Below are 71,563 nucleotides of genomic sequence, written 5' to 3'. Positions count from 1 at the left end.
GCTGTTCTGGTTGTTCGATTTCTAACTTCAGCTAGCTGTCAACAGGTGTGCAAGTGCCGCGACCACCAGGTACTGAGAAAGGAAGCAGACACCCCTGGCCTCCGCAGAGGCCTGAACGTAGCCACCTAAAGCCAGCCTTGGAGGGACTCAGGAAGCATCCAAACTGAGAGCAGGGAGGGAAGGTGTAGAGGCCCTTTGTTCTCAGGGCTCGGAGCAAATTTGGAACCAGAGATTTTAATATTGCTATTTCTAACATTGCTAATAATGACAGCTAATGTTTATTGAACACCTTCTATGTGCTAAGCACATTACATGGCCTATCTCATTTATTTCTCGCTCCAATCTTAACAGGGAGATGTTTTTACTCTCACTTTTACAGGTGAGGAAATGGAAGACCACAGAGATCAAGGAACTTTTTAAGTGGTGGAGACTAGAGACCTAGGCCACACTGAGCAAAGATAAGAAAGCTGCAGCTCCAACAGGGGACATGACTCCGTGAAGGACACTTGGGAGGTCAGGCACAGAGCAAGGACTGATGCCCAGGACTCCTGACTGCCAACCCATGTTCTCTCCACCTCACCACACAGAGACGAAGAGGAGCGTCCGTCTCTCTTTCTGTCCAAAGGACAATGTCTTGATGTCAGCCTCATGAAAGACCCCAAGGCAGAACCAACAAGCTAAGCCACTCCTAGATTCCTGCCCCACAGAAACAATGAGTGATGGCAATTGATTATTGTTTTAAGTCACTAGCAATGGATAACTAATACAAGAGGGTAAACATCTATTGGTTCGTATGTCAGGATTCAATGAGATTCCCCTTGATGTTTCTACTCTCTGTCCTGTTGGAAAAGTCCTTCATCCTGAGAGGGAAAGAGAGAAGCCACAGTGCCCCTCTGTCCTCTGCAGAGCTGGGGACAGAGTGTAGACAACCAACGCTGCCTCTCTGGCTCTCCACTGTGCCACCCAACAATACTTTGACTGTTTCTACCAACAGTCAGCAAACATTTTCTCACAAGGCCAGATAGTAAGTATTTCAGGCTTCGCAGGCCACGTACGATATCTGTTGCAAGGACTCTGCCCTTGTAGGTCTGCCACTCTAGCACAAAAGTGGCACATGACAATACATAAAGGAATGGGCATGGCTGAGTTCTAATAACATCTTATTTACAAAAACAGGTGGGTGATACAAGGGCCACACTGTGCTAAGCCCTGATTTGTGCAAAGGAAAAACAATGCCTGAAGGTCTGTGGCTGGCCAGGCTTAGAGGGCCGGGAGGACACTTCCCGCAGAGGGGAGGCCGTTTGTGACCTGCCTCACCCTCGGCTCCACCGTTGCCCTGCCTTCACTCCAGGAAGGCGAGATACTTAGCATCTCTTGTGTAGGACAACCACACGTAAAGATAGCTAAGGGAGCTCCAGGCAGAGAGTCTGGGCACCTGCCAGGGATGTTACTGAGGAACCGTCCACATCTGCTGGAAGGTCCCTTTTAGCCCTGGCAGGGACAGTGTCCAGGCACTACTGGAGTGGTTGTTGCTTTCACCCTATCAGCTCCTTTCTTTCTCACCTCCAATTGTTGTTGCATAACAAATTACCCCCAAAACTCAATGACTTACTCACATGGCTGGCAAGTTGATTCCTCTCCACACAGACCTCTCCATGAGGCTGCCTGAGTGTGCTCACAGTTGGCTGGCCACTGGCTTCCCCCATATCTACCAAGGAAGAAGCTGCAATGCCTCCGTGACCTAGCTCCGAACCTCTCACATCCACTGTGTTATACTGTCCACAGAGTCAGCCCTGACTCAGTGTGAGAGGGGACCAAACGAGGACATGAACACCAGCAGGCAACGATCACTGGGGCCATCTTGGAGGCTGGTGGAATGAGTGGGTCCTGAGTTAGCGCCATGTGGGAGTAGTTGCTACAGAAGCTCACCCACTTAAGTTTGGTCGTTGTGTGAGGAGGAGCAAATGGAAGGGCCTCTGTCATCTGTTTGCTCAGATCTTTATAGGTGACTTGTTTTTCCAGGCCCTCAGCCTTGAGGGCATCGAGGTACCAATGGCTGTGGTTTTTAGCTACATTTGACCACGAGTTTTTGTTGTTCCACTCCCATCGCCCTTGTTCCTCCGCCATTCCTAGGAGTCTGCAGTAGATGTTGTCACTCTGTTCTGGCTTCTCAGCATCCACACACCTTCCTAGAGGAACCTTCCATTGTGTGAGTCCTGGTAGGGGCAGGTCCTTGCCTGGTTCTTCAGTCTTTCCATCAGCATTTGGTTTACCCTATGTCTTTCCAATAAATCCCTTTGCTATTTAAATTAGCTAGTCAGTTTCTGTTGCTTGCAACCTAGAATCCTAGCTCGTCCTGAGTCTTCAGCACTTACACTCAGGCAATTCTCACCTCATGCCAAAGCCACTATGTCTTTGCTGCTGCTGTGGAAATAACTGCTAAAGCAGAGCACAGATGTCAGAGTCAGACAGACCTAGATTTGAGTCCTAGCCCTGCCACTTCAACCCAGTGTGACTTTTACAAGTTATTTAAAATCTCTGAACTTCAGTTGCTTCATCTGCAAAATGAGGGAAGTAACATTTAGCTTGCAAGATTGTTACGAGGATCAGCACATAGCATTGTGCCTGACACATAGTAAGTGCATAATGACTGCTCTTTTATAATAAATGATAATGCTGCTGCTGATGGCAGTGATGATGATGATGATGATGATGATGATAGACATGTGCTACAGTTCCTCCTTATGTGAACCCCTTTCAGAATTTCTTGCCAAGGCAAAGTTACTCCTATCTGATGACAGGTCTTTTGAACTACCTTGAATGGTCTGGCCTCTTGGTAATCATTGCTCTTTAGAATACTCAGAGCTGATCTTACTCATGGAGTTGAATAAACTCTTCCAATCAGGAACTTGCAACAAGTCTTCCAGAGTCTAGTCCACAGCATGATTAAGAGTTACCTACACTCCCATCTATAATGCAAATGAAACTCTTTCTGGCCTGCCCTGAGATCCTAGAGCACCCAAGATGGGCATGCAAGCCCCACTCTGGTCCTTGCAATCTGGTCCCAGGTGAGCCAGACTCTTGGCCTGGCCATCCTGCCTGATACAGCCTCACGGCTACTAGAGACACATAGTGGATGAAAAACCACACTCTGGAACACTGTGCTAAAAGCAGCACCTCTGTGTTCTCCCTTCCCACCTGTGAGCTAGTGGAAGCTGTTCCAGTGTTTCACCTTTTCTAAGGGTTGCCCCAGGGCCTAGGGTGTTCATGAGAAGTGATTTGCAAACCCCATCCCAGGCTGCTCTAAGAATTGCATTCACATGCCAGTCTAAACAAGGGTCTGACCCCCAGCCCCGTCCCAAATCCTGACAGTTGGGTGGTGGCACCTATGCTGGTTATGTGGGCATGGCAGAGAAATGGGCAACTGCAAGGTCAGGGAATCATCCTAACCTGGAAAGAAATCTCCCTTGTTCTAAGATGCCCTCCTTGAACAACCCAGTTAACAGGCTTCTCCCCTGCTCTCCAAAGCACTAATTTGCCACCTAGCACATACATTGGTTACACTAGCAGCTGAGTAGCAGCCATACCCTTTCCCAGCTAGAGTGTAAGCTGTCTGGAGCAAAGAGCCTTCTTACACTTTTCCTGCCCCTGCACCTGGCACAGTGTCTGGAGATGAATCAGAGCTTATGAAGTGTTTGTCCAGTGGCTGCTCCATTGATGGCACAGAGCACCGGCTGCAGACCCTGCCTATCAGGGCCCAAAATAGCAAACACTGTGGTCCATGGGGCAACGGGAAGCCAAGGTGCCTCTCGGGGCCAGAGCAGATGATTAGGAAAGTCAGCTGACAGACAGGAACACACCAGCCTGCAACAGCCTGTGTGTTCTTTCCAGGTTGGAGCGGCAGGACACAGCCACCCCAGACACAGAGCAGAGCCCCCACGACTCTACTGCTCAGAATGCTCCTGCCACCCGGCTGAGATTTCAGGCCTGCTGGAGCAAGGTCTCAGGTTACAGAGCTGCTTCAGGACAGGGCCATCACCACCACCCCATTAGTGCAGGAAGTATTTGCCAGAGAGCATCATCCTCCAGGGGGAGAATGACAACTGAAGATCTGTATTCCATTTGTTCCCGGACTCTTTCAGCTTAATCCTTCCTCCCTCCCAGGCGGCTCGAAGACCTGCAAACCTTTCACACGCTCTGTGTCCCTTTTAAGTTTAGAAATTGACCTAACAATAATGCCTCCTTGCGATGTCCTTGCAAGTGCCCTGGTTCTCACTGCCTGGTTTACACACACGCCAACACCATGAGAAAGGACAAGGAGATTGTTTGGTTTGGATATATATTGAGTGATTACTAATGGAATGACTACGACAGCTAACATTGTACTAAACATTTTACAAATAAGTAACCCTCAGAACAACCATATGGTGGAGGGAGGGGGGAATACCACTATCCTCATTTTCATATGAGTAAAACGAGGCTTAGAAGTGTTAAGAAACTTCCAAAGTTACCCAACGTGGAAGTGGTGAGACCAGGATTCAAACCCAGGAGTGTCTGGCTTCAGAGTGCAAACTCTTAATGTATGAATACACAGTCTACTTCTGCCCATAGACCTGTGAGGTAGCAGCTGTGCTACATGCTGGAAATACAGGGACAATTATGATACTACTTTGTCCTAAAGATTTCAACCTAGCCATGGAAACAAATATTAACATATTTTTAAATTATATATTATAGTGTGATATTTGTAATAATAAAAAATATGTGTAAGAGTGGATTCAAGAAGGGTGATTAATTCTGTCAATAAGGGAGGAAGAAAGAGTAGGGATGGCTTCACAGAGGAACACTCAAAAACAGAAACTTTACCTAGGATTCAACTTCTTTTCTATTTTGAGTGTGTGATCTTTAGCCACCATCCATCCATACTGGCAGCTGCTGAGTGAGTCATCCACCATCTGGGCAAGATCCAGGTAAAAGGGTCCCCTTCTCTGAGCCCATGCTTTAGTAGATCTCACATATCCCAAACACAAAATGAATTAATACGTTAAAGAACACGAGAGTGTTTCTGACGCTCAGCTCAGCATTAGCACAGCACAGCCAATAACCCTAAACACCGACTCCTGTGAGTAGCGGCCTTCAGGCCCCAGGGACACACTTCTCCACATCTCATGTCCCCTGTCTGTGAATCACTGTCCAAGTGCCATAAAGCTTTGTGGGTTGTGCTGCTGCCAACATGGGAGACAGGATTTGAGCAGCAGATGCACTTAGATAAGAATAAAGGCCAATTAATGAGCTTATATTCTTCCTTGCAGATAGCACAAATGCAACAGATGGATGCAAAGTGAAGTACCCTTTCCTACTAGTGCTGAGTGTCTGTTTCTTGCTTCTCTTAACGTTCCAATTTGTGGTTCTGGAGGCACTCAAAAATTAATGCAGTCGTCACAACAGTGACATGTGATGACTAGGGAATATTTTGCATATTAAACAAATCATAATACTTTTAATTTCTGTATTTGCAGGCCTATCTATAACATACAGAAAACATGATACTGATTCTTTATGTCGGCCACAGGCAAATTTTAAAGGCTAGATTTGTAAGTAGTTTTTATTTTATCAAAATATGTTTAAAGATTTAATTACATTTCACAATTTTTCTCTAAGTAATGCTGATTTTTAAAGGTGACATAAATTTATTATAATTTACATTTTGTCTTTTAATTTCAACAGACGGTTTTGCATATTTTGGCCATATAAATATTCAGTCATATAAAACCTTTAGATGGTACATGAACTGCCAAAATTCGAATGTTGAAACCCTAATCCCAATGTGATGGCACTTGGAGGTGGGGCCTTTGGGAAGTAATGAGGTCGTGAAGGTGGAGCCCTCATTAATGAGATTAGTACTCTCATAAGAAGAGAGCTAGCGAGCTCTCCCTCCACCATGTGAGGATGCGACAAGAAGTCAGTCTGCAACCTGCAGGGGGGTCCTCCCCAGAACCCGACCATGCTGGCCCCCTATCTCAAACTTCCAGCCTCTAGAACTGTGAGCAATAAATTTCCGTTGTTTATCAGCCACCAGTCTACGGCACTCTGTTATACCAGCCCAAATTCACCAGTACAGACGGGCTCACTCGCCTCTCCAACCACGCTCACTTATCTCCCCAGAACCATTTCTGGGCCAGCAAACAGTGGGTCAGCCAGACGCAGAGCCTCGTCCTCAGCACCCAGCTCAGTAGGAAGCAGGTAAAATGACCCAGGCTGTTTTAGCTGCTGCTGTGTATACCACTCAGTTCATCACTCTGTCTTGGTTTGATCTTGGCCTTCTAACAATTCACCTGGTACCTAGCTATTCACCTGGCTTCCTGATCTGCTCTCACTGGTAGCTTCTGTCACTGTCCTATGGAGCCAGGTCCTTGCCAACATTGCTTTGATGATCACATTCCTTGCTTCCTACCTAACAAATACCCCTGATATCCATTCACTCAGAATGATACAGTTTACTAATATGAATATATACTTTAAAAATCAGGCCTCCCCCCTTTATCCCCCAAGCATACACAAAGAATGGCCTTCTTCATCACTCATTTCATGAAAATCATTGTATAAACTACTCTGATCCTAGCCTCACCCTCTGCCACTCAGGGTAATTCATATTAATCATGAAGCAGATCATCCAGTTCAACACCCTCTTTTTACAATTGGGGAAACTGAGGCACACGGAAAAGAAATGACTTTCTCGTGATCACTCAGCAAGAGAACAGAGACTAGAGCCAGACTCCATGCTCCAAGCCCGCATCCTCTGTTTGGTGCCAAACAGCCTATCTGGGAAATTATGTGGCATTCCAGCAGCACCCCCACCCCACCCCAGTAAATGTCCCCATGACATCCCCAAGGGCAGCCATTGTGAATCTGGGGGACGCTGAAGTTGGACGCTGGGTGTGCAAAGGAAAAGCAAGAGAGGTTATTTCATAACTGACACAATGGCAGTCTCCAAAGTTGAGTTGCAGGGCTTCCGCTGCCCTGAGAGTCTGCATGCCTTTCTGGAGACTAAACATTTTCACAGTTCCTTTGGCCCAAGGGTTATTTTCTGGTTGGAAAAAATGGAAAAATTCCCCACACGGATGGTAAGAAAAATAACTTCAGCTGGACTAAGCCAGAGACAAAGGTTCTTCTGAAACTGAAAAAGGACAGAGGAGTTGGGGGAGCAAATATTTGTTTTAAATAAACACAGAATGTTTCTTCTGGGTTTCTTTTTAGTTGCTCGTGCCTGAGAACTCCTGACCGGCTCATAGAGAGGCTGGGTCACGTGGGTCATAGCGGGAGCCGGGTGGGCCTGAGCCTGCAGCTCACTGGGGTTCCCTGCCTGGCCAAGACTGTCAGGAGCTGCACCCCACAGCACCTGGGTGAGAAGGAGGTTCACCTGCTGGCAGACCCTCCACCCACCCTAGAGATGAGATTATCAACTGCCCAAGACCCTGTTTGTTTCTTACCTTCAAAATGTACCTCTTCTTAATGAATGAATGCTTTTGGCACTGAAAGTTCTTTTATTATAATTTGTTTCTTGAAATCGAAACAATTTAGGTTGATTTCATCAATGTCATAATCTATTAATTTTTATCTGAATGTAACTCAGTTCTTTAGCTAAAGAGAAATCCAAATTAGCATCTATGTTTAAAATATTCCATCTAGGAGACAAACCTAGAAAGAAAAAGTGTTGGAAAATACTGAAGATGTCAACAACTTCTGGTGTCATGGAAAAGACTTCTGTGAGGTTAGGAAACCAGCCGTATGTACATGACATCTATTGTGAGAACCTACTGGTGCTTTTAAAGAAAGCTTGCAGTTACACTGTCACAAGTGGCCATGGCTGTTGTTAAACAGCAGGTTACCGTCTTCTAGAACTTGTTTCAGTTTATTGAACGAAGTCACACATGGACGGTTTTCACTTGGCCAAACAGGACTTGCCCTGGAAGGGCCCATGCAAGTAAGGGGACTTGAAGCTCACATGTCCCAGGCTTCACAGTAAATCTACCCTGTATCCTGCAGTCCCCAACCCCCGGCCCATGGCCCTGGTTCCAGTCTGTGGCCTGTTAAGAACTGGGCCGTGCATCACCACCTGAGCTCCACCCCTGTCCCCCAACCACCGTCCATGGAAAAATTGTCTTCCATGAAACAGGTCCCTGGCGCCAAGGTTGGGGGCCACGGCAACCACAAAAGCAAGTTGGCCCAGCCTTCCAGGGGTCATTTCACCTACACTTTGATAGCCAATGAGGATGGACAAAGCCCAGTGCACCAGGGTCACAACATGATCATGTGAGGTGAGTAGAGCATGAAGGAAAGAGCATCAGATTCGGGGCTGGGTGACTTTGGGCAAAGTTTACATATCTGAGTATATGTTGATTCTTCTATAAAGTAATGTTCATAATACTACCCTCCATTCCTCGTAGAGGTGAGAATCAAATTGTATAACACCTGGAAAATTACTTTACAAACTATAAAGCACTTCTTGAAAGTAAAGTATATTGTTCGTTCAATCATGCATCTGCTAAATATTTGTCAAGCACCTACTATGTGCTAGGCACTGTTCCAGCATTGGAGACAGGGCAATAAACAAATATGATTATCTCTTTAATAGATAAAATGTATTTTCCTCCTGGCCTTTAAGCTGAATAGCTCTTTGGTACCAAATACCAAATAGCTCTTTGGTACCAAATCTTTGGTAGCCAGTCTCCAAGATGGCCCCAACGATCCTCACCTCCCATCAGCTATGCCCTTTGCTGTCCTTACCACATTGAATTGGGCTGACCCATGTGACCAATAGAATATGGTAGAAGTGACAGTCGTGACTTCCCAGGCTAGGTCATAAAAAACATTGCTGCCTCATCCTTGGTCTCCTGGATTACTTAGTCTGCAGGAAGCCAGCCACCATGTCATATGGACACTCAAGAAGCCATGTAGAGGTTTTCAGGGAGAAATACGGTGTTCTCCCAGCATCCAGCACCAAAATGCCAGGTGTGCGTTACCTTGGAAGTCAATCTTTCAGCACCAGACGAGCCTTCAGATGACTGCAGTCTGGCTCACATCTTGACTTTGCCAGCTAAATCACTTCGTAATACCTGACCCATAGAAATGTGAGAGATAATAAATATTTATTCTCCTCCTAAGCCACTAAATTTTGAGGTAACTTTTTATGCAGCAATTTATAACAAATACATTTGGTCAAATAATCCTTCCAAAAGGGTAAATGCAGATAACTCCACGTTTGGTCTCATGTCACTACGAACTGATATTTGTTGCCTGACAATCTGCATTTGGTTGAGGAACTCCCACAGTCCAATCTTACAGTCCATGCTCCATAAATGCTTATTTGTTGGCTGCTGGGTTAACAATTTTGGATCTGATAAGCACAACTATGGCTCAGCGGGAGGGGCTGGGCCACACAAAGGTTGGCCAAGACACAGAGAGACCCACCAATGTGGGGCAAGTGGACGAGGATGGTCTTGGGAACAGGTGATCCTAGGAGTCTAGCCGGGCAGACAGGCCTAAGGTAGGCCAGGGATAACTCATAGTCATCCTGGTGGCTCATCAGAGCACCAGGCAGATCCAGGCAGATCCAGGTTGTTGGTCAGTCTGGATTGGAGAGAAGGAAGGTTATCATCAAATGACAAGTACGGAGGCTTAAGGGCAACACTCCAGACCAGGAGATGACTGTGAGGGGAGGTGTGGGGGCTGGATAAAGGAGCCCAGTCTCAGAGGATTTGGTAAGCAAGTCAGAAGCCCATACTGGAGCTCAGCCCAGGGGGAGCTGAGAGTTCAGCAGGCTGCAGAAGGCCCAGCGGCCAGGCTGACTCCGTGGGAGCCTGCAGAACTGTAGCTGTCTGTCTCTGCCATTCCCCTGTCTGCCATCCAGCTTGACCAGGAGCCTAAACAGAGTGCAGGGTGCAGAGGAGGCAGTTAAGAGGCTGCTGTCCGGTGAAGCGGAAGGAGGGATGGGCAGAGATCAGCTCCATCTGCAACTTGGGAGGGGGGAGTAGAGGGAGGCAAGGAGACATAAACCAAACCACGAGGAGGAAGGCAGCCTTGCTTATTTCCACCTCTGCTCTCCCTCACAACTGTTCTTCTGTCTTTGCTACTGGTTGGTGGCCAGGGGGATGCTTGTGGTTTCTCTGTGCTTCCTGCCTACTTTGGGGTTGAGAGTCAGGGGACAAATGGGTTCAGACGGTCAGAGACCAGAGGCTAAGCAGGGAGCTGGTTGAGAAAAGCAGACAGGCATGAGGTCAGCTGCACAGATTCTCACGGGCCTCTGGGGTAAGTAGTCAGGCTGGCTGGCCCCAAGGCCCGCACTGTCCTCTGGGCAGTGAGCCAGCCTCTGGGTGTGAAGGGCACCGTAGCATGTGATCTCCCTCCACAGCCCTGACTCTCCAGCCCACCCTCTTCCCCTCTCTCCCCATCACCTTTCTGCTCCTCATCTTCTACCTCTGCTGCTGTTTGCATTTGATGCCCACTGCTGTGCCCTTCATTTCAGCACTGGCCTCCTCTCCCCTGTGATTCTGGAAAAGCATCCTTGATCTGCTGCCCTGGGTAACACCCTCCCCCCGCCTCCTGGCACCTGGACCTTCCTAGCTTGGCGCCCCTCCCACTGCTGCAGCTCCCCAGACTCATCTCAAAGATGAAGTTATCAGCTCTGATGTCCTGACATTCTCCTTGATTTGGGATGGGGGCTGTAACAAGGCCCTTCTATACCAAAATCTCAGGGGAGGCAGCCCCCCCAACATTCTCCTTCACAGTCTGAACTTCTGCAGTCCCTTGGTTTCTCAGATAATCAAAAATGTCCCCAAAACTGGTGACAAGGAAAATCTAGTGATGTTACCAGATTGTGAGACTCCAATGTGGAGTCAAGGCAGGAAACTATTGACAAAAGAAAGATTTAGATGACACAGGAGTTTGGGGGCCAACCAGATGGAAATAAAATACAGAGTGATCAAGAAAAGGCCCTCACTGCCCATAAATACCTTCACCCTCTCCAAAAGCTGGATACTCTTTCACCGCAAAAATATAACACAATGTGAAATGACAGGCTCAAATCCAAACTCCCTCCTAACACTACGGAGACTACCTGTGGTTTTATAGCATCTCTTAGTTTTTCAAATATATCAGAGACTCCAATTTTCCAGGCATTCATCCCAAAAGTAAATTTTCAAAAAAAAGGTCATCACCCAAAGAAGATTATGCAGATTGGTCCTGAGCTCTTCCACGTCAGCTCTGCCCTCTCCCTCCTGCCCTCATCATCCTGGTGTTCAGGTCCTAGGACAATTCTTCTACAGCAATTTCTCTACACAGTATTCATCATTATGAACAGAACTGGCATGAATCTTTGCACCTCACTTGAGCTATAAGAATTGTCACTATTGGAAAGGTTTCTAAAGTAAATCAGATTGAGCTCCAATTCCTCCCAAACTAAGTTCACTGTGAAGTCTCATGTTGGTCGTTTTTTGTGGCTCCCTTGTCCTCTCCCCAAGGCTTTTATCACCATGAGAAAATGGGGACAAGACCTCTTGTTGTGGTCCATCATGGTCACTGTTGGGGTCCCTGGCCCAAGCTTGTGGGGTCCATTGAAAGGTGGGATGCTCCACAAACATATCCACAATCACCAAGCCAAGCCCTGCCATGGGACAGAAGCCAACTCCATAGGTATGGTGTTGGGGCCATGGTCCTGAAGCATCCAGGCAGCCATCCCAGCCCAGGATCACACAAGGGGTGGGGAACCTGCAGCCTCAAGGCCACAAGATGCCCAAGTTCAGCCCCTCAACCAAATCCAAATTTCACAGAACAAATACCTTTATTATAATGAAAGGGTTTGTTCTATTAAAAAAAGGGTTTGTTCTGTCAAAAAGCTGCACTCAAGGTTCCAGAAGGCCACACCACAGGTTCCCCACCCCTTCTAAAAAGGCACAGGTACTTTTTCTCTTTCTTCTGGAATTGCCAGGAAAAAAAAAAAAAAAAATCACCAGCCCCTCCATCCCATTCCCCCCACACAGGGCAAGGTGTGTAAACTCAAGGACAGGAAGAATGGCGGCCCCATCCAGCCAGGCTCAAGGGGGAATTAACTCTTCATTCTCTCACTAGTGAACCTGCAGCTGCAGCACAAAGGACAGTGACATAATGTGGTCCGTTAATTTATCTTCAACCAAACACATTTCAAGTTCTAGATTCTAAAATAATCTACTTCTTTAGAGCAGAAGGTCCAAAGGAACAGAACTCATGAGTACAGACTTGCATAGCCGGGCACACAGCAGGGGCTCGGTGCAGGATTCTTGTACGAGTGTTTGAGGGATTGGTGGAACCCACCTTGCCTCTTCCAGCTCGCTGAGATCTGCCCCGTTATGATTTCAGGAACTAAGCTGAGTCTTCAAACACTCTGCCGAGGGACTGGGCTCATGCCATGGACAAATGCACCTTTCTAAGAATTTGTCCATTTTGTTCGTTGAAACAATTTGTTGTGTGTTTGTCAGGCACTACCAAAGATTAAAAGAAATAGATGACATAGCCCCCACTCTTAAAGATTTTTATTTTCTAGTTAGGAAGGTATGTACCCCTGAGAAGATTTAAGGCCAATAATAGCATAAAATCACAATGAAAGTAATGTCACAGGATACACTGACACATCTCAGTGGATTCTTGTAGCAATCCTGGGTGATAGGCATTATGGCCTCCCATTCTGTAGATGAGGAAACTGAGGCTCATGCTAGCCCCCCATAAATCATGCCCCTGGAGATAGGAAACTAACCTGGGGCCAGAGGAGGTTACGCCCAGCTGTTTCTTCCTGGCTTGCTGCCTACTCTCCCTGCCCCACAAACTTCACAACACACATGTACACACACACACATGTACACACACACACACACACAAAACACGACCCTGCCTTACTGGAGCATCTGACTCTGTAATGGTCTATAAAAGTTTTATTGTTCCTCCTTTTAGAAAGTGGCTGGATCTCCCTAGCACTTGTAAATAACGCAGCACTCCAACTCCAACCCCTACCGCCACCCTGTTCCTAACCGCACCCACCCAGCTGACAAAACTCAGGGGATTCTTGAGGAGGTCACAGACCTCCACCTGTGGGTGGTCGGCCCATCATCCCATCTGGCCCAACCTGTCCAGGAGACAATTACTGTGGCCCATGTGAGAGGCACACTGGTTTTCCAGAATCATCTCCCCTCTGCCTATCCGTCTCTGTCTCCCCAAATACACCAAATTCCACTATTTCCTGAACATATCCCCCTCCCCAGGCTTTGGGTCATGTCCATTCCTTCTCCTGGAGTGCCCTTCCCCCAAATAATGCTTGTCCAGTTAATGCCAGACTTTACAGGAACTGGATCTAAATATCACCTCTTCCTTCAATCCTTTCCCAGTTTTCTCCATCTGTATATGAGCTCGGCTTTCTCTGAAACACCATCACATTCCACCTGGATGGACTAAAGGTGTTCATCACCACCTGCTTCTTATTACCGTTATTTGCAGATTGGCCTTAGAGTACAGGAGTCAGAGTCCTGTGTCCAACTTCTGGCACTTATGACCCGTGCAAAATTGGGAAACTGAGCCACAAAAACCTCATCTGTAAAACAAGGTTTCATGAGGATGAAATGATAGAATTAGGAAGAAAGCACTTTATAAATGACAATGGGCTTTACTCATGTCATACTTACCCTCTCTCTGCCTCAGTTGGCACATCCAGGGAAAGCAGGAGTAGTAATACGTCTCCCCCTTGGATTTGCAGTGAGGATTCAGTGAGATCATGTGTGTACGGCAAACACACAGTCCCCTGCCTCATCTCTGGCCCTGCACACGTCACAGCAGAGCTTGGATTGCAGACGCAGCATGGGTCTTCGCTCTAACCATGATGTTGTACAGGATTCAGGATGCTGTTGCAAACACTCCTTCATGGGGGTGACTTTTTTGGAACCTGGGCAGGAATTCCAACACTCTGCAATAATAATAATAATCATAAACAGTTGGTGGTCCCTGCATCCAGGAAATTAGTTTTCAGGGGCCAAGTGTGTGCTGTGAGGGAACATGCCCCTCCCTCAGAGGCAGAGACTGCGGAGCATGTGTGTCTATAAAGCCACAGCTAATCCTTGCAGTCAGATGAAAGAGCCGCCTTCCCGAGTGACCAGCTGCTGCATCGGAGCCAGAAATGCCCCACAATGGCAGTTTGGGGAGCATCAGGCCTAATCCTCCACCAGCCATCTTATCTAGTTGTTTAGTTCAAATCTGGTGCAGCAGGTGAATAAGAAATCAGTTTAGACATTGCGTTAAGGATCTGCATCCGAGAAGAAAAGGAATCATAGACTATCAGAGCTTGAAGGGACCAGTTCAGACCAATATCCTTGCTGGGAACCTCCACGCCACAGCCTCCCCTCTCCACCAGCTCCCATCCTTCTTTTCAGGGTGCATCTCATAGCCTTTTAGCACCGTGTCCCTAAACCCTCCAGCCACAGTTGACATGAGCGTGAGTGGACCCTGGAGTTCTGAAGTTGGAAATCGGATTCACTGTTCAGATTTGCTGGGATCTTTAACTAAGAAGATTCACTTTCATGGATAGGGCGCAGATTGGAAGCCAGATAAGAGAGATGAGTATGGGGAACTCAGGCCTCTTTCCAGGAGAAACTGCTCAAGCAGGCAGCCCCACACGAGGAATGCTGCAAAAATACTCACTGAAGTCGCTGAACTTCTCTTGCCTCATTGCTTATGTAATTAACACAGCGTCTTGCACACATAGGTGCTGCTGAATAAAAGTTTATTTGCACTTGAATTAATAATCAAAAACAGAGAGAGACCTAATCACAGTGTGGACTTTGGGGAAAAACAGAGAGCCACTGAATTGCTTATAATCAGGGGCCAGATTTATAAAGTTCAAAACCAGGAAAAAAATCGGGATAGTGGTTACTTTTAGGGGAGAAAGTATGTGGAAGGGTGCACAAGGGGCTTCTGGAATTTTCTAATTCCCAATCTAGGTGCTGGTTCCACAGGTCTGCTGAGTTTGTGAAGATTCAGTGAGCTGTATGTGTGTGATATACACTTGCCCCCAGAGCCCACCTGACACAGGACTCAGGGTTCCATCTCCCCAGCATTTTCATACAGTGATATCTGGTTGGAATAAATATCCAAAGCCACATGGAAGGAAATAGGGATCAGGAAACCAAGTCACAGAATGGCAGTGTTGTTCTCAGAAGATTAGGGGTGGAGAAGCGCTCATTGTCAAGAAGACAGCCTCAAATGATGTGATAACAAGAATGTGTCTGGGCTTACGTTTTACACACAGACCCACAACCACACATATGTGTGTGTGCACACGCCTTGGATCCTTTGATAAATTGACAATAATTATAAATATATTTACTGAACTTTTCTACCTAGCAGGCACTGCGGTTTACACTCATTTAATGGCTCAATTTTGATAACAATCTGATGAAGCAAGTGCTATTATTATCCCCATTTTTCAGATGAGGAAACAGAGGCTCAGAGACATTTAGTGACCTGGCTAATGTCACATAAATGACAAAAACAAGTTGGTCTAACTCCAAAGCCTATGCTTTTAAAATGACACTTTCCAACTTCCCAAAAAGGAAGGAGCACAGAGGTTTGTATCCTTGACTTCTCTTGTGAATTACATTCCAGGATACATCCCGTTTCTTTCATCAGTGGCTGGTACTGCAGACACATCTAGTAGCAAGAAAAGTGCCCCTTGTTTCAAGGGGCAAATAGGAGACAATTAATTTACAGATCATTTTCTCAAATGTGACTCTAGGAGGGGAAGCAGCGGACAAGGCCGTTCTGTTACCACACATAATTCTAACAATTTTAAGAGATATGTATTCTAATCTCTAGTTTACAGAAGGAGAAACTGAGACTGGAAGGTTCTAAGGGTCTTCATCAGACTCTTACCTGGGTGACTCCAAAGCCCAAGAAGGCATTTTTACCCCCAAACAAGGCAGTCTACATCCTTGTGTTGACCTCTGAACTGGCTCCAGTTGGTCATGGGGTTGGACAGGAGGGCTCATGTGTGACCAGGCCTTGCACTAGACCGGGTGTACTTAGTGACGGGGCTGTGACTTCTCAGGGCTTCTGCTTGTCTCTGGCAATACCAGGGTTCTCAGGCCCACCAGCTCAGCAAGCACCAAGAAATGACTCAGAGGAGAAAACCCACATTGGGCTCCCTGTAATGGAGGAACCCTGGAAACCCAAGAGCAACCCCCGGCACCCCGGCCTTGGAGGAATTTGGCTGATGACTTAAAAGTCACAAGCCAAACTAGCTTCCCCAGAAGGAGGAGAACATGAATAAGGGCTGCCCCGCTGACCACACACCTGGGAGAAGCCTGTCATTCCCAGCCATGAGCTCACGTCCCCACTCAGACTGCAAAGCTGCCGAGATGGAGCAGAGGTGCAAACAGGCTGCAATGACCTTCGACCTTTGCTCTCTCTTCTCCAGCTAAGGAGATCCTAGCTGCTGGCTTTCCTGTTGCTGTTAATGATGTGTGACTACAAGATATCACGGCTGCACTTTTTTAAGCTTCACTTTTATAATGCACTTAGGAACAATTGTTCACTCAGTGTAATATGTGTTGTGGGTCTGCTCCCTCAGGCATTGGGAGGGGCGACATAATCTAGTGGTCAAGAATGTGAACTCTGTGGCGTGGATGTGGAGAGACAGGAACACTCATACACTGCTGGTGGGACTGCAAACTAGTGCAACCCCTGTGGAAAGCATTATGGAGGTATCTTAAACAGATTCAAGTAGACCTGCCATTTGACCCAGCAATCCCATTACTGGGCATATACCCAAAGGAAAAAAGGTCATTCTGTAACAAAGACACATGTACCCGAATGTTTATAGCAGCACAATTCACAGTAGCAAAGATGTGGAAACAACCCAAATGCCCATCAATACATGATTGGATTAGTAAGCTGTGGTATATGTATACCATGGAATATTACTCAGCTATAAGAAATAATGAAGATACGACATCTCTATGGTTCTCCTGGAGAGAGTTGGAACCCATTATATTAAGTGAAGTATCCCAACAATGGAAAAACAAGCATCACATGTACTCACCAGAAAATTGGTTTCCCTGATCATCACCTAAATACACATCTGGGAACGACACCAATTGGATATCAGACTGAGGTGGGGGGTGGGGGGAGGGGATGGGTGTACGCCTACACAATGAGTGCATTGTGCACCGTTTGGGGAATGGTCACGCTTGAAGGTGCTGACTCGGGAAGGGGGGGTGGGGAAGGGAGGGATATATACCTACACGATGGGCGCAACGCGCACTATCTGGGGAACAGACACGCCTGGAGCTTTGACTTGGGGGGAAAGGTGGTACATAGGCAACGTATGTAACCTGCAATTCTGTATCCCCCATAATAATAAGATGAAATAAAAAAAAAAAAAAAAAAGAACGTGAACTCTGGTGCCTGCCTGAACTGGGTTCAAGTCCTGGCCTCGTTCAAACCTCGTCTAGGGGAGTCTGATGTCTCTATAAAATCTGCTGCTGCTATTGCTTGTACTATCATGCAGAAGTTCTAAGATGGGTGCTGGTGGGGAGAGGAATGATGCTCTAGGAGAGGCTTTAGGACAAGTACACAAATTGCCTGTGATTGTGAAAACAGAGATGTGCAGAATATGACATTTAACCTCCCAGGTAATTCAGCGTTATAAGCACTGTCCCTTTCAAAACTGTTCCTTTGGGAGATCTCATATTTACATATAATGCATTTTTGATAATAAAAGGAGTTTTAAAGCAACATTTATTTTTATTATTATAAAAGTAAAAGATGATCATTTTTGAAACTTTGGCACATACAGAAAGTGTTTCCAAAATTACTCATAATCCCATCATCCAAAAACTACAGTCAACATTTTGCTGTATGTTCTTTTGGGTTTTTTTCCCAAAAGTATTTTTAAGCTCCATATTTGCAGCCTCTATTCCTCTAGACTCTGTAGTACATTCTTTTGACTTTGCTCGATGAGGCAAATCTTTATCCTTTGAAGGTGGGTTGGAGTTTTAGAAACATCCCTAAGTCATCAGGAAGCAGGTGTGACAACTTTGATAAGTGATCAAGCTGGGGGCATGTTGCTTTTGGTCCAAACACAAGATGGTAAAGTAATGAAACTAATTTTATTGGATGGCTTGTAAAAGAGCACTAACAACAGTTCCAGTAGGTAGTTTGAAATGTGAGCTTGCCACAAACAGTCATTTACAAATAAAGGATCTCGTAGAAGGCCAGAATGCTGGGTTGATCACTTTTAAATCTCTGGTGCCCAGTGTTGTGCCTACCAAATAGTTGGCACTTAAAAACTGTTGAATGCCCTGCATGAAACCGACCACTTTATTTTTAAATTAACTTTTACTTGCTGTGAGGCTTTGTCTTGTATGCATCCCAAAGTGGATTTTTCTTCCTTTAAGAGATGCAGGCAATTATAAACCCTCCAGAATTTTCTGTAATATATTCAAGAATACATTTTAAATAACAATAAAGGGAAAGTAAGAGATCATTAGTACTTTAATCATATAATTCATAAATATATTTTACTTAAAAAAATTAAGCCTTAATTTTTTAAGTAGAATATTCTGAAAAGGGATATGGCTATACTCCCTTTTGACCACCATATCTGATCCTAGCACCCCTCTCACCTCCCCAGAGAAAGTGAATTCAGTTATCAGATTGATGTGCAACTTCCCAAATCTTTGTGTGTGTGTACATATATATAAAATCATACATATATATGATATATATTGCATATGTGTCATACCTATCATTTTTAACTAAATTCTATCACCATATGTATGATCACTTTAAAGGGGACAAAACCCATTTCAATATTTAAGTTCTGGTTTACTTCCTTTTATAAGAAGCTCTTGACTTCATACCAGGCCTTCCGTGGCATTTGTGAAAATTTAGAATAGCCAGAGAAATCAGCAGGGGCACAGAAGAACTTAAACATGGGGTCAGCCCTAGAACGTATCAGCCCAGTATCGTACATCTGACAGTGACACCAAGGAATGCTGTGGATGGTATGGGCTGATGTCAAGCTCCAGGATTAGAGCCATCCTAAGACATTCTCACTATTCTTCGTGACCCAGGATGCATCTGTCCTCCACAAACGTAACGGGCTTCTTGAGAACATATTTCTATTTCCAGCTTGTACCATCCTGAGGGGATAATGAGCTCAGTGGATTATATCTGCTATGAGAAAGGGGTGTGCATCCCCACTATCTGATCTAACACATTACCTGGACTTTGTCTCTCATCGTCACGTATTTTCAGGGATATCAAAAGAGGATTTTGCTTTGGAAACTATGTGTAGACATTCTCTTGTTGTTTCCATCTGGCATGAACAACAGAAGGAAAGATTGAAATTGGGAGCCAAGGGTAGAATCCTCAAAACTATAGCTGGCTGGCATCAAGGTAGAGAGATCCAGTGTTTTTTTGTTTGTTTGTTTCGTTGGTTGGTTGTTTGGTTTGGTTTGGTTTGTTTCCTAACCTCTTCCCAGGGCAGATGTCACCCATCTCAGCCAGGATCTGTCATAGACCCATAGTTTAGGAAGGAACAAGAAAAGGAGAAGAGGCAGAAATGAAATGGCTCTGGCAAGAAATACCTCTCTTGGGTGGTATTTTAGGACATTAGCTCAGGCTGCCTTGTCCTCAGTCATCTCACTGGCATTTAAGTAGCCCCTTGGGTTACAGATCACAGCAGGTGCTGGGGAGTGAAGAAGGCCATGCTAAAAATACCAGCCTCTTCTGGAACTCTTCCGGCAACCCTTACGGAGCTCCCTCCTTGAGCAGCAGGACTTAGGGAAAAGAACAGAGAGTTTCCTCTGCCTCAAGCAGTAAGAAAGTTCTGACTCCCTCCTCCATTGAAGTTATTGAGGTAGAAATAGTCCTCGAGAGAAAACACTCAAGAAAGCATTTCTACTGAGGAATAGCAACTTCTATTGAAGCAACAAAACAGGCTTTCTTAAGGAGAACCCAGGGTCCTGGTAGCAAGTGCTTAGGGGAAAAAGTTGCGCTTGTCAGCCAAGAAAGGGTCTTTACAAAAACAAAAGAAAGTCTACCGCTTACTTTCAGTAACCTAGGCCCACCCATAGGCCTCCAAACCAAATAATTTCCACTGGAAATTCAGCTGTTGGCAGTGGGTATGGCATAGGTGCAGAAACAAAATTTAAGAAGTCGTGATTTTGAATTTACCTAACACGGCTGCCTCCTAGAGCCTGAATGAGTTGTAGTGAGATGTCAAGTAGAGCAAGAGGCACCTGGGCCATCCACTTCCATGGGCTTTTCTGCATCGGGTTTCACTGTCTGCTAAGGAAGAAAGGAGCTCTACTTGCCATTCAGGAGAATGCAAAGGTCATTTCCATACGTGTTCCTATTAAGGACATCATCAGAAACTTGAGAACCAAGTATACAAATATAAAAATGAACAGGTGGCATTCAATATGAAAAGAATGCTGAGTTTGCCAGGAAGCAGTGATTAAAACCATTCCAAACTTTGATGTGGCCCCTGAGGCTGGCTTGGCTCTAGACTGCAAATCTATATAGGCACTTGCCTTTCTGCACAGGCCGTGGCTTGAGGAGGCAGTGGACACTGTCCCGACCCAGATTTTGTCCTCATTTCCCCACAAACTACCTAGATTAATTGGTGGCTCATTCCTTTGCCAACCTAAGAGTTTTGAGGGAAGCCACGGTAGATTTCTAATGACTACCTCAAGTTCTTCCTTAAAGTTACTGGGAATAAAATTAACATGTCTACTCTCTATCTTCATGACATTAGAAAGTGGGAAAAGGTTTTTTTGGTTTAACCACATTTCTCACCAGGTTCCCCCATCAGCCAGAGTAGGTGGGTGGGTTTAGGAGCCAGGCTGCAGCACTGAGCTGGCCTGTGCAGGCTAAGGCACTGTCAGTCTCAGCCTCATTATTGTCATGTTTTAACCGTGCTCTACATGTAGGAAAGACCTCTGGTGGCCCCCTCTGCTCTTATCTTCACCTTATAATGTGTTGCTTTTAAATACGAAATCAAATTGAATATAAAAGCAGGCTGGGGAATGAATGAATGAAAAAAGCACTGTTACCGGAAGCTGGGACAGCTGCATTCTTGTCCCTATACTGTCACTTCCCAGCTGGGAGGTCTCAAATCAGTCACTGCCCTTGCTTTTCTAACGTACAGAGTAGGAATAGGAACACTCACTTGATGCTGTCATAAGAGGTTGTTAGGAGGAGGTAATGAACTTGAAAGTGCTTGTTAAGCTATTAAATATATATACATAAGGGAATATTGCCATTCTTGAGACATCTAAATTCCCCCACATACAGAGCTTGATTAAACCTACACAGAGCTGCTGTCATGGAGAGATAAATGATAAGATGTAAGGCAAGAAAACTCCTAAGGCTTTTTTTTGCACTGCGAGAACCACTTTGCCCATGCAAACCCTCCAGGTAGCAAGCAGACTCAAAAGCCTCTCAGCAGAGTCAGGCCCATCCGTGTGTGACAAAACAATAAAGGCAGGCATCCACAATGGCCTAAAGACGGTTCTCAGAGCTCCAAGCCAGCCCCTACCCCACCCCAGCCCCCAGGGAGGCAGAGCATAATTTCTGTGGGTCCTTTATGGCACCATCACAAACCCTTGGGAACAAAACTCGCCAGTGTGTGAGGAGAGCATGCTGTATCTTGTTCCCTGGGACACTGAGCCTTGAGCATAACACAGTGCATTCCACAACCTCGTGGAAGAAGCAATTGTCTCTCAGTTTAATTATAGATTCTTCACTTTCCCTTAATTGCTTGAGTCATCACTGTTGACTCCAGGGGAGTCACAGTACACAGGGACTGCTATTGCTGTTAAACAAGGGGTGACTATCAGGTAATGAGGTTTTGTTTTGTTTTTTTAAACAAACCAATCCTGATGCACATATTCAAATGAGCATTCCTGTTAAAGGTGTCACATTAGTAAACTAGGCTCATGTTGACTCTCTTTTGGAACCAAATATTGGAAAATGTGGCATGACAAGCACAGATGTTTTTATGGAGGAAAAGGGACAATATATTTAATATTAACGCTTTCTTAGAAAACCTGATCCTATATGATCCTCACAACTACAGAGGGCTCCAGGCCACCATTTGAGACAATGATAATGCCATTGGAAACTCACATTAAATGATCTTCAAAGAGAAGGTTTTACCCTGCATCACGCATAGACACTTTTCCTAGAGGAAAAGACTCACGTTTCTTATCCACTTCCCTTGATACCATAGACCCTAAATGCTTTGCATGCAAAAGGTGTTCAACATATATTTATGAGACCTTTGTCCTACCCTATCACAATACTTATATTCATTCTTCAAGAAATATAACACAGAATCCATATTTTGAATGGAAACAAGATCTTTTGAATCTAGTTTTGTCATCTTACCTTCCCAGATACTATTTCTCCAACTTACTTGTATGGCTAATAGTGATATGAATATAACACTCATTAAAAAATCATTTTACAAAAATTCATTGAGAAATGACTGAATACAAAGCATTGGAGAAATATGGAAGTTCTGAGCATGTTCTTGGTGTTCACACAGAACCTCTGGGCCAAGGATGTTGTGCAGGCCCCCACACCGCCATGATTTGGTTAGCTTTTCCACTTTCAAGGAATACTGACTCATGTAACCTCAAGAAATATAGGGTGGTTATTCTGGGGACCCTTGGAACTGAAATTTGGTCATATTCTCCCAGTCTCTTTCTCTGAGGGAGGCTTCTGCTTATCTTGATATGTCTGCTCCATTCTCCTTTCTCTATAAGCAGATTTCTCTGCTTCCTCCTTCCTAACTTAGACGGTGTGTACCTATTGTGGTGCATTAGTCAGAAGAAACTAGTTATGCTTTAGTAACAAATAACTCCCAGATCTCAGTGGCCTAAAATAACAAAGCTTTAGATCTTGCTCTCCCTATATGTCCACCAAGGGTTAGGTGGGGGCAAAGGAGGGAGTCACTTGGAAACCCAGAATGACAGAGCAGCCACAATCTTGAAAAATGCGTATGATGAGGCAAGCGCTAACTCTTAAAGTGTCCCCCATAAATCACTTCTGCTCATATTTCCTTGGCCAAATGGCCATACCTAACTTAACTGGGTGGAATGTGCAATCCTACCAAGACCTGGAATGGGAAGGAAGCCCAGATATTTGTGAATAACCTTAATCACGTGCACACATGGCATCTCTGGCCCAACACTGCAAATGTCTTTTCATTTCAGTAGCCACAGCTAATGATTCATGTTTTCCACATTCCTTAGTTCAAACTTCAGTGAGAGAGAAGCTGAGTGGTCCAGCTCATCTTTGCCTGAAAGGCCATATCACTAGGTCCCTGTTTAGTCTTTGGATCGGTCCTGGAGTCCTGGCCAATCAGCTGGGGAATAGGGATACACACAGCAGCACACAGCTGTCCAGCCCACCCCTGCAGAGGCCCAGGGGACCTGTGTAGTACAGAAGAATTTGCTTTTAGAGTTAAGTCATACATAATGTGTTGCTTGTCCTAGCCCTTGATGACAAAAAGATCATGGGTGGTGCCATCCATGAAGCTGGGTTCAGCCTAGCATGGGGCAAAATCTCAACAGGAATGAAATAGAAATGACTGAATTCAGGGACCTGCCATGTTCAGCCATCAGTCTAGGGATCAATAATATGATACCAAGGGATTTAAAAAGTTAGCTCTGTATAGATAGGTCCATTTCCACACTTGAACATCACAGGCTTCAACCTGTGAACATAACCCTAGGTTAGAGGGTCAGGGAAAGGAAGAGGTGGAAGGAAGGGACAACGATGGCTTTAAACCGCACAATAAAGTCTGAACACCTCATCCTGGAATTCAAGGCCCTTCCTTCACCATATGGCCCCAACCTACCTTTCCAGTCTCTAGACCCCAAAAAACCTTCTATCCAACCATCATCAAACATTCCTTTTTCTTTTCTTAGTTCACACAATGGTCCTCCTCTCTGGCTATAATTGCTATCCTTCCTCTAGAATCAGTTTAAAAGCCACCACCTTTTAGGGAAGCTTTTTCTGTCTGCTCCAACCTGGTCACTTCTATTTCTTCCTCCTCTGAATTCTTATACCCTGCTCATGCGGAACACCTGGGAGACATGGATGTGTGTTACTCATTTTTGAATTCCTAGTACTTGCTGGTATATAGCAGACGCTCAATAATGGTGTGTTGAATGAATTGTCTGTAGCCCTTATTCATTTAAGGAAACTTTAATGCATTTCTCAACTATGTGAGGCACAGTGACAAAAGACAAGACAGTAATATATGGTCCCCCAAGGAGTTTCTCTAGTTCAGTTGCCTCATTTTATAAATGAGAAAACTGAGGCTTAGAGAAGTTGTAACATGGCTAAGGCCACGTTTCAAGGCAGTGGCCAGACTAGGTTTGGATCTCAGGATCTAACTCCAGAGTCCCTATTCTTGCCGCCTCTGCTGAGCGCCAAGCTAGGGGGTCCACTTCCTGGAGTCCACACATCTGTATGTGGCCCACAGGCTGGAACTTTGTCAGTTTGCCAGTGGCTCAGTTGACGTATGATGATTAAAGAGCTCTGGTGAATTTCTGTGCCACACAGCCCCTATGCACACAGATCTAATGTTCTGACCATTAGGTCAGAGTATTTTTTCCCTCCTGGGCAGTCGGGTTAGTGGAAGAAACTCGAAAAAATCCTGGAGGGGAATTTGATCATTCTCTGAAGGACTTACAAGTTGTTTGGCCTGCCTAATCTGCTCAGACACCGTCGGGGGAATATTCGGTATCCATGCAGTACAGGCTGTGAATTATTCTGTGGGGACTGTTAACAAGACCCTCACCAGCCTTGCCTCGGCTGGTCTCAGGCAGAGCCTCAGGGCAGCTCCCTCTCTCCCCTCCCACTGAAGCTCTGAACCGAGCAGCCTTTTCCCCCTTGGGGGTTGGGAGCAGTGGAGTTAAGAATAAGAGGTGTAGGGGAAAGCCTGCCTCCAAGCAGAGCTCACAGTGCAGGACTGGGCCTACGCCCTCCTCAGAGGTGCAGCCGTGGATGCAATGACTAAGCTAGGGTAACACTGATCCCATGTTTTTGGCAACCTGGTGCCTGAGCACCTAACACAGAAAAGGGCTGACTCCCTGAGATCAGTGCAAGAAAAATGATAAAAAAGTTAGATCTGGAAGGGCCTCAGGGATTATCTAGCCCCTGGATTTAAAGATGAGGAGACTGAAGCAAGAGTTATTTGTCAAGGTCACACAGCTGCTCATGGTAAAAGACAGACCAAAGACCGAGTTGCTTGAGTCTAAACTCAACGTTCTTTCCCCTTCAACTCCCACCCACCCACCTACACACCAAATCTCTCTCTCTCTCTCTCTCTCTCTCTCTGCAAAAGCACTAAGCCACCTGGGTCCTGGGTCCCTAAAGTATTTGCCTGTCTCTCCTCTAGGGGAGAAGGGCACATGTTAGACAGACTCCGTGTGCTGTCACTTTGCCGCACCCTGCCTTTGACCCGCACCAGAAGGCAAAGTCCCAGGAGCGGCCCCCTGGGCTTTCCTCCCAGCTCGCCCTTTCTCTGCCCCAGCTGAGTTTCCAGAACGTGAGCGCCATTCCAGAACGAATGACACCTGGCGGGCTGAGAGCTGCGGGGAGACGCCGGCAGGTGCCCAGTGTGGAGCTGCTGGGGAGCCCGGGTTTTAGGCAGAGCACGCTGGGGTCTGGCAGCCCAGGGAGGCGACAGGCACCCACCACCTGCCCGGCTCCCCCGGCCTCCTGTGGCTCAGGGCGGACTCTACTGGGGACCCTACTGGCCGGGCGCGGGTCCTGGGAGAAGGGGGCGCGGAGGGCAGAGGGCACAGGTTTGCGCCTCGCCCCGGCTCGGCCCCCGCGAGGCCCCATCGCCCTCTCCCTGGCGCGCAGGTTTGGAAACAGGGCGGCCTCGCCTGGCCGCCGCCTCGGCGGCTCGGGTCCCCATATATAGTCATATCCACCGTCTACTGGGAGGCCGGCAGGCGGCAGCGAATGGGCGAGCAGCCCCCGCGGGAGGGGGCACGGGGCGGAGGGAGGAGAGGGGGAAAGGGGGCAGGAGAAAAAAGCTTTTCCAAAAAAGTATTGGCTGTCTTGAGGAATGCGGTCGCCCCCTTGGGAAAGTACATATCTGGGAGCAGCAGGCGGCTCCGCGCTCGCACTCCCGCTCGGCCGCCCGACCGCGCGCTCGCCCCGCCGCTCCCGCCGCAGCCCGAGGGCCCCTCGCCGCCGCCACCATGGACGCCATCAAGAAGAAGATGCAGATGCTGAAGCTCGACAAGGAGAACGCCTTGGATCGAGCAGAGCAAGCAGAGGCCGATAAGAAGGCGGCGGAAGACAGGAGCAAGCAGGTCTGCGCGTCCCCGGCCCGGCACCCGCACTCCGCCCGCCCGGGGCCCCCCAGCCCTGGCACCCGGGCCTGGCACCCCTTCCCGGCCCCCCACCCCGAGGACTGGGGAGCCACCCCACCACCACCCCGCGGGGCGGCTAGGATCGCGCGTGTGGAAAGGGGGAGGGGAAGCGCAAGGCTCAGGCTTATTCTAACTTCTCAGTCCCATCTGAAGACACTGGTTCCCATACCTGCGAGGTCAAGTCCAAGTCCCGGAGGCACTTTACTCTCGGGACTGGGGGAGGAGGGGAAGGACAACGGTTCCTGGGGAAGTCTGAAGGAAGGGCGAGGGAGGGCAGAAGGAGTCAAGTCCTGAAAGTGTAGAAGTTCTTCGGACTTTTGACTGGGAGAATGGAACCTTAAACTGGGATGGAGACTTTGGGGGAGGAGAGGGGAGTCATGGATTTGTTTCCTAAGAACAAAGATGGGACAGTATGGAGGGTACAGCCCAAAGCCAGGCAAATAGGCTGCGCCCCCAAGTTGTGGACTTGAGCCCGCTGAGACCTCGGCAGGAGTCTCGTCCCGGGGAGGTGGGGTGCGGGCTGAGCCACAGAGCAGTTCCAGCTCCGGAAGACAGGAGGTTACCTAGGGTCCCTTGAGCTCCAACTCGGCGGCGCCCCAAGCCCAAGGGGCCCCTGCCAACCCGGCGCCCTGTGTTGTGTGTGTGTCTAACACCCGGTCCGTGCCGACCGCCCGCGCCCGCCCGCCGTTGCCCCTAGCTTGAGGAGGACATCGCGGCGAAGGAGAAGCTGCTGCGGGTGTCGGAGGACGAGCGGGACCGGGTGCTGGAGGAGCTGCACAAGGCGGAGGACAGCCTCCTGGCCGCCGACGAGGCCGCCGCCAAGGTACCTGGGGCGTGCGGCGCAGCTCTACGCACGAATGGCTAACTCTGTCTTTTTCTTTCTCTCTCCCTCCCTGTCTTTCCCTCTCTCTCTCCCGCTGTCCCTGTCCTTTTGGTTCTGTGCACCCACACCCCTCCCCTGCGGGATCACGCTGCCTGCTGCACACCCCCTCCCCAAACCCTCCGGCCAACTCCCAGCTGGAAGATGAGCTGGTGTCGCTGCAAAAGAAACTCAAGGGCACTGAAGATGAACTGGACAAATACTCCGAGGCTCTCAAAGATGCCCAGGAGAAGCTGGAGCTGGCAGAGAAAAAGGCCACCGATGTAAGTGCACGCTCACACTGCTTTCCTCACCTCTTGCCCACGTGGCCACTCTGGGGTCACCACAGGAGCTGGAGAGCAATGGAGAAGGGTTATCTCCTCCTGCTGAACACCTGTACACAGCCCTGCCATGGCCTGGAGCACTGGATGCGGCCTCCGACTGCTACTGCACACCTGCATTTATATTTCATCCATTCCTCTCTCTCTCTTTTTCTCCTTTTCTTTACCCTTCTAAGGGTAAAGGTGGGTGGGTGAGAAGCTGGGAGAATAGAGCAGCTGAAATTGGACTCTGGAGGTGAACTTTTCCTCCCTGGTGGCAGAAAACCCCTGAGGTGTCATCGCCAAGGTTTGTGCAAACAGAGAATGCCTAGTTTTCTTCACTTTCTTTCCTTTTGCCATCTCCAGTGGGTGGGAAGTTCTGGATTTTGGTAGTGGATCTAGGCAGGGTACAGAAGGCCTGACTTCTAAATCAAAGAAATGACATAGTGGTACTTTTACTTTGAAGGCTGAGTTTCATGATGGGACACAGAAACCCTGAAGCTTCCTTTCACACTAGCAAAGCATTAATCCAGCCCTTAAGATCTGCCTGGGAAGATGATACTTGCTTGGGTCTGCAGTCTGAGGGCACTAGATCCAGAAAGTAAGCTGGGAGTTATATATAGCTCGGTGCTTTATATGGTATAGTGAACTAGCTGCCCCCTGCCCCCTCCTGCTCACCCCACCCCCACCTGTCAGCCTTCTGACAACCACCACATAGTTTCAGGGGTGATGCACACAGGCTAAAGCTCTACTAGTGCTTTGTCCACTGCCCTCTGGAATCTTTTTAATTGAAGAGCTTGCCTCTCCTGCCTCAGAAAGTCAAGCCAAGCATTAGATTTCCAAAGGACCGACTTCTTTTCACACCACTGGGTTCCATTCTAGAAGCTAATTAAGCCTAGAGGCCCAATTAGAAAAGAAATTCCTTGGGAAGTTGGTAACAATTCCAAGAATGTGTGAGTACCAGGGAAAGCTATGCCAGAAGTTGAACCATCAAGTGCAATGGCAAGATTTTTTTGTATGAGGGTAAATTGCAAATTACTGAAGGTTCTCAGTTCTTGAAATCAGTAAAGGCTTTTTGTTGCATGAAAGGCTTGAAACGTATCTCCAGGTGTGCTTTGTAAATGAGAAATCCAGACATAGGCCATTTAGAACCTGACAAAAAGAAATTTTCAGTGGAAATCAAGGTTCCTGGAAAGGGGCTCTGGAGGAAATACTGACTTAGCTAAAACATTTAAGTTATAAACTACCTGGCTTTAGAAAAAGAGACAAAAAATATATAACTCTGAGCCTGCTTTGTATAATGCAGATCAGATGTCTGCTCCATATATGGCTAAATGGAAGATGCCTGTCTCCCCCAAATTCTCCAGTGGGACTTTTACTTAGCTTTTTCAAAAGAGCCGCTGATAGATCAAAGAGAGATATTCCTTATAAGGAAAAGAATGCAGAGAATTTGAAAATAGCCCAGTAAGACTAAAAGCAAGAGAAAGAAAAATGCTACCACAATTCTTAAGGAAAAAAAGATAATGATTATTGTAACTAGGTAGTGCTAATCATGTCTTTATTGAAAAGTCATTAGAATGAGGTGGGGCAAAAATGGAAAAGAAGCTATTTAAAGTCAGTTGGGGGCGGGGCCAGCAGGGGAGGGAGGTTCTTGCCTGGTGTTTTGGTTCTTTTTTCCCCACTGGAAAACTGTCCCTAAATATGGTACACTGTTTTTGATAGTGTATTGGTCTTCTTCCCCTTTAAGACATTTTAGGTTGTTTGGAACCTGTAGGGATGTAGAAGAAGTTTGTGAAGAAATGCTATACTGTCATGAGTAGCTTAATCAAAGAGGATACATTCTGAGAACTGTGTCATTAGGTGATTTCATCATTGTGTGAACATCAGCGTGTACAGTCCTTACACGAACCCAGATGGTATAGCCTACTACACACCTAGGCTATGTGGTATAGCCCATTATCCTTAGTCTACAAGCCTGTGTAGTATGTTCTGTACAGAATATTGTAAGCAACTGTGACGCAAATCATAGGTGATAGGAATTTTTCAGCTCCCTTATAATCTTGTGGGATGACTGTTGTATACACAGTCCATCGTTGACCAAACATTGTGTTGCATGACTGTATTTAGAGTAATTTCTGAACTGGCAAAAATAGTCAAGACTTGAGGAGGAAAAGACAGATGTCACTAGAGAAAGAGTGAAGTGGGAGGTAGAATAGGTAGAATCAAATTTCCTATTCCAGAAGTGGGCTCTTCCTAGCTCAAAAGGTTGTCATTCAGAAGGTAGCATCCCTGATGGTTTTGCTTTGAATTTTTTGTTGTCCTTCCACCTAAGTGGAAAGTGAGGCTCAAGGGGTTGGAGGGCTCCATTTTTTTCTGGCCCCAACCCCTTCCCCAATAATTGTGATGTATCTGTTTGCAGTATGTGGGTCTTTACCCACCACAGGTCTTTACTTCCTAAATTAGTGATTCTCAACCTTTCTAAATATAACCACCTAAGGAAGTTTTAAAACCCAAAGTCAGGCTGCACCCCAGGCAATTAAATCAGAATCTCTGGGGGCGGAACCCAATTGGCACCCAAGTGATTCCAACCCAAAGCCAAGGATGAGAACAACTGCCCCAAAGTCTTGTATAATGACATCAGCATAAAAATGAACTCACCTGGAACTGACCTCCCCAGGTGTTTGGAAAACAGGACATTAAGTCACTAGTTGGCTGCTTAGAGCACTTGCAAGTGTCCAGCAGTTTTCCTGGCTATTTCTGGAGGTTTCCAGACACCGGCTACCACCATCCTCAATGTTGGAGGCCATCGGCCTGTGTGCTTGTGCTTGGGGGGGTGGGGGGGGAGCTGTAGCCTCCCTGCCTGACCAGATGAATGGCATGGAAACAAAGCAAGAGGCTCCACCTACAGGATGTGAGGGCCCAAGCTGGGGTTTGTGAGAGTCTCAGCAGAGGCTGTGAGAAACTCCCCAGAAAATGAGTTGGGAAAGCAAAGGTTCCTTGTTAGGGCTTGGAGGAGGAGGGGGTTGTCAGGCATGTTTTCTTTTTCTTCATTATTCCCACTCTTAAGCACATCAGGAACTGACTTTAAGAGCCCCCTGTGACAAAGGTGAGGAAAAAAAGCCCTGAGACTTAGAAGGCATTTAAAAATGCAGCCCAAGGGGGGACTCCAGTTCCCAGAGACTGGGTCCAGAGTGGTTTTACCCAGCTATAGCCAGAGGCTCTCTCACAGGTTCTGTGGCCCTCCCTGGGGTGCCTTTTAAAGGCATCCCAGTCCAGGCTAGAATAGGTCAGATTCTGAGCTCTCACAGGCTGGTCTAACACCAGCGAAAGCTGTAAGAAGCGACCTTTGAGATGATTGTTTTTACTGAAAGTGAGGCTGGCTTGAGATCACACGACTGATTATGGGCCCCAGCCTGACTCTTAAAACAGTGCCTGTGTATTTATTAATTATAGCTATCATTTGAGTTCTTAACTATGTACAAAGTATTGTGCTAAGTGCTTTCTTATTTCATAATTCTCATAGCAGGCCCTATGGGGAAAGTACTGTTATCTCCACTTTTACAGATGAAGCCCAGCGAAGTCAAGTTATTTACCCAAAGTCACACAGCAGGGAACCAGGAACCAGATTCAACTTAGGAAAACTGCTTTTAGAACAGAAGGTCTAAATACTGTGCTCTATATGTTGGTGGTTTTCACTTCGTGAAGATTTTTTGAGGGGGAGGGAGGGTGTTGTGGTTAGGATCTTGTGTTCTGGGGTTCTTTACAACGAGGAAAACAGTCCCTTTAGGGCACGTTCAGACTCCAAACTCCTAGCTCAGCTTCTCTTCCTCCTGGGCGTGGGAATCAGGACTCGAGCGGAGCGCTCCCGCCGCGGCCAGCAGGAGCCGCTATCGCCCTTAGCAGCCAGGTCCGTTACTCCAGGTCACCGGGGAGGAGCGCTGAGCGTTGAAATAAAAGCCCTTGCACGGTGGCCTTCCTGCCAGCAGGGCCCAGCCGCCCAGGTATCCCCGCAGCGAATCCCGCGCGCTCGCCACGCCCGCCGCCGCGAGCATGCGCAGTGCCTCGGGCGGGTCGCAAATTCCCGGGATCGGCGGCGCGCGCCCCGCCCGCGCGTGCCTGCCCCCGGCGCTCGCACACCCGCCTGCGGTTCGTCTGCGCTGCCCCGGAGGCCACGACTTCCGGGCTGCTCTTGGGCCGCAGGGGGCGCCGCAGTCGCGCGGAGCGGCCTGGGCGGGGCGGACCGGCGTTCGGCGGCCGTAGCGCAGCAGCCGGGCTCTCCACCGCAGCCTGCCCGCCGCCCCGCGCGATGGCGGGGAGCAGCTCGCTGGAGGCGGTGCGGAGAAAGATCCGGAGCCTGCAAGAGCAGGCGGACGCCGCGGAGGAGCGCGCGGGCAGCCTGCAGCGCGAGCTGGACCACGAGAGGAAGCTGAGGGAGACCGTAAGGGGCCCACCCATCACCCCACCGTCCCCCGCCCCCACGCCTCCGGGGCGCACCTGGTGCACCTGGGCCAGCTGGCGCCGGCTCTGGGGAGCGACCCTGCCCGTCTCCTTTGCCTTTCCTTGTCGTCTTGCTGGTCTAAAGTAAAAGCTCCGAGGGGAAACAGGGGTGGTGTTGAGAAGGTTCTGGAAGCAGCACTTTCCCAGAAAGGGGCTTCATTTCTCAGGTGGTGGCGTTCGGTCAGGTCCCTCAGGCCCCCGGGATGTGCATTTTATGCTGCTGGCATTATTTACTCTGAGAGTGGCGAGGGAGGAGGTTCGTCCTTTTGGAGATCCCTTTCTTTGGGAAGGGCCGTTGACAGGTCAAGGGTGTGAGGCACTGCTGGATTTGGGGGCCTGGGGATGCTAAACTGCGCTGTCCCCGTTGACCCTGTGGTTTCCTGGAAGCCTTGTCCTCTGTGTTGGTTGAGACACTGACAGCTTAGCAGCTATAGCTTATATCGTATGCAGGTCTTTTACCCTTCCCTTTCTCCACCATTCCTCCCCCCCCCCCCCAAGCTCTCTTAGATAGATAGTCCTTTGTTACCGAGTCTTGAAAAAAGTTGGCTAAATGTCAACGGTTATTGGGTGTATTCTCTTGCCTGCTTCCCGTCCCCCCTGTTGAATGTAATACCTGGCTTCCTTCCTTTCTCCTAAGGCAAATGTATCCAACAAACAGGAACAGGATTTCAGCGGTAGTTTAGGTATTTGATATTTGTTGATTTTGAGTGTGTGTGTTTTAAATCAAGATACTCAAACACCTTGGGAATTTTATGACAAGCCATAATATGATGTCCAGCTGTGCTTAATATACAAGGCTATTCTGAGTTGAGTAAATGGTTATGGTTAAGTGTTTGTAATGGCTGTATGGCCGGCTGCAGAAACTTCAAGACCAGTTTTGTATAAAATACCAAGAAACAAATGGGTCCTCTTCAGAGGAAAGCCTAAATAGAGGAAGTTTCAGATAAAATACAGGCAGGAATAAGGAAATCAAAAGGCAAAAGATAATTTTCAGTATTTGCTTTAGAGAATAAGTCAGCAAAAGTCCTGTGGATGTCTCTGAACTTGGCTGGGGGATAAATTAATTTCAACTTCCTCTGACTGGCTAGCAGCTGTCCTTGAACATTAGAACTAATAGAACATGATGGATAAGAACAAGAACTCTGGACCTAGATTGCTAAGATTTGAATCCTGGCTCCACTATAGCTGTGGGCAAGCTACTTAATCGCTCACTGCCCTGCTTCCCTAGGTGTAAAATGGGGATGATAAATAGCACCTACCTGTTACTTAAAGCAGGTGGTGTGGAAAGACATCACAGTGGTGTTTGGCACAACAGAGTTAGTGCTGTGTGTCAGCTGTTATTAAACTGCACGGTGTGGCATCTTCTTCAGTTCACCACCTAGCAAGGGGTCTTAAAAATGGTCTGCTCATTACATGACTTCATCAAACACACCATTTAATGCTTTTAATCAACATTATTTTCTTTTTGGAACTTGATTGGAGAGAGGAAGAGGGCAGACTTGAAGGAACGTTTGGTGGGTTGAAGTGGCATTTGTGGTGGAAGTCGGAAGAACTCCCCTTATTCTGCTAAGAAATGGTATGTGTGGGTCTGGCGCAGTGGCTCACGCCTGTAATCCTATCACTCTGGGAGGCCAAGGCGGGAGGATTGCTCGAGGTCAGGAGTTTGAGACCAGCCTGAGCAAGAGCAAGACCCCGTCTGTACTAAAAAAAAAAAAAAAAAAAAAGAAAGAAAGAAATTAACCGGACAACTAAAAATATATAGAAAAAATTAGCTGGGCATGGTGGCGCATGCCTGTAGTCCCAGCTACTCGGGAGGCTGAGGCAGGAGGATCACTTGAGCCCAAGAGTTTGAGGTTGCTGTGAGCTGGACTGACGCCACAGCACTCTAGCCCTGAGCAACAGAGTGAGACTCTGTCTCAAAAAGAAAGAAAGAAAGAAAGAAAGAAATGGTATGTATGATCTTATACGGGAGGGCCTTGTATCAACTCCTGGCCTAGTGATTAATGTTAGACACAAAAGATAAATTTTATGAAGGGCACGGTATTACTTTTATATTTACCTTCTATTTTGTGCATCGTTTTTATAACAGTACTCTTCACGTGCCAGTTGGCTAAAGATGATACTTTCATTCTTTTCAAGGCTTTATGTCAAAAGTGATTTAAATAGTGTCAAGTTTTATTTTAAGTAATTTTTAAAAACAGTCTACCTGGGTGATTGGACACAGAACCTTATAAGACAACAATTTGAGGACTGGGTCAGACCATTGAAGAGAGACTTTCAGGTTGAGAACCATTCCTAACTTCTGAAACTGGAACTCAAACATAGCTAATTTAGGTAGTTCTTAGACACAGCTTGGGTTGTGAGTTAAGCTAGCAGTAACAGTTTCTCTTGGCAGTAAAGATAAAGGTTTAGTGACTAAGCCATGAACCACTGCAAAAAATATTTGACTGGAAAGTTGGCCTAAATTCAAATACTCAAAGGTTCAGACAGGCTGGAGTTAATAGGTCCTATTAATCCAACACTTACCTTGGTAAAAGCAGCCATCCCTTATTTCCTCCTAGTTTGTTTTGCCAAGGTGTGTGGGCCCTTCACACTGTTGGAGTGAGGGGACTTTGCTTGATGTAATGATTGACTCTAGGTCTTGTGACCTACCAGGGTTTTGTTTGTTTTTCGTTATTATTTTAAAAAAAAGCAAGAAGGAGCTGATCTCTTTCCTCCTTCCTGGGTAGTACCCTGCAAACGAGGAGACTTACAGTTGTAGCCAGTTGTACCAGTACAACCTACAGTTGTACTGTAGATTCTTAATCAGTAACTTTATTGAATCGTGGGAAACAACCAATTTACAAAAATTCCCAGCCCTTTTCCTCTTTAGAGTTGGTAAATATTTCTGGGACAAGGAAATGGAGAGTTCATTTTGTGCTTGCATTGGCACTCCCAGAGTGGCTGTAACTGGAATGTATACTCACGACTTCTGCTTTCATATGTAGGCAAGGCGAAGGCACTACAATGCCTTGTTCATGTCTGTTCTCCCTCATTATACAAATATGCCTCATAAATTATGGGCCTTGGCACAGATAGAGGAGGTTGTGTTTATCTATCATCCATGGGAGTGCCCCTTAATGTCATCAGTGGGTTTTTTTTTTTCCCCCTTTTTTCTTACCATATAAGGACAGAAGTTTAGCTTGGCCGTGGTCACTTGGTCTTACACAGCAAGTTAAGTGAAATCTTCTCTGTATAACTACAGTTTGCATGAAATAAAAAGATCTGACCTTTGATCATCTCATGTTCCATTCTGGTTCAGGCAGGACTTTGGAAACATTTCAGAAGATTGATTTTTTTTTTTTTTTTTGATATGATATTCTCCCAGTATTTCTTTTTAATAGCTTTAACTGGAATACTTTTTTTAAAAAAGTAAAAGTCATTGCTATTTTTAATTTTTGTTGTTGTATTAGCTAAAACATCCAGATTTCATGAAAATCTAGGCCTTGTAAATGTTTGTGTGTGTGTGTGTTCCCCCCCGCCCCCGAAATCTGATTTGGGGTAATATTTTGCTATATTGGAATGGGCATGACCTTGACTTCTATATAGTGTCTTATTGGGAGCGGGGGAATAGTGTGCATGCCCTTGTTTTCTGTATAGGTAGCTATTACTTTGGGGGAGGGCCATGTGCAATTCTAAGGCACCTCACAAGTGCAGAGCACCAGGAGGTTGTTTAACAACAGATCTGCAAACACATTGGTAGCCTTTATTCATACAGCAGTCCCTTTTTTGAGTAGCTCATTACATGTTGGGACACAATAGCACTTTTGAAATAAAAGAAACCAGCATCCCAAACTGAAGTTGGGATTGACTTCACTGGCAGTCAACACATGGGCCATTGTTAGAAGAAAGCTTAAGCCAGTACACTAAGGGTGATTTACATGCCTGGAAATAATTTATGTCTAGGGTCTTGACCCTCCCCGAATGCCTTGCTATTTATATCTGCTTTTAAATAACAGATGGTCGAGTGGCCATGGGTTGTACCGACAGAAGCAACGGCAGGTCCTTAAGACTACCCAGGTACTGTGATGAAAAGAACCTTAGAAAATACCTAAGTGAGCCTCAAAACTTAGGAAAAATATACCAGAAATAAAAGCTAATGAAAGTGAGGGGTGTGCGGCTTCTTGGGTATAGAGCATAATAAATCCGGGGGGAAAAAAAAAAGTAAAAATAAGAAAGAGAAAGAATTGCCCCTACTTAAATTATAAAATAAAACATGTCTTGAATTCTAAGGAACCAAACAAAATTTTTGATTAGCCCAGTATAACAGGACCTGCAGAGCCCGTCAAGAGTCCAGGGTTTCCCCATAAAGATAGATGTGCCTCAGACCCTACTCCCAAGTCCTGACTTTAACCTACAAGCACCTCTGCCTTTCCCCCTCTGCAACCTCTGGGGCAGTAGACATTGACTTCTGGGCTACAGAGCAAATGCTCTATGTCCATATGTGAGCTCTCTGTTGCCTATTAATGTGATTTTATGAAGTTTTCTATTTTATACCCTACTTTATTTCAAAAAGGATTGAGATGACTTGTTCAGTAGATGATTTTCATAACAGTAACTCTTTCCTAGTCCTAGTTGGGGTCCGACCCTGAAGGCCTTTCTTGGGGAATTGGGGTTGGGGGCTAATGGTAGAGAACTTCCCAGTCTGATGTCAGAAGAGAGAGAGACTCCAGGAGTGAGAACTGCCAATTCCAAGGTTTCCGTGTTGTTTCGGGAGGCCAGGAAGAGAAGTGACAAGTGGAGAGCCCGCACATGGGGAGCCAAGGGACTTGGATTTTATCTCCCACTTGTGGCTGTATGGCCCAAGCATACTTCAGCACTCTGGCTCAAAGTTCTCTCCCTTCCCTTCTTTTTAATGAAGAGCTAGATGAGCAGCTCTCACAGAATTTTCCAGCTTCTTTGGGTGGTGGTGGAGGAATGGAGGGGGTTGTTTATTTATAGTACAGATTCCTGCCTCTTGCCCCACACCAAGCTCCTGAATCAGAATTTCGAGGGATGGCACCCAGAAGTTTGTATTTTTTATACTCATCTCCTCGTTGATTCTGACACCCAGCCAGTTGTGGGAACTGCTGATTTGGATGGTGCCTGAGAACCCTTCCAGCTCTATTTTTCAGACTCGCAGAGGCTCCTCAGGAAGGGCCAGCCACCTGCAGGCCTGCTCTGTGTGTGCGCACCCGTCTTGCCTTTGTGTCACAAACTGGCTCCTAGAAACAGATGTCCGTTCTCAGTCATGCCTGGCGCCCTGTGTGAGGCCCTGTTGGCTGGTATTCCTGTAGGACATATGCCCTAATGTCAAAGAGTCTAAGGTTCTGCAGAATGCTCCTGGGGGAAAGCATGAGTGACATTTATATAACAGCATTTTGCTGAACACGGTGCCAAGAGCTCAGAGAAAGAATGGCTGGGGGTAGGGGGAATAAAAGGGACGATACAGATCGATTGGTGGGAACCTTTCAGGGAGATCTTGTGTGCAGAGGCTGGGACAAATACAGGGTACTGTCTCCACCTCTCTGGTGACCCAGCTGTGTGGGGAGCTGGGGACAGACCCCACTGCCACCCAGAAGGCTGTTTCCCCAAACCATAAACAGTCTTCTTTCTGTGAGTACAGTCCTGAGGTTTGGGCCCAGATCTGAAGCACAGTAGAGAACCTAGAACTTGGTGGCTACAAAAATGTTTTGAAAAATCTTGTGACATTTCACTAATAGGCCACAGCATCTATAATGAGGATATTTGTCTTCATATTAAAAATAGTAGTAATAAGAAAGAAGGGAAAAGAAAAGAAAATGTACAGTACTTTTGAGTACATGACCTAGATACTCTATAGAGTTTTTTGGTGGTGGTGTGGGGTTTTTTTGTTTGTGTGATTGGGGAGGGGGGGTGTGTGTGTGTGTGTGTGGTTTTGGTGTTTTGTTTTTGTTTTGTTTTTGCTTCCACTTTCAGAGTTGCTTGCTTATTTTCCCTTCTGCTCATAAAAGGCATAGAATTTTACTGAAAATGGAAAATACAGAAAAGTGAAGAAATCTGATCTGACCCAAAAGTATACCCTTAATATATACATCCTCCCAATTTTTTTAAAAATAGGGATAATGATTTTTAAAAGAAATTTGTTATACCTTCACCGTTCCTCAAAACAAAAGCAGAAACAATAGTCATGGATCAGTCACTGCTAGCTGGGCCCAGTTACTAGCTGTGCACTGATAATGATTTACTTTGTAGCAAATACAATTGTAAACCCTCCTCCTTGGATTCATTTCACATTTGCTCTGCTCCCTGCCTCCATCAACCAGTTACTACATTTTTGTCCAGTTGAAGGTGTATTGAAATGTTTTTATAGAGTTCCTCACCATGGTTGGTGATTCCCTAATCACCTCTTCCTAGAGAAAATTTAAAATCTTAGGAATCTAGATAAGCAAAGAGCTGAATATTCTCATATTCCTTTGATTCAAGGCCATGACCACAGTCTCTAACTATATGTGCATTTCCAAATCTGTGTATCATAGATCCATGAGCTAAGAAAGTTGCTTTTGTTTGAATTAGGTTGGTTTTACTCATTTTATTGAGTCCATACTCTGTGCAGAGAACTATAAGTTCATAATTGTAACAATTTCTTGTGACAGGAAGTGATCATTGGCTCCAAAAGAAAGAAAGAAACATTTCAGAGATAGATACCAAGTAAAAACAGTGTCTGTGTTGCTTTTCTCCTTAGGGGTTTGATACTTTTCTTGACTTATAAGAAATTTCATAGGCTCATTGGGAAATTTTCTTGGCTCTGTTCCAGCGTGACCAGTTATTCTAAAGGGGTTAGGGAAAGGGGAGGGGATGGGATGAGAGTTACTGGAATGAGTTGAGACTTCATATGGTGAGTATCTTAGAACCAATAAATTTTAAAATATTCTAAAATATTCATAGAACATTTATATTCCTTTATAAGGCTCCCTTGAGAAAGTAGCCAGGAGAAAGGAGAGTTGAACGAAACTCCTGAGTCTGATTTCTGACTATACTGCTATTGTCTTATGTGGCCAAACCTGGGTGTCTTGGTGTCTCCGTACACACCTCAGACCCCCAGTGAGGTGGCTACGATGAAGGTCTCCCTTAATAGGGAAATAAAGCCAGGGCATTGCAATCTACAGAAGAAAGGAACCGCATGAGAGAGTGTTTGCTAATGGTCCATCTGTCCGGTGAGAATTGTGTGTGTAGGTTTATAGATACACAAATATGGACGTCCATCATATAAATCAATGTAAAAAATGTATCTGAGAACTCCAGAGTTGACCAGGGCTTGTAATGCACTTAAAAGTAGCTCACCACAAAGGCTTCCTGTCTGAAGTCAGCATTTCGGGCCCAGCCATTTCCTGAAGGTGCCACCCTCACTTTCTCTCTAACTCTGGAATGCTTTTCACTCTCTCTGCCTAGGCGGAAGCCGATGTAGCTTCTCTGAACAGACGCATCCAGCTGGTTGAGGAAGAGTTGGATCGGGCCCAGGAGCGTCTGGCAACAGCTTTGCAAAAGCTGGAGGAGGCCGAGAAGGCGGCTGATGAGAGTGAGAGGTGAGAATGCCTCACCCAGCCACCTTTTAGCATAAGCCCTTCCTCCCAGTGGAATGAACAGGAAGGCTTCTCTGGTCTCTGAGGTTTAAGAATTTTACAGTCCCTTGGTGGGATCATTTCCTCCATTGATCCCAGGTATAACTTGGTTGGTTTTGTTCATTTAACCTTAGTGGAATACCTCCTGTGTGCACAGTACTCTTCTAAGCCCCAAAGTTACAAAGAAGAAGAAAAACTCGTTCCTGCCCTCACAGAGCTCACCATCCAATGAGGGAGACAGACAAGTAAATGAGAAATTTCAGGGATACTTATTGGTTCTCTCATTCCTACTAACCACAGACCAGTTGTGCATTTTTTAGAAAGTATACCTTTATTTTCAATATACCAAGGATGCTTAGGCCTAGATAAAGGAACTGTGAGCTGTCATCTGTCAAATAACCTAACAAATAGGTGGAAGAAAAATCCCAGAGAAAACAAATATGATCTGCAAAAGGAAATTATTTTGGGCTTAATACAGATAAGACATGTGCACACAAACAGATAGGCAGGTGCTCATGTTCTGGGCCCACCTCCACGCTAACCTGGCTCCACCTGACTTCCTACTCCAAGATTCAGCCTTTTGGTAGTAAAGGGAAAATATTGTTCATATAGACCAGCGCAGCCTGGGATGTTCTAGAAAGCATTTCTATTATGTTCAGTTGTTCAGGTTAATGTATTTGCCACGTTGCATAGAAGCACTCCAAGAAAGACTCCATGAGATGAGAGCATTCTGCTGTGTAAGGGATGGCGTGGCAGTGTGGGGGCTCAGAACACTGAAAGTGTGTCTGCCTGTGCTGTGACCTGGGCAAGTGAATGCAGTCAGTCATCTTGTCCATTTCTCCATCTTTTTGAAGTGACCCTGCCACCAGGTATAAAGAGCAATTTCACACTTCAGAATTAAAGAAGTTTTTTAGCTAAAGTTTTCAGGTTCTTATTCATTGTTGCTTAGTGTCTCTTCACTGAGAGTTTTAGAATTCTTTAAGATAACTAATCATCTCTTATAGTGTCCACATAACAGTGGTTTTATGGTTTACTTCTTTCTGAAATATACTTGTCAGTGAACCTTAAAGGCAATCTGTTAATGTTAGACTTTGGAGTAAAAGGAACTTAGAGATCATTTACTGCAGTCCCTTGGTTTTACATATGAGAAAACTAGGGCTCAGAGACTGAGGTACCCTGTCCAAGGCTCACAGCATATATCTAGCTAAGCCAAGACTGGGTCTCAGGTCTCTTCAAATAGATTCTTTTTCTTTTCGCAAGACAGGGTCTCTCTCTATTGCCCAGACTGGAGTGCAGTGGCACCATCATAGCTTGCTGCAGCCTCAAACTCCTGGGCTTCAGCGATCCTCCTGCCTCAGCCTCCAAAGTACCTGGGACCACAGGCGTGTACCATCACGCTAATTTTTTTATATTTTGTAGAGATGGGATCTCGCTATGTTGCCCAGGCTGATCTCTAATTCTTGCCTCAAGTGATCCTCCTGCGTTGGCCTCCCAAAGCACTGGGATTACAAGTGTGATTACTCCCAGCCTGCTCAAATAGATTCTAATGCTTCATCAAAAAAATAGTGGTTTACTTAGCTTACTGCCTCCTTAAATTTGGGTAAATGAGTCCCATTTTAACATGATTTTTTTATCCCATAAATCTGTAAAATATCATAGGTCAGTTAACATTTTCTGAAACATAATACCATGCCATAGGACCCTGATACATTCATCAGCATAGAAGACAGTATCAGGCCTGTCTCCCAACACCCCTATCGTGAAAGGATTTCATTACAAGCAAAACTTATCTAAAGTATACAGTTGAACAATCTGAAATTGCCATTTCTTCCTAGTCTGAAATGGTCCAATATCAGCAGTTTCATGTGGACCAGCCTAATATTTTTCATTTGTGGTTGATAGGGTAAGAAGCTTCTGTGTAGAAAGAGGTACTTGAAGATAAATTTGCTTTTGTTCTAGCTGTGGTCCATTTGCAAGCTGAGGATTCCCACAGGAAAGGGAAGAAATCTCATTATGTATTTAATAAATAAAGCATGTTGGCTTTTTCTATTACCATGCCTCCCAGATTCAAACAGGGTCCTGACATAGTACTTTTCATTTAGCATTAGATGCCTGGACAGTTTCACCAGTACCCAAAATCTGAGATTTCATTCACAATGAACAGAGAGAAATGTACGTCTTTTTTCTGCCTTTAGCTCTGGAAAGTCTTGTTTCATGGTTTGGAATATAAAAGTAGCTCTGTGCTCTATTTTGGTCTGCCATTTACACTGAGCCTCATAGACACCACAGCAGTGCAGCGTGCATTTGGGGAGGTCAACTCTAAATCTTGGGTATTCCTGCTTCTCTTTCTTTTCAGAGGAATGAAGGTCATTGAGAGTCGAGCCCAAAAGGATGAAGAAAAAATGGAAATTCAGGAGATCCAACTGAAAGAGGCCAAGCACATTGCTGAAGATGCCGACCGCAAGTATGAAGAGGTCAGATCCTGAGGCCCAGAGCCTCGTGGGCTCCCAGCAGTGGCCTTCAGGAGGCCAGGGAGCAGTGTACTTGATTCCCCGGCGAAGCAGTCTGGGGAGAAATGGGTGGTTTTGAGAAGCAAAAACGTTCCTTTGTCTCCAGAAAACGGTTCTTGTTTTGATCCTGCTAGAAGATCCCAGGCTTTATCACGAAGCCAGTCCGTAGCACTGGGAAGAAAGACCACAACTCCTCTCCCCCACCCCCAAAGAGCAGGACAAAAGACCTTTCTTTGGCCAGGAGAAGGGAGAGCTGGACCACTTGTGTCTTGTGAAAGGAGGCTCTCATGCTGTCAGGTGCAAGCAGTTCTTGCCAGTGTGATTTACCTAGCACGTCCTGTTCAAGCCGCTTAGAGACCACGGACCATGCACTTGCTTGGAGGAGGTTCACGGAGGCCTCTCTCCTCCAGGGTGGTAGGAACCCTTTATCAACACAGCTTTTCAGGTGAATCAGCTCCTGGTCATGTGCTCACGAAAACAGTCTCCTGTGGTAGCAGAACCAACATCGCTATTAAGGTTTTATTTTTTTCCTTATTATATCACATGGCCATGAAACAGCATTGACCCTCCTTTTTTATTATTATTATCTTCAGATAACACTATGCTCGCTAATGTTGAACTGCATCAGAGTATACTTTCTCCTCGCAGGTTCTCCACTGAATGCAGACTCGACTTTGTTAATCATTTCACCAGCTTATTCATGTTAGCTTCTCTTGCCACCTTCTTCCACAAAAACGAGGTTGACGTACAGAGGTCTGAATTGATGGGGTTCTTAGGTTTATTTTCGGTGTCTTCCTGGCAGTCCCCCCACTTTTTCAGTATAAAATGCATCGTGTCTCATCCTACTGCTATTTTTGAGATTGTGGATTTCGTATTTCTCCCTCCCTCCACATTCTGGTCTTGTTGCTGTGTAATTATACACACACCTGGCTCAGACTTCCAGCTGAGACTGCCCAATCGTAACTAACCATTCTGAGCCTTTGTGAGCAGAAGCCTCTGGTCTCCTCTGTGTTGGCACTGCTAGCAGAGAGCTGCTGCTCTCCAGTCTACTGGAAAGAGGATCATTGTGTTTATAGACAAGAGCCCTTAGGGGCTGATGGGATCTGATCCCCACCCCCACACCCTCCTACACAAAGCTTGCAAGGCCCATGGTGTATGTGTGTACTGTGTTTTCCTGCCGCAGGTGGCCCGCAAGCTAGTCATCATCGAGAGTGACCTGGAACGTGCAGAGGAGCGGGCTGAGCTCTCAGAAAGGTAAGCGGGCCTGGCGCCAGGAGGCCGCGTGTGGGGTGCTGCAGAGCGGTGACTAAACAGCATGACCTTCTGGCAGCTGCACATTTACCTGTTTCAGCTCCGGGCTCCTTTTGTGCTCATTTGATGTGGATGAGCCACGAGTATGGAACACGGAGGACTCGTGTGGGGTGTCTATGTATGAATGCGTGTATCACTGCATGCCTTACCTGCACACTGATTTTGTGAATGGCCTTGTGCATTTCCTGTGTCCACTAACAGCCAAGTTCGACAGCTGGAAGAACAATTAAGAATAATGGATCAGACCTTGAAAGCATTAATGGCTGCAGAGGATAAGGTACTGATGGCTCATGTGTGGTTTTTAGGTTTAACTGCAACCCAGATGTCTTTCAGCTTCCAATGCCTACTGGTTGGTTTGGTATAACGACTGCACCTTCACTACACCCTCTGCTATTTATATCTTGCTTTAAGTGCTTTCCCTTGGTCCTTTATGCTCCTTTGTTTTTCCCTTCATAAATGCTTCTTTGGGCAGCCAAAAAAGAAGCCAAATTATCACACTCCAAAGTTGTTGGGGGTTGTCACCTTGCCTTTGTGCTGTTGCGAGGTGGGGGCGGGTCAGTGTCCGTGGCAAAATTGAGCATCTTCATACCTGATGACTTGGCTACTTTAAGGCAGCCCTTTGTCTCTAGGACTCGGTTTTCATTTTTTCCCATCCCTCTCCTTTTTCTCTCCTCCTTCCTTTGGCTTGTCTCCCACCCTTTCTGCCTCTGATCGAAAACATTAGCAAATGTGCCGAGCTTGAAGAAGAATTGAAAACTGTGACGAACAACTTGAAGTCACTGGAGGCTCAGGCCGAGAAGGTAGGCCAGGAGCATGGCGTGGGGGAAAAGGCATCGTTTAAGAGCTGCACAAAAGAGGCGAACTTTTTCTCTTCTGAGCCCTGCCGATGAAAGCGACAGTACAGCAGGCATTTTTTAGTACATGGCAACATTGCGAGGTTATTTCCTGATGGTTATTGGATAGCAGATTCTTTTTTTTAACAGAGAATTTATGTTAGGTATGTGAGTCATCAATTTAATTTCAGCCAAGTGCCAAATGGATAAGTTATCTTGTTCTTATCCCATGTAAAACAATAGGCAAGAAAGCAGAGAATGTATTGTAGTATGCCATTGGATATCAGAGGTTGTGTTACCTCGCAAGAGATCTTTAACATCTGTTGGCTGGGCTGGCACGTTCTTTGCATTAGGAGGCAGAGTAGAGGGAGCTGCAGCCTGACATCTGGAATGCTCTTTCTAATTACAGTACTCCCAGAAGGAAGACAAATATGAAGAAGAGATCAAGGTCCTTTCTGACAAACTGAAGGAGGTAATATTATGAGAGTTTTGGATGAAGCCAACTGGATTTTAAATGAGTTTATTTTCATGGGGCTGATCGGGGATTTTTCATTTTAAAGTTAATAATGATCCAAGTCGGGAATATGCAAAAGTGGTCTCGGAGCGTATGTGTCGCGCTAGCTGCCATCTCTCAAAGTGACTGAAATGCACAAGTAGTTTCAGGCCCACTTTACGGCTGATGTGCTTCATTTTCGTCCTCTAGTCTTCCTTATACTGGTAGCTACTGGAAACATAAAACTTCCCAACTTTGACTTAAATAAATTAAATCATTACAGGCTGAGACTCGGGCTGAGTTTGCGGAGAGGTCAGTAACTAAGTTGGAGAAAAGCATTGACGACTTAGAAGGTAAGATCTTAAATGTCAGTTTTAATTTAATCCTTACGGTTGAATACTGACCTGGCAAAATGATTGTCCATTCCAAGGGCATCCACCTTGATACACTTCTTTGCTCTTGCACATTCTTCCTGTCTGTCCTCTGGGGTTTTCCTCTGTGGCTCTTAAACTCTTGGACCTGAGTCCTCTGCTCATGAGGTGACATTCAGCCACCAGCTGTAATGGCAAGTGCCATCTAGCTTTACTTCATGTTCATCAGGAGTGTGACAGGTTCATTTTTCATTGTAAGTGAGGTGCTTATAGGTGCTTACATACTGTAGCATATTTGATATCTTTGTTTTTGGACACAATCTGTCGTCTTCCACACTAATTCAATGCATGGGTTTGGGTTTGGGGTTTTTTGTTTTTTTTTTTTTTTTTTTAAGTCATTTGTTATCTTAGCAAAACATTCTATGTCCTGAAAGAGGGGGAAATAAATAGAGCATTGCATTTTGAGATTATACTGAAGACTTAAGCATTTCTCCCCTAAAGGCAATTAGGTTTTATTTTAGTAATACCCACTTTATCTCACAGAAATCCTAAATGTTCAGCTCTGAGGCTTGTGAAGGGTTAGCTGTGAAAAGGAAAAAATATATAAAGATCACAGGCAGAAGGTTAGAGGAAGGACTAGAGCTTGGTGCAGATAATAACCAAGATAGTGGAGAAAACAGAATGACAGACGGTTGCACAACAATCTGCCAAAGTGCAGCAAAGTCTGGAACCTTCATCATTACAGAAACTGAATTGCACACTTGCCGCAACACTACCGTAAGAAGTGTGGCTCTCTTTGCTTTTCAAGTCTCCTGGACCAGTAACAGGCAGCTTCAGTGGGAAGACCACAGGAGTAGTTTAAATGACACTGAGAAATCAATATCCCAGGGGTCTAGTTTGGCCAGGAAGTCAGTGGTTTGAAGGTGGAGCCAGATATTATAAGCTATCGTCGCAAATTGTTCTTCCAAAACACTGCCCTTGGGTGTTTTTTTCCATTGTTTATAGCTGCAGGTGGCTGACTACTCCAGTGTAATTAAAATATAGCTCTGCAAAAAAAACAACAAAAAAAAAGATATTCCATTACCCACCCAGGAGACAGCCTTCTGTGGGTTTTTTTTTTTTAGGATTTATCATGGTTTATGGATATACCTACCATATTTGTTATGATTTTCACATTGAGTCTTTCTCATTTTATTTTCTAATGGGTTTTGTTCTCTCTGTTTTTGTTTCAATTTATTTAAAAACAAAACGCACGCCTCCTGCATTGGCCACCTGCTGCGGCACCAACCCCTTCATGCATTGCCCTTTCCTTGCTGCTGTGTCGGGATGGCGCCCGCGCCACCCTCGCTCACCCTCCATCTCTTGATCACTCTCCATGTCCTTGCACCTCTGCCTTCCACTTCCTGGTCATAGACGAGCTGTACGCTCAGAAACTGAAGTACAAAGCCATCAGCGAGGAGCTGGACCACGCTCTCAACGATATGACTTCCATGTAAATGTTCATCCACTGCCTGTGCACACCCACGCCCTCATGCTAACGGGACAAACTCACCACCACTCCTTCTCTGCCGCTTGATCTCCGTCTTTGCACCCTTCTGTTCACTCCTTCCTATAACCTAGAATAGTCACTGTTTTCTCACTTTCTACTAATACAAAAGCCAAGTAGGTGAAGTCTGTCTGTATAAACCATTGTCATTTCAAAATCCTTTTATTTTGTAAACACTAAACTAGATTGTTCCCACTGAGCAATGAACTGGAATAGGAATGACCTTGAGCCACCATCCTTTTAAGGAATTAAACTAGACTCAAGTAAAGTGGCCATGCGATTGTGAAGGAACTTCTCACAAAATACCAAAAATTGGTTTCCTGAGATTCAGTTAAGTACAATGTGATCATTTCCATAAAAGAAATATAAATTTAAGGAAACTCTGAAGTGTCAGGTTATTAAGGATCTAAAGAAAAGGAAACTGGCAAGTCCAATACAGACTAAAGAATGGTGCTATAAAAGATCATCTTTTCTTTACTTTTAAGAATTCTAGAGTAGGCCAGGTGTAGTGGCTCACACCTGTAATCCCAGCACTCTGGGAGGCTGAGGCGGGAGGATTGCTTGAGGCCAGGAGTTTGAGACCAGCCTGAGCAAGAGCAAGACCCTGTCCATACAAAAAATAGAAAAATTTAGCCGGGCATGATGGCACGCGCCTGTAGTCCCAGCTACTCAGGAGACTGAGGCAGGAGCATCACTTGAGCCCAGGAGTTTGAGGTTGCTGTGAGCTATGATGGTGCCACTGCACTCTGCCCAGGCAACAGAGTGAGACCCTGTCTCAAAAAATAAAAAAAGAATTCTAGAGTAAAATGAATCCTCTGCTGAGGAACCAACCCTCTAATTTTCTGTTTATATAAAAAGAATTAAATAACCCACAATAAATATTTACCACAACCTGTATCAAAGAAATGGGGAATAAAACACAGATTGTACAATGTCAATTTGGGAGTTAATGGCCCAGATTTTACCGTGAAAGCAGTAAGTGTTAGAGTAGGTAGTTGTGTTTTCAGGAGGAGAACCTTGAGCTTACATAGTTAATTTACATATTACTAACCAAAACTTAAAAGTGTTAAGCTTTTTCTACCTCTTTAAATTCTAACCTGGAATGTTCCACAAAGGGTTCTTCATTCTAATATCACACTGGATTCCACTGAAGCTGGAAATGCTACTTTCCAGGCCCACCTGTCATCCTTGACCCATATAGAAAAATGATAGCGTGAAGCGTGTGGCATGTGCCTGCTGCCTGAGAGGCTATAGAATCTCCACTCAACAAAAAAGCCCTTAGAGACATGACTGTCACCATAGAAACTAGAGAGAATTCCATCTTCTCTTCCCTCACTTGCAAATGAGGGGGTGGATCAGATCACCTGTCTCTAAGGTCTTTTCCAGTGCTAAAATGTGGCAATTCTATGGAAAAAACTTTTAGCGTCAAGCATGATTAAATATTCTGAAAGGTGGATTTAACTTAAAATTTGTTTTTAAATTCTGTTTATGGGTCTTCTTAACGTGGACCCTTACCCAGAGGGGCCCCTGGTGGCCTCGGGTGCAGACCTCGGTGGGCAAAGATGGAGACCGCCCCAAGGCTGTGCTGGCAGGGGCTTTGCATGTCTGCTTGTCTGCGCGGCAAGTGCTGCCCTCGTGTTAGTTTGGTTTTCCTTTTTCCATTGTGCCACTTTTTCTTTTTCTCCCACCTTTTATCTTCACGCAGATAAGTTTCTTTGCTTCACTTCTCCCAAGACTCCTTCATCGAGCTGGATGTCCCACCTCTCTGAGCTCTGCATCTGTCTGTCCTCCAGCCGAGCCTGGTTCTTTCCCTTAGCATCCTGCCTTAGAGCCAGGCACACACTGCTTTCTATTGTACAGAAGCTCATCGTTTCAGTGTAAAATAAACACTGTGTAAGCTATTTCTGTTTGCTATTCTTTTTACTTATTTATTGACATTTTAGTTTCAACACTGAATAAAACTACAAATCTGCTTCACACATACGAGGGTTAGTTTTTGGCTGCTGCTTTTTTTTTTTTTTTTTCTTTTTTATTCTGAACATTGTACTTTAATATTGGGAGTTTCTAAAGTAGTAGTTCCTTGTGGAACCTGTAGAAAAATACCCAGGCCTGCGTCCCTCTCAAGAGTTTTGGTTTGCAAAGGTTAGAGGGAAGCCTGAGCATCTGTGGGGTTTTTTGGAAATTGTGTTGGTTCTGGTGTGCAGTGGGGGTTGAGAACCTCTGCATGGGGTCATTGCTTGTTGGAAGTCAGGTCATCTGGCTTGATCAGTGTCTTCCTCTGCCAGACGTTTAGTCTGGGATGTGGCGACCCCTCTGTGTTGATATTTGGCCCTGCTTGGGAGGACATGGCTAACTAATGCGAGGCTCATGGTGAATGGCTCCACGCCTGTTCCACAGTTGCTAGGAATTTGCACACTGAGAAAGGTAACAAATAACCTGAATCCAGACAACGTAAGTTGTGCTTATTTTTGATCATCCTTTGCAGCACAAAGAGGAGATCAAGCTCTTTAAAAGTATATTCGTTACTCAGCCACCTTCATTTTGATCATGAAAATGACATTAGGTTTTCTAAATATGATTGCTATGTTCAGTCATAATTTATTTTTATGCTTTTAAGCACATCATGTAGTCTTTAGGAGGGGTTGTACATACATAATCTTTGTGTTTAATAGCTGGTTTTTTTTCATTTGTGGACATTTTAAAAATATAGCCATTAAAGTGAATTCATTTCTTTTTTCCAAAAAAGTAGTTGGTGGACCTTGTTCAGAATACAGTTGTATTTTATTTGGGCTTCACTATTTCAATTCACAAACAGCAATTAAGTGATTTTTTTAATACATTACAAAATTAGAACTTTACATAACATGGTGTTTAGTTGCTTAATTCTCAATATTTTTCCTCCCTCAGCAATCTGGCTGTATTTCTCCTGTTTTTTAAATGTGGGTGATCTTCATGTTTCATGTATAGTTTTGTTAGCCCAAGAGGGCTGATATGACCACTACACTCAAATAAATTTGAACAAACTCTGAAAATAGTATCAGTCACTCTACAAAGACTTCAGAGAAGAGAAGAAATACACTTTTTAAAGAGAGCTGTGAATTAAAGTATTTTAGGAGTGCTATGGTAGGCTTTAAAATTTAGGATCTGGACGATGTCTTTCCTTTGAGCTATAAGGACTACTATAATGTCATGTCTTTTCCTAAGGCTCCTTGGGCCTGCTTCTGACCATGAGCCCTGCCTTGTTCTTTTTTAAATTCGGAGTAACATAAGCGTACTCTGAGTAATCCTGCTTCCTGCCATAGACAAAATGACAAGTCTGAAAGTTCTGCTGAGCAGATGTTCAGTTAATTCCGGAGGTGCATCTGTTTCTGGGAACCCTTCTGGAGCCTTGCATACTCTCTATAAGTACACACTCTACTAGGGGAAATGGGGAACTAATGATTGGCAAGGCAGGTCTGGAGTAGCCCAAGAGGATAAACAGCAAGTTGAGTTTATCGAGAAATTGTTGGAGCCCAGGCTTTTAGTTCAGAGGGCCAGGCCATAGCTGCAGCTGCTGCAAGAGGACCAAACCAAAAGCGTCACTGAGTCTGGGCACTAGAGGCCTCAGACATCTGGGAGTCTCCACAAAAAAGGAAGGGAAAACATTTCCAAGGGTATGAATGTGTCTGGTCCCTGCCCTTGGGCCACCCATGCACCCCAACTCCATGGCAGCTAAAGGGGAAGGTCCAGAGGAGGCTGTGGGGGGTACCACTGTCCTTTCAGCTGGATTCACGCTGACCATCTGGATTCTCTAGGGTTTCTCCAAAGTCCTTCCATTCCAGCTTGGCCAAACATTTGGGCTCAGGAAACCAAGACATCATGCCTGCCCATGGTGACAGAGCCCCATGTCAATAGTGTGGATGCAGTAATGGGATTTACATTTTGCAACTCCCAATCATATGCCACAAGCAAGACACTGTGGGAGCTAGTGGGGGTGTGGTAAAGAGATGAGCCAGAAATGTTCTTTGCCTTCGATGAGCTGGCCATCTTTTTGTGGGAAGATAAATAGTGAAGCAAGTCTGAACTAATGGGCATTGTGCATTTAGAGTCAACAAGGAAAAGAATAATTCTGACAGGAGGAGGTAACATTTGACCTGGGTTTTGAATATTCAGAAAATGTGGATTAGCAAAGTGGACAAGGCGGCAGATACTCCAAGCTAGAAAACATGAGCATAGCATCTGCCCATCTCCTACCGTTTATGAGAGACTATTAATGTGAGAATTGCTCAATTTCCCAATAGACCTGGGGGCTGATGGCACATTTTCCCCAGGAGTAGGATTGTTAGCTTTTCAAGATCATGAGGTATTTCTAGGTCCAGATTGTCACCATCATTCAAAGCAAGCATGCATCTTCCAGCTTTTCCTGGTGGGTGCCAGGCTCTTGCCTGTCATTGTTAGGGTGTCCCCTGGATCATCAGATACAGACTGACTCTTGGGGTTTGCTTCCTAGCCACATGAGCAGATTGCTTGTCAATATGTAAAGAGTATATCACACTGGCCGTCATGTAGGTGTTCCAGATTTTATTCATTTTGTACACATCCATTAGCACCAAACACAAATGCCATCCTCTTGATGGCAGAGGGTAAGCAGATAAATTCTTAATCGGTGATGAGTGGAGATAATGCTTGTTCTTTTGCTATTTCAATAGGGTAACACACGATCAAAGTTGGACAAGAGTTCAGAATTTGTACCCTGTATCATGGTGACGGGGGTGGGGGGAAGGGTAAGGATAGGGACTTAGTTCTGCATTTCAAAAAGTTTTAATGCAGCAGAAGCAGTAGCCCCTGCTGGATATGACCTGAGGGGACAGCCTTCCCTGTGAGCAGAGAGGAAAGGGCTTCTACAAGAGGTGGGCGGAAATGGGCAGGTCGAGGTTTCCCAAGTCCTCCGCTGAGCCTCCTAGCAAGGGGTGCATGATGTGCTGGGCTCCCCTGCAGCCAGGCCTCAGTTCCCAAATCTGTCGCCAGAAACTATGGCTCAGTTCACAAGGTGGTTTAGTGAAGTACACAAGGAACATTCCCACTTCCTCCTCCTCTTATCCTGTTGCTCCCTCCCCTCCCTTCCCTTTCTCTCCCTTCCTCTTCTCACCCCACCCAAAGGAGAAATTCTGGCCCTCCTAAGTCTGTCAAGCCTTTTACCACCCACCTTTCCTGGGCACAGGACAGATGACCATGGGGTAAGGGTAAACTGCTCAGCAAGGAACCAGTCGCTGTCCTGCCTGAGGTATCTCTGTGTTCTCTGTTAACTGCCTCTCACCAAGTCTGGCTAACCTCTCTTCCTTCTGCCTCTTCTTTTCTGCTAACCTGCTTGCTGACCTGTATAGATCAACTCTACCAGCAACTTGAGCAAAACCGCCGCCTCACTAATGAACTAAAGCTGGCCCTGAATGAGGATTAAACTTAAGTGTGAAAAAACTTGGGCTGAATTCTAGGAATGGAGCCCATGTGCAGGAAGTCTAAGACTGTCCTCCCTTCAGCTAGGGTTGAAAGCAGTTGCTTTCTGCAGAAATGCAAATGAAGGGAATCGGCCGAAAGGCTGGCTTTGCCTGCATTTTTCTCTATATAGCTGGAATAATTAAATTCTCTTTAATCCCAAAACAGCTTTTATGGTAAAATATTTATAACAATCACTTTAGCACTCCTCTTTGCAACAGCTGGTCCTCTTGTTTGAACTGATGCATAATGAGGACCAAAAGAAAAAAAATGTTTTCTATTTCCCACAGACAACTGTGAGTCCTGCTTTAATTACATATTCATAATCCTAAGTTCTTAATGTCTGGTATAGTGTTTGAAATATGATTAAATGTACCTATGCTTGGGCAAAATAGCTTTTGAAAACCGGAGCTCATGTCAGAAGTCCCCGGTTGTCTGAAAGGTATGCTTTATTCAGCCTAATGGTGTTGTTGGAATCTGGTGAGAATGTCATGCTAATGATAAATAGAACACTGTAAAAATGTTAAGACAATATCCTAATGAAGTGTGCATGAAATACATTGATAACTTTTTATGAGCAATAGAAATAAATCATTTTAAAAGTTGTCAGAAAACCTATTCCTGGCATCTGTTTTCTGTGAGATTGTGTTACGGCACAATTCCCAGACCTTTAACTGCCTGTAACTCAGAAATGTCTGCTGTTATTAACTTTGCCTGTTTGTATAACAGTGCTGCCAACTGTATTTGGTTTTTACCTCTCCCTGTTCCCACGGCACACGATCAGTGAACCTTCACCAAAGCCGCCCTGCATTTTATTCTCGGAGTAGACTGTTGGTGAAGGTGCACCTGACCACTCTGAGACTCTGTACCTGTGGTTCCTTTAGGTCAGAGACATCTTCCCCCTTCTTAGGTCCTTGTCTGGAAATGAGCGATGTCTTACAAGCATGCCTAGTTCTAATCATCTCATCCTGTGTTTGTGATTGATGTTTGCCTGCTTAAATGTACAAACCACCGTTGTGTCCAAAGCGCAGCTATTCATGACTTAATTTTCTAATCCCACCACAGAGAAAGTGGCTCATGCCAAAGAAGAAAACCTTAGTATGCATCAGATGCTGGATCAGACTTTACTGGAGTTAAACAACATGTGAAAACCTCCTTAGCCGCGACCACATTCTTTTATTTTTGTTTTGTTGTTTTGTTTCGTTTTTTAAAACCTGCTTACCATGAAACCCCTTAAATGCATTTTCATTTACTTTTACCACTGTCACAGAAACATCTGCAAAATACCATGTCAGGGTGATAATGGTTTAAATGTGCCATTTCCCAGGTTGATGTTGCCACACTTTGTAGAGAGTTTAGCAACACAGTATGCTTAGTCAGTGTAGGAACCCTCACTAAAGCAGACAGATTTCCATATGAAGTGCCAACGATAGAGGGAACGGGCAGATTCATGTTGGAAACACAATCAGGTGTGGATTGGTGCTACTTTAAACAAAAGGTCCCCCGTGGCCTTTTGTTCAATATTGTACAATTTAAAACTCTGTCCAACACTAATTTATTTTGTCTTGAGTTTTGTGATGAGATGAGACTGTGGATCCCGCATGCCCGAATTCACTAAAGCCAAGGGTCTGTAAACCACGCTGCTCTTTTAAGACTTCCATTCCTTTCTCATTGGCACACTTGCAGCTCACTGCAGCTCCGTAGGGTAACATTCGATGTGGATTTCCACTCTTCATGTCTCCATGTGAAAGTGAAAGGTTTAGGCACTACATGAATTGGTAAAGAGCATTTTCTTAAGAGTTAAAACTATATGTAAACATTGTATAATGATATGGAATAAAATGCACATTGTAGGACATTTTCTAAATTTGGTGGTCCTGTCATTTGTATGGTTTTTGCTTTGTGAACTTTAGATCCGTGTGATTGACCTGCCTTCCCCCTACAAATGGTTTTCCTGAAACAGTATCCCAGGGTCCAGGGAGAGAACTGGGTCTCCTGTGTTACTTCTCAGAAACACTAAAGGCAGCATCATTTTGGTCTGTTACAGTTAAAACCATGCAGGAACGTCCCTTTTCCAAAAGTCATTCTTCATGTCATTGGTATATGTTTGCACATACGTATAGGCCTTTTGCAGTGGTTTTACTGGTTTGGAGGTTTTTTTCCCTCAGATAGTAGCTAAGTGGTCAGCAGTGACATAGCCACACATCAACAGGTAGTGGGCTAATGTCCCAAATCTGTTGTCCCCCAGCAGTGTGATTCTGCTTAAAAGTACTGCTTTGATGAGTCTTCACAATTTTCTGCTCTCTAACTCATGTGAGTTCTAAATTCCAGCACATCTTCAATGTCTCAGACCAGGAAACTGAAAATATCAGTCATTTCCCTAGCTCTTGAAGACTTTAAGCACACAAAAATAGATCACAAACATTATTAGTTGGCTTAAGTTGTGCTACAGGGAGAATAAAAGATGTTCTCACCACAAGCAAACACAGAAGAATGGACATAAATGAAAACTCATTTGGATGCAGACACATTGCCATTCAGAAGTGGTGAGTATCTCTGTAGCTGTTGTTTGTGCCCCTTAGTCAGGTATCTCCTCTCTGCAAACAGGCAAAAGCTGTAAGGCGGAGGACCCAAAGAGGAGTCTGGAGGCCTGGCTTCTAGATCTCACTTCCAAAAAGCCACCCCGTCCCCCTGCTCAAGGCAAATGAATGCTCTGGGTCTCAGCCTTCCCGGTTTCGCCACCCAAGGCTCTCCCCTGCCAGTCCTCGGCTGGGCTCGGGGGTGGCGGGGAAGCCTCTGTGCTTCACTGTAGTCACGGAAGCCTTTCCTAGGGCCCGCCCTCTTTCACTTTGGGAGCCAGGTCTGGCTTCACACCAGGACTCCACCTTTACTAGCTGCCTAACCTGCCAAGTCCCTAAATTTGAGTTGCTCCCTCTATGAAAAGGAGGCGAGATTAGCACCTCGCTCGTGGGTGGTTACTGTGGGAGTCGAACGTACAGCTGAGTAAAGTGCACGGCGCGGTGCTGGGCGCTCGGGGCACCCTCCATAAACGCTAATTGCCACCATCCTGCACTTGCCACCTGTGCTCCAGAGACGGCCACAGATGATGCTTAGTAGCCATCTGTGCGACCTGTGCCCCAAGTGATGAAGATGGTCAGTAGCATTCTCAGATACTGTTTAGGTATCCTAAAACCTGCACCCACCGTGCAAGGATTACTTCATTTCAGCTTCACATCAGCGTTCATTTTACTAACAGGATCAGACTCATAGTTCATAACCCCTGAGAAGTGGGGCTCAGGCTTCAAACTCCGGCCTGTGTGACCCCAAGGCCCTGTCACACAGGCAAGAAGTGGTCCTTCTCCACTTGTTTCAGACATTTTACAGCAGAAGAAAAACAGCTACTAGATACAGTTGAAACCATGAAGCAGCAGGTATAGTCAGGAGGAGGCTGGAAAGATGTAGGCTTAATCTACCATTTAGAAGTTGATAGGACTGTGAGTGAGTAGTTTAACACCTAATTTCTCTCTGGGTTCCAGGAATCAGATGAGATAATTATGAAGCATCACGCCAATTCAAAGAATGATTACCTCTTTCCACATGGTGCATGCCCATGGTCTGACCCAGTGTGACAGCCTCTGAACATGGCACTCTGTGAGGTCAGGGCAGAGATTAGTCGGGACCCTTCAGTATGGAAAGGCCAGGGCTGGAAGCCCATATGGTCCTCATTTAGAGAATTATGAATTGCAGAGAGAGAATTCAAGATTCATACTCTAAGTGCTGTCGCTGAAACTTCGCAGGCCCAGGTTTCAGAAAGAACAGCTGGAACGGTCGCCTTGTTCACAGTTAAACATTGTGGAAGTCCCTAGAGAAAGGGTACAGGGTAAGAGTATAAGCATCTCCAAAAAATATAAATTTGTGATGAGATTTCTACAATCTCTTTAGAGGAAAAAAAAAAGTGCTTTATGGATACATTCTGAACTTTTTGAGACTGGCATTGAAGAGAACAATTCCCCTACTTGGTGCTCCTAGGGATGTTTTTAGCAGAAACATCTAATTTTTGCCTACGCTGCTATGTCTCCTCTGGAGTTCAATACTTAGGGCCTGATTTTTTTCTCCAGGAAAAAAAATATATATATATCTTTTTTACTTGAACAAATCGTTGAGTGTGTGTTAACCACTTTCTCAACTTGTCAACGCTACGTGTACATGTGATTTTTTTTTTTTAAATACAGTCAGATATACGTAGAGGGAAAAAAAAAAAATCTACATCCTCCAATCGAAAAGCACGAGGGTGTTCAGGGAGCCATCATTCCTAGAATTGGAGACAAGGGTTTGGAAAGAAATTAGAAATGTCAGGCAGTACAAGAAGGGTTCCTCCCATTATATATACTTTTTGACATTGAGGGTTTTCAGAGCTACATTCCTCCAACAGATGTCATAAATTTGGTGTGTCAAACAATGAATGAAGCTATGTTGAGAGTTCACTAGTAAGAATGTAACTTTTGCCAAGTTTTTGACAAATGGGCACGGACCCAGAGGATAAGGCTGGTTTCTGCTGCCTGTGAGAGTTGATTTCCATTTGTTACCAAGGCCATGGAGAACAAAGAGTCAGTCAAGGCTTATCGGGGCCTGCCAAGGCTGATGTCCTGGACTCAAATGCTGACTCAGAACCGGAAGGAGCCTTAAGAGCATCGGCGTCTGAGGAAAATGAGATGTAGAGAGATTAAGTGGCTTGCTCAAGGTCATTCAGCTAGTGGAGTTCAGCTCCCATCGGGGCAGCAGCGCAGAGCGGGACCTGGAAACCGGAGAGGCCAGCTCTGCATCCCGCTCTGGGCTCACAATGTGACCCTGAGCTCATGTCACCCAACGGGCAGCGATGTCCTCTTCCCTAAAGGAGCTGGTTTCTCCTCTTCCCATGCTCGTGCCCTTCCTCAGGGCTGAGCACTGGATGAGCTGACACCTGTCCATGGCCACCCCTCCAGTGCCTCTTCTTTTCCTCAGCCCCAAGACGTTGTCCCCCTGCATTGGGTCCTTAGGGAAACTGAAAGTAGCTTTCTTCTTTTGGAATGAAAATCCCTAGTACCACTGCCCTGGAGGGGATCGACTGCCTGACCACAGTACCCCACACACGGAACACAAAATACGCTTGTTGATTGGACAGATGGCCCAGAAACAAAGCACAAGTGACAGTCTGGAGGTTGCTGATCACCTGTGCACAGGAGGTGAAGAACGTGTCAATGCAATCGATTCAAATCTCACTCTTAAGCAAAATGCTGGGCCTTGAAAGTAAGCTCCCATTACTCCATTCTCAAGCTGCCTTTGAATTTGTTGCTGAGTGGAAGTGGACGTGGTACAGAACGCTGCGTGCGGGTCTGGCAGCGGACGCAAAGGGAGGCAGTTCAGGCCTCATTTGTTCCTGAGGAGCCGCTAGGCAGGACCGCTGTGGAATATGCTGTCTGCAGAGGAAAGCTGATGACTGGAAACGTACAAAGTGCTTTGTATGTGTGGCAGAGGAGCGGTTCTCGCTGTGTCCCCCCAGGGGCCGGGTGAGTGTGGGCAGGCTGTGGGAACAGAAGGGTCAGCTCCTCTTCGTGGACACTGCACGGGGCTGGGGGTGGGGGATGGGGGGGCCAATGCACTTTATGATGGTGAGTCCTGGTCTGTTTTCAACTCGGGAGGTACTCGGTGTTCGGAGTACTGCCTTTCCAGTGGAACGCTTGTTTAGGCTCATAAATCCAATATTAAACTGTCCGGTACCTGCACTGAAATAATAAAACCCTTCGACCTTTCAGTGAGCTGGCATTTGATGGCTGACCCCATCCTGCATCAGCACCCCACTCTCCCCACCCATCCCAGAGCCCACTTCCTCCGGGGAACCCACACCTCACAATAAAACAGTTGCCAAGGAACGACGTGAATCATGCTGTGGTCAAAGACACCATTATCTGAAGTGAGCCCCATCACTACTCCCAAAAGGATTAAGTATTGTTGCTAAAAGTGCAGTGATCTGCATAATAGAAACGGGAACCAGCGCCCAGGCAATGGGGGCTTTGTTTTTAAGGAGGATGATGGGGAGGGCTGGCGTATCTGCACCTCAGGATTGCAGCCAGCCGGGAAGTGATTAATTGCTGGTTTATTCAGCTTGAAGCCTGACATTCCGTGACGTGTTTTCCTGCTATATTTACACAAAGCACTCCTTTCCAGAACACTCTAGGACTGTCTGCCTAGCACCTGCCCAAGAAATTAAAAAGGAACAAGGCAGAATAATTTGTCCAGGAATAAGAAGGTAAAGAAAATGTGCCTCAGTGAATTGTTTCTAGTCTCAAATCCTGGCAAAACTGCTCACCTCTCTTCAATTGCTAACCCTCTACTTGAAAACTCCTACCTGGAATTCCTCCTGTTTCTGGCTTTTGTTCGCTCTCTCTCAGACACAGGAAAGGCTTCCATATTGTCTTTTATTGAAAGTTAAGATTGATAATTTGACCTAAAGGACAAAGAAATTCCATTTCCATTTAAGAGTTGTTTACATTATTTTAGGGAATATAGGTTGGTGCTTGTAGGAAAATACAGAAAAAGTGTAAAACAGACTTCTTGCCCTCAAGGAGTGTATAAAGAAAGCTACTGACTATATGCACACACAGTAATAATAATAGAATAAGATTATGTGGCAGATTGAGAACAAATGATAGAAGAGTACATGGAAAACAGATATCATGCCTCCTTCCTGGGAGATTTTTTTTTTTTTTTTTTAGGGCCAGGGTCTCACTCTATTGCCCAGGCTGGAGTGCAGTGGTTCAATCATAGATCACTGCATCCTCGAACTCGTGGGCTCAAGAGATCCCCCTGCCTCATCTTCCGGAGTAGCTAGGACTATAGGTGCACACCACCACACCTGGCTAACTTTTATTTTTTAGAGAAAGGGTCTTGCTGTATTTCCCAGGCTGCTCTCAAACTCCTGGCCTCAGGTGATCCTCCTGCCCTCAGGTGATCCTCCCGCCTTGGGCTCCCAAAATGCTGGGATTACGGGTGTGAGCCACCATGCCCAGGAAGATTTTTAACCACTTAAAACCAGTAGAAAAGGCTGTCCTAGGCACGCTGTATAATTTTCTCATGGGTACTCCAGCCACAGGCAGTTCACCACTCACCCTCACCTCTCAAATCTTAGAAACAAGAGCTCTGCTGGTTTATAAAGACTTTGATTATACTATTTACTCTGGCCACCAAATTTTTTGTTCATTATTGTTGCTTCCTTTGCCAGACTCTCATTAAAAATTCTCTCCTCCTACCCATTCATTGCTTTATGTCATTTAATTTTTTCTTTAATTTTTTGTCTGACCATACCTTTGCTTTTATGTCTGAATCTTTGGAAGAAAGACTATAAATAAATAATTACATAAACTCTTAGGGACTATAAAATCAGCTTTCTATTCCACTAGGGAGGTCTAAAAGGAGCTTTTGATTTCTGGAAAAGCACATGGATGAGAATCGCCACTAACATTCACTTTGTCCATGGGAAGACTCCCCAGTGGTGTTTCTTGTAGTCATTAAAGCACACGGTGACCTGATCTGCTTGAGTTGCCAGACCAGAATTCAGCCAATTTCAGAGCCTCCCTGAAGGGTTAGGAGCCCGGGGCATCTCCAGATCATCCATTTTCCAGACTTCCAAGAAAGATGAATAGTGGGATGGTGTGAAAAAGAGAACTGGATGTCACCTCTGTGTTAGTATGAACTGCTGGAGATTGTAATCTCTCCTTTTCCCTTTCTAGTTTTGGTACCTACCCACGAAATGTAAAATAATACTGATAAACGTGGATAATTAAATCTAGATGGGAAAGACTTGAACGTGAAGAACTATGGATTCCAATTTGTATAACAGCAATAGATGTGTGTTGTGTATTTAAAGGAATATGTAAATGTCACGCAGCAATTTGCAAGTTCCAATGAAAAGCCACTTGCCACATTTGGATACAGAGTTGCAAGGTAAATAAGCAAAATGGACAAGCAAGGTAAAAGCCACCATTTAATTGCATACATTTTGAGTTTTTGATTTGTCGCAAAGCATTATAAAAACAGTAGAGAAAATCTATAAAGAAAAAAAGGTCACCCATAATCTCACCACCATTAAAAAAAAAGACACTTTTATTTTCCATATGTTTTGCTTGTAGGTGTATGTAAGGATTTTTATTCAAAACTTTATTTTTTATTCAAAAAATTTGCATAAGCATCTTCCTGTGTTGCTAACCTAGTCTTCATGATATCATTTTGTGATATTCTGGCTGGTTAATGTGACATAATTTGTCCTATTTTTGATCATTTGGGTTTTTCTAATTTTTTGCTCTCATAACCAGGACTGATAAGAGATTCTTTGTAATGTGGATATTTTCTGACATGTAGGAAATGAAAACACACACTTTATTTTAAAAAAGAAAGAAAAAACTGCTTCTTTTAAGCATAGAAATACCCTAAAAATAGTGTTAAGCTGATTTTTAACTACGTAATGTTTCCTGCTCCGGCCTGGACTGAACAGCTCTTATTTGATTTCCAGGCTTTTGGTTCTTAAAAAAGCAACAATACAGAACACTTTTCCAAACTAGTTGGGGTAGGGGCCTTTAAGAAATCTAACTCCACACATGCTGTCTCTATTTCTCCCCTTCCCTCCTCTCCTCCTCTCCCCAGCAACACACAAAATTGAACTTTAAGACATTCGTTCACCGTTCACCGTAGCCACCCACTCTTTCCTGTACCCCTCGTCTAAACCCAGAGTTGATAAAAGTGAATGATGGGTGTGTGGGCTTAGAGGCACTGCCCAGGGCCTCGGTTTGGGGAAGACCCTTAATTACTGGATGGTGAATAATGACAGGGGGGAGGAAGCAGCCATGAAAGAAACGTACACAGCAATGCTAAGGAGGCAGCCTAGATAAAGAGTGACTGAGATCCCAGACTTTGAAATGACAGAATTTGAAAGCCACCTCTGCCACTTACTGGTTATGTGACTTAAAGTAAGTTACTTAACTTCTCTGTGATTGTTTCCCCAGCTGCAAAATGGGGATGATAATACTAGTACCTGCATCATAAAGCTCAGGACATGAATTCCTAAGATACTGCATGTGAAGTTTTTAGTACAGTGCCTGATGCAGCAAACTCTCAACAATGAACAACTCCTATTGCTGTGTTATTTAAACACACCGAGTCTTGGATCCCCGCAATCAGCCCCTTGAGTCACCCTCCCCAGGACTCAAAGCCAAGGCAGCCCCTTGCCTTTTCCCTCCTCACCTGTTAGGCTGCCGTGTTGTGCTGTATTTTTCTCCTTCAAGGCTACATCTGCTGTGCAACTTGACCAGGATGATTCATCCGGATGGGTCAGAGCCCGTGGCCAGTTAGCCTCATATAGCCCAGTTGGCTTTTCCCCCTGAAATCCCCAAGCAGGTTTCATCGCCCTGTAGGACTAAAATCCCTCATGGCTAAGCAGGAAGAATAGCCCCTATCCAGGCTGGAGAGGAGGGGCCTGAGTAGACCCCAAGGGCCAAGTATCACCAGCTCTCCAGGGAGGCCTCCCCCAGCGGCATCCAGAAGAAAGTGCACAAGTCCTGTGTCTCCTCAGGGCAAGATCAGGGTTTGCCTCCAGGGTTAGGTTTCCTGGGACTTCTCAATGACACCATGAAAGCCTAGCTCACCTGCTTGTTGATCTTACTCTCAGACACTGGAAGGTTACCTAGGGCACTTGAAAGTCAACTTCAGACAATAATAATATCCTGGTCCTCCTCTGGTGAAATCCTTGTCATCTAAGGTGCTGCGTTGTGCTTCCCTCTTGGGCTGGTGGCTCCTGCCTTTGTATCTCTAGCGTTTAAACCAGGGGCTCAGCAGGAGGAAGCAGGCTGCTCTCAGAGCCGGTCTTGGATACGCCGGAGGAAGCAGGAGCTCAAGGTTCTTAGCTGTGGCTTTTGCCTGGAGAGGATTTTGGGTGTAGGGCAGGACACAGGGACCCAGCCAGCACCAGGAACAAAAGCCAAGCATCTGCTCCATACTTTTGGGTCTGGTTGGCCAGGGTATCTGACACCAGGGAACATCTTTCCTTTCACACTCTATTGTCCTGAGGCTTCAATTACATTCTTGACGGAGAGCCCAGGAATGGGGATAGCGGACACTCCAGAAATCCTTTGAGAAGTGCCTACATGAGTGCTCAGCCTGCCTGCCTCCCTAACCATGGTACACACTGCTGGCCTTCCAGGTAGGGGGGTCACCGCCCCCTCTAACTAGCTGGGTGGGCATTCCTTGGCCTCAGATCTGAGACTAAAAGGACGTCAGTTCACCACTCATCAGAGCTGGATTATCCCACAGGGGTTTGCACGGAGTGCATCCACAAAAGCAGGGCACCCAGAAGAATGAGAAAAAAGGATAGAATTTAATAATGTATATTTCAAAAAAAAAGCATTGACAAAGTCATCATTGGAAAAATACAAATTTCCTTGATCTTACTTGCATTTGTTTTTATAGTTTAGTGATAATTTTATCTTGAATTAAAATGCCTTTGGTGCAAAGGGTGTGTAAACAGACTGCATGTCTCACCGATGCCAGGGCTCGCCACCGTGAAGAGCTGAGCCCCTCCACAGGCTTCCTGTCTGTGCCCTTGACTCTCCAAGGACACCACACTTCCACACCGCAGCCATCACCCTTACCACCACCCCTGATCACGTAGGGGACATGCTGGCCACGTTTATACCTTATGTGTTATGTTTCATGTGCTTTTGTGAATCTGTAGCACTGATAAAACCCAGGTGCAATCCCTCGTTCTTCCCAGTTAGCAACTGGGGGATTTGGGGCAAGTTCCTGGGCCTCTGTCAATTTCAGTTTCCTCCTGTGTAAAAGCCTGCCCCTTACGGTTGGGTTAAAGAATAAAAGATAGAGCCAGCGCAGTAGCGTGCACATGTAATCCCAGCTACTTGGGAGGCTGACGCAGGAGGATCACTTGAGCCCAGGAGTTCGGATCAGCCTGGGCAACATAATCAGACCCCATCTCAAAAAAAAAAAAAAAAAAAAGGGAAAAAGAGAATAAAGGATAAAACATGTCCAGGGCCTGGTACATGGCAGGCTATCAATAAATATTAGGGTTGTTCATGCTCTTTCTTCACTCCTGGTCCATTCTAAGAGGAAGATAGAGTAGGTCCCCTCTCTAAAAAGGAACCGCCACCACCATCCCATCTTAGCCGGAAGGACTCGGTACAGTAACTTTCCCTTTGAAGTAGCCTCATGAGTCTCGGGCCTCCATTGCCCCAAACCTTGGAAGGGGAAGGGCTTCCTTGGAGAGAGGTTTGTTCAAAGGTCATTATTTTCTGAAATCAGTGTCTAATTTTTTCTTTGATTTTAGAGTCAGCCATCAGCTAAGCACCAGGTAAGTGTGTCTGAGAAGCCTGTTGCCAGGGTTCCTTGGGGAGGAAAGGTAGGGCCAGCCCTAGCCCCGCTAGGTTTCAGCAAGTCATGCATGCCAGGACAGCCCCTTCCCCAGGGCCCTGTGGCTGTGAAACGGTGCGGTGCGGGAGGGCGAGGAAGGGTGTCGGCTGTGCTGCCTGCACTGTTCTGAGCACGGGAACCACCTGGGGACCTTGTCCAAGTGCAGACTCTGACTGCGTCTGGGCCGGTTTGAAGCTCTGCATTTCTCCCCAGCTCCAGGTCATGCTGGAGCCGCTGGCCGCACTTTGAGTAGCAGGGCTCTGAGGCGTGGTGTGGCGTGTAACATGGGCATTACTCACCCAGACTGTAGGTATCATGGTGGTTGGTGGCAAGAAGCAGAAAGCAATTCGTTGAGCTTGGGATTCCCAGGCCTAGAAAGGAGCACCCAATGGCCAGGCTCCGGGTAGGGCCTGGAAGGGAGGGTAAGGCCTGGGGAGAGATCCACAAGGCTGGGTACAGTGAGAGAGAGGTAATTCCTCAATTCCTCATCAGGAAATCGGGGCATCTTAGCAAGGGAACATGAGCACTAGGTATCCAAAGCCCACAAATGCCCACTCCAGTGAGGATTCTACGGAGCCAGAGAGTGAGATCTGGAGGCCCCAATATTTGTGAGACAGCACCTGTCTTTGGCCCATCTCCCTCTGTGGCTGAAGGGAGGAGGGGGTGTGCATAGCAGTGCTGCTGGGGAGGGAGGGGACAGAGAGGAAGGAACGTGTGGACTCTACAATGAAACTGGGGATCCGAGTCCTCCCAGGACCACAGCAGTTCTTAGGGGATGCTAATGCACAGGCCAGGACGAGGGTATAACAGGTGAGATGCTAGGTGCAAAATGTAAGGCAGTGGCCATTCTGAAGTCAGGCAAGTACTTGTGCATGAATGCCTCCTTCAGTTTTGCATACTGGACACCTCACGTCACCCTGCTCCCAGCCCTGCTAAGGCAGAGAGTGGTCACACTTTGGTCTCCCTCTTTACTTCTCCATCTGGGACAGCCACCTTGGGCCTCTGTGCCTCAGTTTTTCCCACAAGCAAATACGATAAGAACAAGTAGTGAAAAAAGAAGTCACTCACCGTGAACATCTTCAGAACTTACTTACCTTGGAATGCGCAGCACCTACCCCTGGGCCTGGCACGTAGTAGGTGCTCAGTGTTTGTACAATGAATGAATGAGTCCCGTTACTAAATGGAAACGACCCTTGAATATTTAACAGCAATTGCCTCTCTCACAGGGTAGGGGCTATTTTTTAATCATCTTTGCACTTTCTGGGTTCCTGGAACATAACAGAGGTCAATAAAAGTCTGCTGAATATGACAGAGGTGAAACTCATTCCACCTGAAGGTAAAGTTAGTTGTTTGCAAGGTGTCACATGTGGGACCTTCTTGAAAATATTGTCCCTTACTCTTTTGAAATTTCTCTGTTAATAATTTACTCCTTTGATTTCATTTTTCTTGTCCACTTGTCTTATTTTTAAAAGGCCAGTGCCATTAAGGAAAGATTATATCAATAAAAAACAAAACTTTACCTTCTTTGCATATTTGCCCTGGGAATCCTTTAAACCAGAGCTTGGCAAACTATGGCCTCTGGGCCCAATTCAGCCCACCACCTGTTCTTGTATAACCTGAGAGCTAAGAATGGTGTTTAAATTTTTAAGTAGTTGGAAAAAAAAAAAAAAAAAAACTCCAAAGAAGAATAATAGTTCATGATATGTGAAAATTATGTGAAACTTAAATTTCAGTGTTTATAAATAAAGTGTCATTTATGCACAGCCATATCATTCATTTATGCAATGTCTACAGCTGCTTTACTGCTATGACAACGGAGTTGAGAAGTTGACAGAGACATCATGGCCCACAAAGTCTAAAATACTTACTATCTGGCCCTTTACAGAAAAAGTTTGTTGCCTCTAATGGGAGACCATTTGTACTTCTATATTTATACCAATAGCTTGTTCTAGTATTTTTTACAAAATCGCTAGATATAATCTCATTTTAGTGGGAACACTCACTTTGGGAGATCCATAGATTCCTAGAAAGTTACGTGTAAATAGAAATCTTATTAATAAAATCATATTTTGAACATATTTTATATTTCTATTTAAAATAATGATTTAGGTTAGAGAAATGAAAATGTTGCCTCTCCAAGCTGGGGGGGACGGATTTATTAGAAGCGAGGTCTGTGTTATCCTAGAGACACCTCCTCTTTATCTTGTCTTTTCCCTGCTCATCATAATTCTTGCGGCTCAGGCCCATGGGCACTGGCTCGCTCCATCCTTAATCTCAGAGCCTCAGCTCGCTGGAGGCAGACTGTTTGAATTATGATCCAAGCGCGAGAGAGACTTTTCCCAGGGGTAGAGAAGGCAGTGATTTACTCTGGGTAGTCCCGACACTATGCCTGGGAAATCATCTGTCTGCAGCTAAATGGTTTCCATACCGCAAGGAGTACGGGGAGAGAACAGGCAAGGGTAGGAATTCCAGAATTGGTTTTCCTCCCATTCTCCCAACCCCGACCCCAAGTTTATTGGTTAATGTGTGATTGTCATTGCCCCCCCCCGCAGCCCCCCACCATCGCCCGTGCATATCCCCCCATGGACTCTCTCGCCAAACTTCTGGGTTTACAGCTGGTGAACTTCAAGGAAAGCAAACTCAGGCTGAGCTGCCAGCACAAGAATTTCCAAGTCGAGAAAGCTGACGACATCTGACCTGGTGTGATTTCCCCAGGCTCTCTGGAATTCTAGATTTTCCTGGATCTGCCAGAGGGATTTTGTTGGTCTCACCAGTTTGAGCCTTGAAGCTCCATCTTCCCTTCTCACGTTAGTCAGTGTCAAGGTGTCACAGCACAGTGGTGTCAGAATTCTCGGGTCAGGCGCAGCATGTGGGCCTTCCAGCTGCCCTCTGCGTTGCTGGGGAGCGATTTGAAAGTCAGCCCCACCTTCGGGATGTGACATGAGAGGCGTGCACGGAAGGCAGCAGGCTTGATCCTGCCCGCCCCGCTGGGGTCGGTCGCCAGTGAAGTTTTCGGTCTCCCCATTTTCATAGCGTAATGGAGTGTGGGTCATGAAATACCTTTAAACAAAGAGCCCCCAACCTTTTCCTGGTGTGAAGAACTTTGAATTTGCCCAAAGTCATGGAATCCAAGATGTCGGAACCAGAAGGGAGACCTACTGTCACAGAGGTGGCACTGAAGACACGATTGTTGAAGCAAGTTGCCCAAGACCCTGCAGTTCAGGGGCAGCAGGGTTCACATCAGGGCTTTTCCCTCTGTGGGCGCCTTCCTCCACTAAAAAATATTAAAAATTAGATCTTACATCTGCATTGCTAAGAAGACAAATATATTAATATTATATATCAAAACATTTTTTTTCTTCTGGCTTTAAAAGAAACTGAAGCACTTTCATGGGCCGCTGAAGAGTATCGCGGCCCTGGGCGCTGTGCCTCCCTCGGCCAATGGACAGGTTGGCCCCACTCCACCCCTCCCCCTTCCACCTTCCAGGGTGCAGTTAACTTCAGCCAGCAGAGAGCTGCTGTTTGCTGAAGGAAGTTCACAGCGCAGTGTGTTTCTTCCTTGAAGAAAGCCGAGTAATAAAAGGCAGTGGGGGTTAGGGGTGGGGAATGAGAACCAGAGAAAGCCCAGGACTGGAGTCCAGGGGCCTGGATCTCAGCTGAGACTTTGCCGCCTGACTCCTTAGTTGTCCGTGGAGACATAGCTCTGTCTCTCACGGGTAAGTTGAAGGTCAAGGGAGCCCAGAGGCAGGATCGGAGCAGGTGAAATGAAGCCAGAATCCAGATTCATCTTATTACCTTCTAATGGTGAGAACAGGCCAAAAGGCAAGCAAAAGCCCGGATAGCAAAGTCCCCATCGTGGGGAGTGTCCAGTGGCAGCTCCTACCTGGGAAGCTCTGGAGGAGGCGGGTGCATCAGATAGATAATGCCCGTGTGAGGGGATGGGGAAAATGTCATTGTGCAGGTTTGAGGGGGCTGGGGGCTGCAGGCACCTGGCCAGCCTTGCTGTTTGAGGGAGAAGCAGCCAGACAAGGGAGGTGGACGTCGTGGCGCGGGCTCCCTGGAGAGCTGCCCTCGGCAGGGTGTGGAGCGAGAGAGGGTGGGCGCTGGGTGGATGGCAGAAGGTTGCAGAGTACATCGGTGACCACTCTCCATGGCTCTCAGATGTGTCTGAGGGACAATTCAGCCTCGTGAAATGTCCGGTTATAGCAATGAAGGAGCTGAGCTTTGGGACCAGCTGAAACTGAAATGCAGGCAGACATGCAGGAGCAAGGACTCAGAGAGACACTGAAAGTGAGGCAGGGACAGGCCAAAACCTCGGGCAGGGCTTTCAGCAACCAGCAGCAGGGCCACCTGGTCAGCAGGCCCCGCCGGCACAGGGCTCCGGCCAACTAGCTTTCTTCCAAGGCCTGTGGAAACACATGAGACCCCCAAAACCAAAAATTTGTTGTATCTAAAATACAAAGAGAAAAGTATGAAATTGAAAGTAATACATTTTAATTAAGTGTCTATAGAACATATAATGATGTCAACTTCATTCCTTTTTAAATTTAGTATTTCTAAATTCTCTGTTTGAAAATAATGCTAATGTTTGACTTTCCCAGTCTATAACATAGCCTGTGTGTGCACGATGACAGCCTGAGAGCACAGCCAGTCATACAGGAAATGAACGACAAAGAAAGACTAATAAAATCCTTTTGATCTTTTCCACTGCAAACATTTATATTTAATGTGAAATATGGGCCTAGCCCAACATGTTTTATGTGATGTGGAATGTGGACTCCATAATTAAAAGACCCTGGGGCCTGTGACGGTTTTAAACCGGCCCTAGCCACAGGCCCTGGAATTGGGGTTCAGGCTAAATTGAACCAGATCTCTGAGGGGTGAGATGAGGGCCCCAGCTGATATCTGTGTGATAACTGGATTAGATGGAACCTCAGAACCTTCCAGTCAGAGTCTGTCTGTAGGCAAGCGCTTTCTACCCTGAAAGGCTGTGCAGATAGATGAGCGCTTAGACGGTGGGCGTGAAGCTCTCGGGGAGGAAGATGCACTTTCAAGTATAGCAAGCTGTTACGTTAAGGCTCTGCTAGGGCTAATGTAATTCTTGAAAGAGAAAGTGAACCGGAATGAGTGGGTGGTCCATTGCTGCCCAGCCAGGGCCAGCCGATGGTGGCGTCATTTAGCCGCCATAGGCCTCCCGGCTGCAGCTGGGATGTGCTGTCACCATTCAAGCACCAAAAGTCAACACTGATTGCCAGTTCCCCTTGGAAGGACACCTTTCTTTTCTTTAATGATTTCACTCTAACGCTCCAGAAAAGGAAGGAGAAAAAAACAGTGCTCTCCCGACGCCCCTCTTCCCCCCTCACTCTTTGTCTTTGATCCTGTTCCCAGGCTGATGCCATTACAAGCCCTCCCTGTCACACCCAGCTGTGTTCTCTCCCTGCACTTCCACCGCCACCAGGTTTCTTTGACCGGGGGTTCCTTTCCGTGAGGCAGCAAAGGTGGCCGGCAGACACCCCTTCAGACCGCTGTCAGGATGGGCTCAGAGCTGTGAGGGGTGGAGAGCAGAGAGGACAGCCCAAGGAGGATGCCACCCAGCCTGGCCTGGCAGGGCCCAGGAGTGACTGGGAGAATCCGGCTTTCCTCCCCTGATGCCACCCGCAGTGGCTCTGGGCAAATGACCTCCCTCCCCTGATGGGCCCATGAGGAAGCCTCTGTAGGGCCTCTGGTGTTCGCCTGCCCCTCGCTGGCAGATGGCCTGGGGACACAGTTCAATAGGTGCGCGTGCCTTTTTATCGTGGGTGTCAGTGAGCAGGAAGGCAGAGACTGGTGCCAGTGGCCTCGCCAGCCTGGGTGTGTGGCAAGGGGGCATCGGCACACACCCAGAGCAAAGGTAAGAAGTGGCCCCTCTCCCAGAGAGCTGGCCTGGCCCTTCTTCCCCAAGAACTGCACCTCCATCCCCTCTGGCACCTTCCACTGCGCAGAGCACACATGGTCACTCTGGTTGTCACAATGATGAGCTAATAATGAACTAAAATTCATTTAGCACTTTCCTGCTCTCTGAGAACATTTGCATATTTTATTTGGTATCGACAGTGATGCCGGGATTAAGAAAGGACGGGCATCAGAACTCTTCCTAGGCTATAGATGAGGACACAGTTCAATGCACTGACTTGGCCACCGTTCTGTGGCCAGTGAGTGGACGGGCCAAGCAAGATTCCAACCTGGTTCTTCTGGCCCTGAGAACCAACAGGGAAGCACCAGCTCTCGATAAGTGGCCCACCAGGCAATGAGTGTGAATTTGAAGGAAGGATACATACATTGTGAGTATCCATGGCCCTAGAACCAGAATGTCTCAGGAAGCTTTGAGGGCTCTTAAAATGCTGATATCATGTAAAGTCGTTGATTTTTAGGGGGAAAGATCATTTTATTTATGGCAAGATTCAATGCCATTCATTCATTCATGTTTTAAGCAATTCAACAAGAACATATTTAGCACTACTCCATGTCCAATAGATGCAAGTCAATTTGCCAAAAAATCAGTGCTGCCAGAAAAATCAGTGCACCCAAAAACTCAATCTGCTGAATCATTAATTCACTCAATTTAGTCAATTTGTCAAATGATTAATTCACTAATTTTACCAAATTTACCCCTTGTAGTTGTGACAGCTTAAACAGTAATGTTTTAACAATTAAAGTATTGGCCAAACCGAAATCCATAGAAATTAACATTTTCTGCACATGAAACATTACTTTTCTGGGTAAAATTCCAGCCTTTAACTATATGATAAAATTGTTTTAGCTACTTCTGGTTTCTTTACATGCTTTTGAATGTAAGTGTATACTTTCCAACTTGAAACACTTGAAATATTTTTTCTCTGGTTTCTCAAAAGGCATTTAAGCCCTCACTTCACTGCAGCATGTAGGGCACTGGTTACAAGGAAGAGCCGGACCTGGAGCAGCCCTGCCTGGTGTGCGAGCCCAGCTCAGCCACGTTCTCACCTGCAGTACCTGGGTCTAGTTACTTGCACATACATGACAGGATCTCAGCCATGTTACTTACAAATGCTGGAGAAAAAACATATCACAATAATAACAAGTATATGTCTGGGTCATGGGATTGTTAGTAATTTCACTTGCCTTCCTTGTAACTTTTCTATTTGGTTTTTAAAGATATCCTTTCAATAATTTTATGTGTTTACTATATAAGCAGAACTACACCAGATGGCTTCATAAATGTTGTTTTATATAATCCTCATACTAAACCCACAAGATAGGTAATATTATGACCCATTTTACAAAGAAACTGAGGCTCAGAAGCATTAAGTAGCTTTCACAAGTCCCACTACTCCAAGGAGTCTGACTTCCTGTCTGTCTGACTCCAAAGCTCATGCTAATTTTTATTCCCTCTGGCTCCACCTAAGTGTCCTTCTCTATTAAATAGGTGTGATATTTGCATTTCAAAATATGGTGGGAGGAGGGAATGAAATGATAGGTATGGAACTCCACTGCAAATGATAAAGGTCTCTACAAAGAATAATGATAATGAGCAACATGTATACATAGTGTGTGCGAGGCACTGTGCCGTTCCAGGGGCTTTGTGTATATCATGTTCCTTTAATCACCTCAATGACCCTGCGAGGCAGAGGCCATTATCCCCATTTTACAGAAAAGGATATCAAGGAATAGAGAAGGCAGGTAGCACGGTGGTGAGTCACACCACCGCTCATTATATTAATTATCCAGATGGGAGACTTTCAATTATAAATGACTCCTGAATCATCTTCATTCCCAGTCTTCTCCC

At 45.8% G+C, this 71,563-nt stretch overlaps 1 protein-coding gene across 29 annotated transcripts; it reads left to right on the top strand.

The window, feature by feature from the left end:
* Positions 1-26,226: 26,226 nt before the first annotated feature.
* Positions 26,227-54,169, top strand: TPM1 (tropomyosin 1). 29 transcript variants are annotated; one of them, XM_069482997.1, is made up of 11 exons: positions 26,227-26,423; positions 27,181-27,306; positions 27,501-27,626; positions 39,609-39,742; positions 42,135-42,252; positions 43,472-43,542; positions 43,801-43,876; positions 44,842-44,904; positions 45,209-45,278; positions 46,710-46,788; positions 48,548-49,348. In XM_069482997.1, exons 1-11 carry the CDS (start codon positions 26,310-26,312, stop codon positions 48,549-48,551), a joined length of 981 nt encoding a protein of 326 aa, XP_069339098.1. In that variant the 5' UTR covers positions 26,227-26,309; the 3' UTR covers positions 48,552-49,348. The 29 variants fall into 29 exon arrangements, with proteins under 29 accessions (XP_069339098.1, XP_069339205.1, XP_069339193.1 ...); XM_069483104.1 differs by lacking the exons at positions 27,181-27,306; positions 43,801-43,876 and adding an exon at positions 44,324-44,399; XM_069483092.1 differs by lacking the exon at positions 27,181-27,306.
* Positions 54,170-71,563: the final 17,394 nt, after the last annotated feature.

The sequence above is a fragment of the Eulemur rufifrons genome, chromosome 2 (assembly GCF_041146395.1).
Source record: "Eulemur rufifrons isolate Redbay chromosome 2, OSU_ERuf_1, whole genome shotgun sequence".
Taxonomy (NCBI): domain Eukaryota; kingdom Metazoa; phylum Chordata; class Mammalia; order Primates; family Lemuridae; genus Eulemur; species Eulemur rufifrons.
This window is presented reverse-complemented; position numbering and strand designations above follow the sequence as displayed.

Coding starts and splice junctions, on each gene's coding strand:
- TPM1 (XM_069482988.1), top strand. CDS start 26,310: ATGGACGCCATCAAGAAGAAGATGCAGATGCTGAAGCTCGACAAGGAG. Junction 26,424..27,180: donor CGGAAGACAGGAGCAAGCAG/GTCTGCGCGTCC, acceptor CGTTGCCCCTAG/CTTGAGGAGGACATCGCGGC. Junction 44,400..44,841: donor TGGAGGCTCAGGCCGAGAAG/GTAGGCCAGGAG, acceptor TTCTAATTACAG/TACTCCCAGAAGGAAGACAA.